Genomic DNA, 70,190 nt, shown 5'->3' with positions numbered 1-70,190 from the left:
ATTCCTTTTATATCCGCGGGAGCTCGCGGCGCGTGTGGAGCTGATAGCTGTCTCTTAGCAATCCCGAACTGCTTCATATCAGTCATGATAAAAACATCGATGTATTCAGTCATCCATAAACATTATTAGATCGGCCGGCTTGACGTTGACGACAACATCCATAATTCTTAGCATGTGTTGCGTCATCAAACTACGCCTTTGTTATTGTAAAGAGGTTAGCGACCCCTAGCGGAGAAAAAATCCCATACTGTACGTTTAATGCTTTTGATGATAATTTTGGAATGTTTTATTAAATAAGTAAAAGCTGACCTGTGGTGTGCTTTTTTAGGTGAACTTAAGTACCACTTCTGGTGGAGGGACCATGTCAAACCCCCGTCCGATTGGACCTGCCACCTTGGCAACATCAACAGCCCTTAGCCAGTCAGTTTTGTTAGGTGGAAACTCTGGTGGACAGGGTCAGATGTACCTGAGAGTAAGTGCCTTGTCATAGTACTTAAATCCAGACATAAACCTAACATATGTTTTTACAACTTGTCATAACAACAGTATGAAACACTTCACCCGGTGAATGTTAATATAATATTTATCCAAGCTCGCTCTTTTCATAAGGGTGTGATTTAACTGGTCTTTCCACCATACAGGTAAACCGCTCTCTCAAGACACCTCTCACTCCTCAGCTCATTTTCATGCCTGGTGGTACAGCGACAGCTGCTGTGGCAACGGTTGCCCAACAACAAACCCAGCAGCAGCAGCAACAGGAAACGACTCCTACATCCTCAAGTAACCAGTCAGACAATGATCAGGTGTGACATTTGGCCTTCTGAGTGATTTTTGTCTAAGACATTCAAGACATTCTTTAGGTTGCTTTGTTTTTGTGTCTTTCTTTTTCAACAGAGAAATCTCATTCCACATCACAAATCTAGTGGTTTTTCATATTTTCATTTGTAATCAATTTATAACGCTATACTTTGTGTTATATTACCTTGGCATTAAATGACAAAAAAATGAGAGGGTGTTTCTAATACAGCGACTGAGGGTTATGGCAAATTTGACATCTTTCTCTCTTCTCACTGCTGTAATCAATCTCTATATATTTTTTCCCTCTTTGGAAATCACAGATTCTTTCTTTTTCTACTGGAGCAAATAGAAATACAAAAATGGTATTTGCTCCCGTTTACCGCTATAGAAGTTTACCCAACTATGGTGACATTCGCTTCTCAGAACCCCGGAAATGTGAAAAGCGTCTGTTAAACATCAAAGATATCTTACTGCCTGTAATTCTGTTTTACAGAATTTCACTGTCAGCTTTTAAAAAGACAAATTATGAAAAACCTGTCATATCATGCCCATTTAGACCGTTCACACTTTTCATTTGTTTTGCCTCTTGCATTATTTCTTTTGTCTCTCCAATTTTTAGGTACAGAACTTGGCAATGCGTTGCGTGTCCACTCCAAGAGTGGCTACTGTGAAGACCGAGTTTGCAGACAGGAAAGAGACGAGTGGTGAGGAATATAATTAAGATGATATAGGCCTCAACAGGTTATTTCTGCTTGCCCAGTTGAGCCAGTAGTTCAGATTTCCGGTTGCCCTGCCCCAACACAAAAAAATATAAATGTATTCTAATTTCAAATGTTTAATCTTAACATGTATTATTTATTATTCACATATATCTATCCATGACATTTGAACATTTATTTATTTATTTATTCCATGACTGAAAAAAAAAAGACATTTATAAAAATATTCAAATAGCAAAGTTATTTAAAATTGGCATAATACTTCACTGTTTTTACTGTAATTTTGATTACATAAAGTCAGTCTTGGTGAGCAAAACATTTCAGATTGGCTTGTAATTTTCAACCTATTCTTAATGATACTACCAAGGCTATTACAATACTTGACAATTATTGACTATTCATTTTCAAATGTTTTTCTTATTGTTATACATTTCCTTTCAAATTCCTAGATGTATGCGTCTGCTGCAGTCATTTCCAAATGCACTAGCTATGAAATGAACTGTGGTTTCTCTATCTTTCTATGACTTTAAGGTTCATACCCACTTAACCAGCAGCCTCAGACTCAGCAGCAGTTTGGTCAGTCAGCTCAGCAGATCCAAGCGCAGACTCAACCGCTCGCCAACACCAAACTGCAAAACTACTCCAACACCACCAATCCCAATATGTCTGGCCTCACTGTGAAGGGCTCCAACCAATCCGCTGTCACCCCACAGCAAGCAGGAGGTTCCTCCAACCCTCCGTCCTCCTCGCCTTCCCCCTCGCTCCCTCTCTCCCAGCTCCTCCTTTCTCAATCTGGCTTGTGCCAAGCTCGAGGAGTACCAGCTGCTGCGGCCACCGTAACCCACATCCTGGTGCCCACATCCAATGTTCCCACATCTTCTCAAGGCTATCCGATGGGCACGGTGGCAACCAAATCCAACATGACTGCCCAGACGTTAGTGGTGCAGCCACTCCAGCAGACGGGGGTGAATCTGAGCTCGGAAAAACTGGGTCATGGAACAGGGCATGTGCCCATTCAACCCAAAACGGCTCAGGGGCATCGGCTGCCAGTGCAGATGCCCCCTCGTCACCCACCGCCCATTCTCCCAGCACCACCCAACAATGGCCAGGCCACGGGGGGCCATCACCCTCCCCACGTCCCAGTTCAGCTGGTTGGCGCAAGGCAGAGCACGCTAGGAAACTCCCAGGCATTAGCAGTGCCCCAGGCTCGGACCTGTTGCGCCCAGCAGGACGCCACAGGTGTCGTGCCCGTCAATAACTCCGGTAGCAATGTTGTTACTATGATGACTCCCGTGGAAACAGGCGGAGCCGGAGTGTGCCTTAAAACAGCCCAAAGTGCCCTCCCACTGTCTCAGATGCAGACCAATCAGTGCGCAGCGTTGAGTCATGGCAATTCTGCATCTGTCACACACTCGATGGATGGACAGAGTAACTCTGGAGACTCTGTGTTCGTTCAGTCTGGACCAGTTCAGGTTAGTAGATAATAGGTGAACTGTATTTCCTCATGGTGTGTTTATGCTGTGACACTTGTGTAATCGTCCTTCTCTCATAGACAAAGCCTGTGATTGGTCCATTAAAAAGGAAATCAGAATCTGATTTACCCAATGAGATGTCAACCGAGACCATCAATGCAAGTCTGTTAATGCAAGACTCCGCCCCTCCTCTTTCACCAGCTCCTTCACTAGATACAGGTGAGCCATAGGCAAGGGATGGTATGCCTGAGACGCAGTGTTTTGTACAAAATGCTGTTTTTGTAGTGCCCAAAAAATGCCCAGAATTATACACTACCATTGGAAAAAGTTTGAGTTTAAAGAATACTTTTATTCAGAATTTTTTTTTTTAATTGATCATATTAAAGTAAAAGTAAAGGCTTTTTTTTTCTGTTACAAAATAATTTATTCTTCAAATAAATACTGTTCTTTTGAACTTTCTATTCATCAACAAATTCTGAAAAAATTTTATCACGTTTTCTACAAAAATATTAAGCAGTTTAATTTAAATGGCTTAAGGGTTAATTCATACTTTTATAAAATGTATTTTTAAATACCATAAAATAATTGGGAAAAAAAAAAAAAAAAAACGCAAATTTGCACCTACATGTTATCAAATGTACAACCAGTCTGTCATGATTACAGATAATATCAGTTCCAAATTGGTTATAATCCATTTTTTTTGTCATCTTAATGGTAGATACTGGATATTTAATTTCTCATAATCAATTCCCCCCTATTTTTACCTTTGCCATCATTTAACAACACTCACTTAAAGTTAATCTTTAAAAATACTAATATATATATATATATATATATATATATATATATATATATATATATATATATATATATATATATATATATATATATATATATATATATATATATATATATGTGTGTGTGTCAATTTATTATCTGTATGAATAGCAGTATTTATTCTTCCCTTCTGTCTTTTTATTAACATTTTTGCTTTTCTGAACAATTTGTTTCTCCCTGTCTATTTTCTGATTTAGCCCCAGAGATGGCATTCTCTTCTCCTCCTACTCTCTCTCTTTCTCTCCCTCTTCCTCGTGTTGGAGGACAGGGCGATCGAGCACCTGTCCCACAGGCTGTGGTCAAACCTCAGGTTCTCACTCACCTCATTGAGGGCTTTGTTATCCAGGAGGGAGCCGAACCTTTCCCTGTGAGTCTTTCTACTTAATACGAATCTAGTGTTTCATGGTAAGGCAAAATGTGTTTTCAGACCACTGTAGAAAGATAATAAAGCGTTAAAACATTCATTAATTAATGGACCAATGGTCTGAGAGGTATAGGACACACATGACGTTTTTCTGCTGATTGACAGGTGACTGGGCCAGTGAAAGAACTTCCTGTGGCTGTTCCACCCATCCTACACCGAGAGAACATCCGTGATAGTGAGTGGTCGTGTGTTTCAAACAAAGCTTTGTGGAAAAACTGTTTAAGTATTATTTTTATTCTCTCTCTCTCTCTCTCTCTCTCTCTCTCTCTCTAACACATTGTGTCTATATATTGTTTAAAGAGTTAAAGTGTGAATACTGTCAAAGGTTTGCACCAGCCAACCAGTTCAGGCGATCCAAGCGCTTCTGTTCTAAAACCTGTGCGAAGAGGTAAGACCAAAATCATCCCATATCATTGATAGATTCTTAAAAAGATTTTTAATTAAAAAAAATTATATAGAAAAAATGTAACTAACTATGAATAAACCTGATTGAGTGTGTATTGTTTTATCGCTGACTTCTGAACCTTTTGATTCAGGTACAATGTCAGCTGCAGCAACCACTACCGTGTTAGTAGGGGTCTTGAGGGTGCTGAACGGCCACCAGGGAGCCCTGTGGTGCAGGATGTTATTGCTAGGCGCAGGGGTCCTCGCAGGAGCAGCTCTGAGATTGCCTGTGCTAAAATATCAGGCAGGCATCTTCCAGTAAAGGTGAGATGATGGACATTGCCGTTTCGGGTCTGTACAATGGTTTTTTTTTTAAGAATTTAATACTTTTATTCAGCAAGGATACACTGAATTGACCAATAGTTACAGTAAAGACATTTAAAAGTTTCAAAAAATAATATTTCAAATAATTGCTGTTCCTTTGAACTTTCTGTTCTTTAAAGAGTCCCACAAAAATATTAAGCAGCACAACTGTTTTCAACAATGGTAAGAACACTAAATTAGCATATTTGAAGGATTTCTGAAAGATCATGATGCTGAAAATTCAGTTTTGCCATCATGGGAATAAACTTTTCCATTTTAAATGTAATATATTAAAATAGAATATTTCAAAATATTATTGTTTTTACTGCATTTAAATGCATAAGAATTGAGCATAAGAGACTTGTTTCAAAGATTCTACCGATCCCAAAGTTAACCTAAAGGGAACTGAAATTAAACATGTATGGTTTTACAGCTTCTAGGTTTTAAATAATTAAGTTTCTTTTTTTGTAATTTCAAAACAAAGTAAATAAATATGGCTTTTTCTATTTCGCAGTGTCGTTCAGAATCTAGTCGTTCTGAGGACATCTCCAGCTGTGAGGAAGAAGAAGACTTCTTCTCACTCTCTCCCAGCTCGTCCTTCTCGTGCCCGAGACCAATCCACTGTGGCCCTCAGTTGGATGACACGGCACCAAGTGGCCTCCCAGTGGACGAGAACCACTTCTTATCTGGCAACCCTGCTCGCTGGAGTGTGGAGGAAGTGTGTCAGTTCATTTCTTCTCTTCAAGGTCAGTATGCTGATGCCAAACGTGAGGTGTGCTTTGTGCTCTCCTGTATATTTACGATATTATTGAATGTACTCCTCCATTGTGACATCTCTTGTCAGGTTGTGAGGACTTGGCATCCCAGTTCCTGTCACAGGAGATTGATGGGCAGGCACTGTTGCTTCTCAAAGAAGAGCATCTCATGTCCACTATGAACATCAAACTCGGTCCTGCTCTCAAGATCTGCGCGTCTATCAACAGCCTGAGGGATTGAGCGAGGGTTGGAGAGAGAGATGAGTTGCAGGATTAAAGCTTTATACTTCCGTCACCAGCTTGAGAAACTGAAACTGATGGGGATGAAAAGACTTTAGATTTGACCTAAAGTTTAATCAAAACAACAGGGAAGAATGGGAGAGAATGTCATCTGAAGGGTAAAATAATAAGTGATGCCTTATTAAAGGGATCATTCACCCAAAAATGAAAATGTTGTTATCATATACTCACCCTAATGTTGTTCCAAACCTTTTTTTTGTCTTCTTTTAAACACAAAGAAAGATATTTCAAAGAATAGTTACCAGGTAGCTATTGACTTCCATAGTATTCTTTTCCTACTATGGAAGTCAATGGCTACCATCAACTCCTGAATACCAAAATTCTTTAAAATATTTTGTGTTTAACAGAAAATAGAAACTCGACAAAAGAAACAAATTGAGGGTGAGTAATTGATAACAGAATTTTCCTTTTGGGGTGAACTATCCCTTTAAAAGCAAACAATTTACCTTAGTATTTTTGTTTAGATGTGAAAGCCTGCGTTATTAATATTGTTTTCAACGATGGCTAGATTGTACCTGACTAATTCTCACTTTAATTTGTCCTGTTTTCAAACACTTCGAGAAAGAATATTGGAAATTATCCTAAAGGAAAAATAGCACAAATATGATCATGTATAATCTTTAAATGACTAGATCGATTTGTTTGGAGATGTTAAACAAAATACATTTCAGTCCTGTATTTTGAATGTGCTACATGTATAATATTAGGGGCTTGTTTGAATGGGCATGCGAGTCTTGCGTCTGTTTATTTTTTTGCTGTCACTGTAAATGTGTTGTCTTAAAGTCAGTATGTTTGTGTTCTTTTGTGATTGTTAGTTATTTTATACATTTGTAATCAAAGTATGACTGATGATGACATTAGAGACAGTAATCAATGTTATTCCTGTAGTGTTTTTGACTATCAGAGTCAAAGACGTGAATAAGTTGCCTTTCTAAAAATAACAGTATGTTGCCTCTGACAGCTGCATCTTTTTCTGGGCCCCCCCACACAAACACACAAATAGTCACCTGAGCATCATTTCACTACTTTTTTGGGGGGAAAATCTGTTATTTTAGGTTGATCAGCACTTGACTAAGAGGACTGTCGGTTGTCTTTGTGTGCTATTTTGGAAGTTATTACAATTAGATTCCCCTACACTAAATAACTTGTCTGTCAATATGTGGCTCCTGCAGTCACTATGGCAACATAAATAGTCATTTCAGCCATTAGTGATCTCATACTGCAGCTTTCTGTCCATTCCTGTATCACTGCTATTAATGGGTCAGAGACAGAGATGGAAAATCTGGAGCTATGTTCTTACTACACAGTATTACTGAATGGAAGTAGGTTTTTGTTTCTTTTTTAAATAACAGACTGAAGGAGTGTTTGGATAACATCCTAGAACCACAATTTTTTTTTTTTCTACAGTAGATGATTGTAGGGCATTTTTCATAAAAAAAAATAGCATCATTATTTTTGGGTACAGTTTACCAGCTTCATAGACGAGTATTAGTAGCTTTACCTGAGAGCCTTGCAGCACATGAGAGCAAGTGTGAGTGTGTATAAGAGAGAGAGAGAGAGAGAGAGAGAGTGCCTGAGAAAGCTGTGTACTGGTTCTCTTAACATGGCTGAGTTTCTTTGTATGCATAAATATGAATAAAGAAGATGCTGTGACATTCACATCTCAAGTCTTTATTTCCTGTTTGGCTATGTTTCCCCTGTCTGTTCCAAATGTATTGACAGCTTTGTTCATGTATAATACACATTTTCTGTTTTGTTTTTTAAGTATTTTTTGTGAATTTTTAATCAATATTGTGTAAAAACGATACTTTGTTTCAATTTCTGAATTTCCTATAATTAAAGAAATATCTTTAAATGGATGTATAATGTCAGTTTGTGTATATTATAGTGATTTCAATTACTTATTTCTGCAGATTACATCGTTATGCCAGTAGGTGGAAACGACTGACCAGAAGTGAGTCAAATTGACAATTTCACTCAACGATTCGTTCAAATAACGGATTTATTCAATTTAGCAAGAACCGCCATGCGCGTTGATTCCGGCTTGGCTTTGTTTGGAAGTATTTTCGTTGGCACTTGCAGTATTATATCTAAAAAGTAAGTAACTCAATATTTAACTTTTATTTATTAAACTCTTCTATTATAGCAATATCACACTCCCAATGTTGGTTTGAATAAGCATGACTGTTATTCGGAAAAATCTTGCTCGTGTGATAGTGCTTTAAAAAATATAGTCACATTGTAATTTTCCAGTGACTTCCAGAACTTCTTATTTATTATGATACAGTAAATATGCAAATGGACCTGCCACGTGTCTATAAAGTGGTGGTATAATGCCCTTTTCACAAGATGTAAAATATATCTATGATGTCCTCAGAATGTGTGAAGTTTTAGCGCAAAATACCCCACAGATATTTTTTATATAGCAAGTTAAAGTTGTCACTTTTTGAGGGTTTGCACCGTTTTGTGCCTGGCCCTTTAAATGCAAATGAGCTGCTGCAGAGAGCGGTGTTTCAAGAGCTCGTGTCTAGCAGCTGCTGTTACCTCACGCAGACACACTAAAATGACAGAAACTGTTCTGCCTTTAAAGTCCCCGTGAACCGGAAGTTGCAAACGACTTTTCTCCAGTGTTATGACGTATTTCCCAGTGAAACGGAATATTGAACAGAGGTCAGGGTTTTACTCTAGCGCTCCTCCTCTCCATCTCTGCTCATAGCAGACTAACGGTTTGAGGGGAGTGGTTAAGCGTTGCCCAAACCAATTCCTCAAACCTACGTCATCAGAGAAGGTCCTCCAATGCAGAGGGGAGGGGCATTTTCAGATTTTGATTAAAGATTACTACGGAAGCCCTAAGAGGCCATGGATTGTTATTTTTTTCTATCTTGTTTTCTCGTGATCACGACTTAATTTTCTCGTGATCTCGAGATAACAAAAGTTGTTTTCTCATGATCACGACTTAATTTCTAATATATGATCTCGACATAAAACCGTTTTCTCACGCCGGCATGTGTATGTATCGCGATTCGCGAGAAAATCTAGCTCCTTCTGAATGTTGTGTATATCATGATGTAGCCTACGTGCGAGCTGGCTTCTTTGATTTTGAAATCTACTTCATAAAAAGCCCGCAGAAGAGATGGATTTTATAATTGCTTTGAGAGAGAGAGAGGTGTCCCAGAGGAGAACCTGGCCAGACTTAACTGATCTCTGACCATTTCTCGGGTCAGCCGCAAAAAAACATTAATCTGCATCTTTCAAACATAATTCTGGTAGACATGCAGATGTCAGGACCTGAAGTTGGCTGGCAATGAAACTGACTACACGTTCAGGGTAGCTATATTGTCTTCTACGATAAAGTTGCAGACCTGACAGCCTCCTCCTTCTAAGTGTCGGACCCTAATGTGGAAGTCGCCAATCACTGACAGACATAGAACTATATTTTGAGTGATCCCGTTATCAAAGTAAAAGCGAATGCGATCATCCATGATATGCTGCTTTATTCTGCGTTTGGTGCTTATACTGTTCTTGCCGACTACGCAGAAAAAAACAAGTCGTGATCACGAGAAAACAACTTTTGTTATCTCGAGATAACGAGAAAATTAAGTCGTGATCACGAGAAAACAACTTTTGTTATCTCGAGATCACGAGAAAATTAAGTCGTGATCACGAGAAAACAACTTTTGTTATCTCGAGATCACGAGAAAATTAAGTCATTATCACGAGAAAACAACAGAGAAAAAAAATATTATCCATGGCCTCTTAGGCCTTCCGTAGATTACTATGGTAAAAAAAATTTTTTTTAAATATTTTCTTGCACGGATTAATTGTTCACCACAAGACTAGTAATATGCTCTAACAAAGTAAATAGGGTCAATTTTGATTTCATGGGGACTTTAATGTTAAACGGAGTCAGATAAGGATGGAGAGACTCAAGAAGAAGTGACAACATGTAGAATGCAACAGGACGTCTCTGAATGGTTAGTTGATGAATTTATGTTGCTGATGTGGAGTTAACTATCTTCAATTAGGATATTCTGTCATGATAAATCTATAAATTGCTCATATATGAACTGTTGTGAGATGCACACAGAGTGACTTTCTATTGCATGTGAAAAGATGGATGCTAAAGTTTGAGCTTACTCACAAATGTACACTTATACAACAACTTTTCCTCTTCTCAACATGGACTGCGTTCCCGGGGGCGGGGTTTATGTAAATTCTAGGGTTAGTGATGTCACTAACCCGAGAGGAATGTCGTGTAGTCCCAACAAGCCAATTGTTGTAGTCCTTTTCTTTAAAAGCTAATATCTTCCTTTGCTTTGAACTTTGAGCGTTGTAACTTTTCAGATGTTGTTTATGCTCAAACAGCAACATCACACACTAACTAAAGTTAGAAAAGTGAAATCACACTCAGCCACCCCTTTAAAGGGTAACTAAACCTTTTAAATAATACTAAACTTATTAGTGCTGTTCATTGATTTTGACATGGTGTAAAAACGCCTGAGTGCTGCCCTCTTCGTGTCTACTTTTTTATGCGTCCACTTAAAGTCGAAAAAAACATTGTGCTTTTGTAAAAAATAAAATAAAATAAAAAGAGTGCTTTCTGCCTCTCCATCTCCTTGAACTTTTTTTCTGGAGCACGTCTCTAAACTTAAACAAAACTCAGTGAATACTAGTCACACGGGCATAAGCAATATATTTTTTATAAACATTTAAGTCTCTACTATTAAATTATCTAATTCAAAACGAAAACAAATATTCTCTGTTTATGTAATCTGTATGAAAAGATTGAGATGTCAGTCGTTCTCATGGCTACTCATTATAAACATGCCTAGGCTCTGGCCACTTTTCTAGCATTTTTCAAATATTGCCAGTGAGTGGAGTCAGGCTCTGACCAGGGGTTGAGTTACCCTTTAAACAAGGCTGCATCATTAAGCTCTGGACTGTCTTGGATCTCAATTTTGCTTGATCAGACCAGTCCAATAAGGTTGAAGCTTCTCGGTTCATTACTTTAAATTCTAGCTTTCCACAGCATCAGCAGGATCAAATATCTTGCTGTACAATAGAATAGTAATTTGATAACAAATAAAATCATAAAATTTGGCAACATTAAAGAAAGTACGATTATATTTGAAAGCATTCGTTAAAATTAACATTTCATACTTTACTTTTTTAAAGTCAGTATGGCTGGTCGACAGTCAATTCACTCTTTATGAATTGCTGGAGATGCATAGTGTTAGTGTACACCACAAACAAAATAGAGTTTTCATATAGATATGATGTATTTGTATGTGGAGCCATCTGGAGTTCAGAAAACTGTGTAGTTGTTGGATTCTCCATATCCCGCCTCTTTCAGATACTGTTCAAGATTGATTGGCTCAGGCACACGGAGAACACTGCTGTCATTGGCACTCTTCTCTCCAGATTGGAGTTTATGCCTGATCTCAGCCAATGAGGGGCGGTCGTGCTCCTTCCACTGACAGCAGGCTTTGATAATTGAGTAACTGGAGAAAAACAGTAGCAAATTGATATTTTGAATGTACAAAACAAGCACTGTATGAACAGTAAATTAGAACACAAAAGCAATAAATAAAAAATACAATAAGTTTATAAAACAAATGTTTCTAAAGTTGCATTTACAGTGAGTTGGAGCAGTTGTTTGGTTTCTTCAGTGTTTTGGCTCTCTGATGATACTGTAGAAGTTCCTTTGCAGGGATTTCAGCAAAAGGCACCTCACCTGAAAGTATGGAAAGAGTGTAAAAATAGGATAAACAAAAATGTGAGAAAGAACTTAAAGGGAGATTTGTTAATCATTCTATCAGTATACAGTTGACTTACAGGGATAGTTCACCCAAAATTATACTTCTGGCATTAATTACTTACCCTCGTGTCGTTCCAAATCCATAAGACTTTCGTTCATCTTCAGAACACAAATGAAGAGGGACTTTCTGTCCCTCCATTGACAGCTATGCAACTACCACTTTGACGCTTCGAAAAGTTCATAAAGAGATCGTAAAACTCATTTTAAAACAGGTTCGGTTGTTTAGCTTCTGTTTATATTCACTGATTGCTTTATGAACTTATTAAAGCTTCAAAGTCGTAGTTGCGTAGCTGCCAATGGAGGTACAGAGAGCTCTCAGATTTAATTAAAATATCTTCATTTGTGTTCAGAAGATGAACGAAAATCTTACAGGTTTGAAACGACATGAGGGTGAGTAAATAATGAAAGAATAAACATTGTGGGGGGAACTAACCCTTTAAATCATCTAAAAAATAACAGACCATAGACTCACCAAGAGTCACCATTTCATACAGCAGCAGCCCAAATGACCAACTGTGAAATAGAAAAGAAATAAGAAATACAGATATTTTAGTTGAAAACTTGAAAGTTGCTTTTCCTCATGACAGGTATTAAGCTTTTTACTTACACATCACTTTTTGGAGTGGCAGGTCTCTTGGCCAATAGCTCAGGAGCCTGCCACTTTTTTCTTCCAGGATCTTCACTGTGATTAGCATTTTCTAATGTCCTTGCATATAAATCATCCAAACCCCAGAGTTTTGCGGTACAAATCCTGCTGACCAGTACGCTATGAGCCTTTATGTTGCAGTGGAGAAGATCTTTGCCATGGAGAAAGTCCTACAGAGAAAGAAGAAAAAAAGAGAAGGTGTACTGTGTAGCCATGATGTCCAACCTTGAAACTGAGCAAAAATATCAAATGACACCATGATTGGCCAAGATTTTTTAATTTGCTAGGGATTATATTGTTAATTAAAATGCCAAAATGCTTGAATCTTTCCCTGAGATAGTGGTGATAACAACTTTGTACTCACCAGTGCAGAGGACACATGTGAGGCCATGGTGAAGATCTTTCTCTCTGTCATCTGATGCATGCCGTCTGGTCCAACATTATCCTATTCGAGACAGTGTTATTATCATTAACTAAAACTAAAACCATAATTACTGAAAATAAAATTAGTAGTATAAAATAATATTGATATAACCATGGTTTGAGAAAATTACTCCCTTTTTTTAATTAATTTTTTTACAATTATTTGTAATCAATTGAGTAGTCACTGGTTAATGTACCAGCAGACCTGTTGAACACTATAAACAGTGGTTCTCAACTTGTTTTGCTTCAAATACCCATATTTTATATTGCCATCAAGCATAAACAACAGCCCGTACAAGAAGTAAACAAGGTACCAAACACTCAGAAAAAAAGGTACAAAAGCTGTCACTGTGGCGGTACCTTTGTACCTAAAGAGTGCATATAAGTCCCTCAAAGGTACATATTGGTACCAAACGTGTACAGTACCTAAAAGGGGACTGTCCCAGTGACAGCTTTTGTACCTTTTTTTCTGAGAGTGAATGAATTTGCACCAAAAAACCATTAGGTTTATTTAGATGCACAATATTTGAGGTCAACAACAGCATTTTAAAATGTAAAAATATATTTTAAAAGCATTTTAAAACAAAAGTCAATGAGCCATTTTATGGCACGCCACACATGACATGCAAAAAAAAAAGAAAGATATTGTGGCCATAATTGTTCCCATGACTTATCAATTTGTTCCCAAAATGTATTAATTCGGTTTAGCTAAAACAAGGGAACAAGTTATTTTTACGTGTTCATAATAACTTGTTTTCCCCCCACATGTCATGTGCAGGGCTCCATACCAATATATTTTATATTATTCGATTTTTTTTATTTATTGCTATTTTGCATTTTTTATTCGGATTTACCTTTTTTTTCTTTTGTGTCATCTGCGGGGTTCCATATCAATTTACTTGATATTTTTTTATGTTCTATATTATTTTTTGCTAATCTGCATTTCCTGAATCCTGAATCGTTGTCAGTGACCTACCAGACCTGTCGCCTAAAGCTGTTACACACCAGTTGAGAACCACTGCTATAAAACATCCTGGTCCAACCTCTCACCTGTCTACACCTCCACAGGAATCCGAGCAGATCTCTGTTCTCCATCTCTTCAATAACAGTAATGAGAGGAGCCCGTAGGGATATTACTCCCAGAAGCTCCGGTAAGAAGGGATGAGGCCCTAACTTGGAAAGGAAGGCCGCAAAGCCCAAGAATGACTGACTTTCCTGGTTATTGGCTGAATCTGAATAGGAGAACGAAAAAAAAAAGAGAGAGTGAAACTGGAATTCAAGATCTCAGTCCGACTTTATGATCATGTCATAATAAACCCCTCGGGCACCTTTAAGTACGCGCAGCACCACATTTCTGTTTTCCATACGAGCTCTATAGAGTGAGACGGAGCTGTCTGACTTCAGAGAGTATGATGCTGGGAGAGGAGACACCCCTTTGAAGTTCTCTGGCAGTCGCTGACGTGGAAGTTCCCTGGGCTTTGAGAAGGCTGAAGCTGCGGCCCCAAAAGAGCCTCCACCATCGATAAAGTCCACGTGTGCATTTAAGGAGGCAGGGTCATGCCTATAGGAGTCTCGAACTTGTGATGCAGGGTTGAACGTCATGTAAGATGTAGTGTCCTGTGCTATTGGCTCACCTTCCAGAACATTCAGACCAATAGGAGCTACGCAAAAGGAGATAGAAAGAGATAAACAGTGCTTTACATAGCCTCAAATTCACCCATTCACACACCAACAGCAGTGTCAGCCATGCAAGGCGCCAACCAGCTTGTCAGGAGCAGCTGGGGTTACGCGTCTTGCTCATGGAAAACCTCGACACTTGGTCAAGTGGAATCGGGGATTGAACCACTAACCTTTCGGTTTGTAGACAACCTACATGAACCACTGAGCCACTGCCGCCCCGCATATTATAATGCAATCATATTTCATTGTTAAACACTTCACTTTAAATATGTATATGAATTTCTTTGAATTTGTATTGAATTGCAATTCTGCTTCCTTTAATTCAAATTCGAATTGTAATTCTAGATCCTGTTTTTGACATCAATTCAAATTCAATTCAAATTCAAGAATTTAATTGGAATTAAGGAGTCATTCTCAATTTAATTCTGAATTGTGCACAAGCCTGATATATATACAATAAACTTGGCACGTTGCTGCTTATATAGTAGCAGACACTCACCATCAATGCCTTGCAAATTTCTCCTAGTCCTGGTTGCTCGACTTGAGCGGGTTTGCAGGCGATCCACCTTCTCAGGACAGAACCTCAGCAGTAGCAGAAACACCAGCGTGACCAAGAAAGCCATCAAAAACAGCACCGGTACAATGATCACTTCCTGTTCATACACCCGTATCTCTGAGGGAGCAGATCACACGTTCACAAGGAATATAAGTGAGACGTTTGAAATTTCCGCTTACAACTTTTGTTACACAGCTGTCTAATGATGATGATGCCTGTGTTTTATTTGGCAGACATGATCTACTCACCACAAAATCTATCTCCAGATGGACATTCCGAATGTGCAGAACTAGAAGTCGTTGCCATCCTGTGCAGAGACAGAATATGTAAAAGGTATGAGAGTTTCTAAAAGGTTGGAGAGTTTTTTTTTTTAAATTAGCTACCCTCTTGTTCACCATTTCCAAATGCAGAGAACATTGAAACAATATGCTGTGGGTTTTACAATTAAAAAAAATGAAAGCCTCCTTAGGACCTCTTATAATGGCAGTATGAAACATTATGTTGAGCTCTGGGTCAGTGTAACATGATCAGTCTTTTTTATCATAAAAAGGCTTTGGGCAGTTGAGACGCATCTTTTCTCATCATCAGTGCTTAGAGAAGGGTTTTTCTAGGATAACCACAGAGAGAATGAGGAAAGAATAATAGAAAATACACTTCACATGTAAATATTTACTATATACACAAGTGAAATCTGTGTACATAATGATGATATCTTTTTAGTATATTCTCAAACAGGTTACACTACACACCTGAGTTTTAAGTGCAATATGAGATGACCTCATTTGTGAACAAACAGTGAACACACCCAATGCATTTTTTTTTTATGAAGTCATTACAACAGTACATTTGCCATAGTTTGTATGTGCTCATAGCTGTAATTGTCATCTTTGATGTGCTAAAAGCTGAATGTGTTCTTTCTAGGCCCATAAGTGTGACTAATTGTGTTTTCGGACTGTGAAGTAAAAGACGGCTGTTTTAGCTCCGTCTCTGACACATACACGGAACAGCCTTTTTATTTGGATTATGATGCTCAACCTGTTTGTCTGCATTTTTCATTCTCGAAGACTACACAACGACACGTCATATACAACTCACAAAAGCAAATGAGATATATTGTGCATTAATATATTTACTGAGTAAGTGTATTTAAAAAGTGTATTTTAAATAGTGTATTTAAAAATTATCCAATACTTTTATGCAGCAAGGATGCATTAAATTGATCTAAAATGACAATTAAGATTAAAAATGTTGGTTTATTACAAATAAATCCTATTCTTTCGAACCTTATATATTCATCAAAGAATCCTGAAAAATGTATCACAGTTACCACAAAAATATTAAGCAGCACGATGATAATAAGAAATGTTCCTTGAGTACCAGCATATTAAAATTTTTTCTGAAGGATCATGTGACAGTGAAGACTGGAGAAATGATGCTGAAAATTCAGCTGTGCCATCACATGAATAAATTACATGACACAATATAAATGTAAACATAAGTTATTTTAAATTGCAATATTCCACAATATTACTGTATTTTTTATTTTAAAAAATGCAGCCTTGTTGAGACTTTTCAAAAACAGTTAAAAATTTGTTCCGATCCCAAACTTTTAAATGGCAATGTAATACTCTCTATAGTGTCATTCTTTTACATAAATGAGATGTGTTTTGAATTCATTTGACAATAAATACATTATCAAATCATCTGACTGCTAATTCAACACATAGCCTAGACCCGCCTTGTAAACACAAGTACCAAGTCACATCTTGCCTACCCATATGCACCGTGGTCATTTTGTCTTCAGGTCTCCACTGCCCTACCTGCTGGTCACTGTGGTTGTAGGTGATCTTACTCCGTGATGTTCAGTTTCAGATTCTCTCTATTCAGATATTTATCCATGATGAAAATAACATCCCATTGTTGAATACATCACCGCTGTATTCCCAATGTTATGAAGTGTCATCTTTGTCCCCTTCCTCGTTTCTAGAGAATTTCCTTATGGTGTACTGTAGTACTAAGTCTGCTTGTGTTTGTCTATGTCACACCTTTGTTGGTTACTTAGCTCCACCCTCCTCACCTGTGCTACTTGCTGTTGTTGTTAACACCCTCCTTTACTGTGTAGGGTTACCCATAACATTATTTACCCATCAAAGGGTAAATGCCAAGCCCTTTTTACATTTTACAGTGTATCATTTTCAGCCGTCAAACCCTGTGAATGATGAAATGCTCAGACCCCGTCTCTACTTTTTTTGTATTAACCTAATCATCTATCAAGTTAAGCATATGTGGCAGTTTCTTTTTCCTGCATTAAACCAAACTGAAACCTGATTATCCAGCTCTTCGAGTTTCTCTAGGAGGGTCAGACATCCAGACACAACTTCTGAGTTAAAGAGGATATACAGGTTTACCTTTCACTCAGTGTTTGTAATTCGGAACAAAAAAGGTTTGTTCAACCATTGCATTCCAAAAACAATGTGAATTTGCACCAATTTTATTCAGAAGTTGTTGAAATATACAGAGTATGGAGGAGTAGTGATCACATTGTGGTTGTGGGCTTGGTGGGTTGAGGCCCCATCCACTTCTTCCCTGGAAGACAAAAAAAAGAATGATTGGACAATGAACAGTCTGTAATTTCAATATCCAACTTAGGAATTCTTGTTTAAAAACATGTCACAGCTCAATAAATCATACAAAATCATCTATGATATAACTGTCCTTAGTAGGAAAATAAAATTCGGTTCCATCATTAACCTGTTAAAATCGGCTGATTGACAAGCCATAAATAACCGTGTGATCAAACAGACATGACAAAGGCCAATTTTTTTCAACTTTACTGACGGATAATTCTAAATGCTTTCCATCATTTTGACAGAAAAAAGCATTCTACTTTCCATAAAAGTAAATATGTAGCATAATCGATTAGTTTAGGTGTCTGTGACGCAATAATGTAATATGCTCAGGGTTTCCCCCACATTCCAAACACATGCAGGACAGCTGAAATGAAGATACAAAATTTCCGTAGGTGTCAGTTTGTTTGTGAATGTGACCTCTGTGGTTTTATTGTGTGTCTGGCTAGGACACGCTGTTCTCGTGATGGACTGGCCACCTGTCCATGGTGTGGTTTTCGTGCCTTCAGAAAGAGACCCAACATACGACAAGCAGTGAGGAGAATGGATGGATGGAAGGACGACATGTTCCTCAACACTAAGTATTAATAAACACAACACCTGTTTCTCCGAACTTGTGCTTGTCAGTCATCCACAAATTAATCCATTTCCAGGTTATTAGCACTAAACATAGACTATGACTGGAAAGTATAGGCCTAGATTATTGCCAACTAACAAATAACTTAAGCATAACATTCAGCACTTTACTCGTCTTGAGAGGACATTTTATACCCGTGCAGCGAGTGAAAGCGAGAAGACCTGGGGGGTATTCCAGAAAGCAGGTTATGTGACATACCCGGGTAAGTTTAAGGGTAAGTTAGTGGATAATCTCAACTTTCGGTTCCAAAAACGGGGGTAACTTTCTGGGTATGTATGTAACCATAGGAACTTACTCTCTGAAGATAACCTGCTCGGTAGCAGGTTATGTTCCAGGGTTAGTTTGTTTCAGAAGGTTACTGAGCATGGCGTGCCGTTTTAAAGACGATCCAGTGGATGTGGAAGCACAGATAATACGAATTCTTTTCCGCCGTGAGAGGGTGATACGACCACTTATCAATGTGTTTTCGTATCCAAATGAATATTTGCGGGAGCGTTGCCGTTCTTCAAAAGAATCGTTAATTTATTAAACGAAGATAATGGAGTTAAATATTTAACTACATTTATTTAACTTTTTTTGCGACGGTGAGTTTTTTGTATACAATAGGCGATGCAGAGCATGTGGGAAAGGCAACTGTGTGTAGGGCTGTTCGTACAGTATGCATTGCACTCAAACGGTTCCTACACACTTTTGTGCAGTTCCCTGGCCATAAACCACTGAGGGTCATTAAAGAGGAATTCCACCGAGTGGCGGGTTTGTCCGATGATATTCTATGAAAGACAATTTTAGTTACATAGCACTATACTTAATCTATTCGTATACAGTGACAGTCACACTAATTTTAAAAGTTTCTAATTATATAACTTTCAATTTCAGGGTTCCCAAATGTGATTGGGTGCATTGATGGAACCCACATTCCCATTAAAGCTCCTTCAGTCAATGAAGGAGACTATGTTAATAGGAAGTCAATCCATAGCATCAATGTGCAGGTGACAATAGATTTTTTGGGTGCTAAATGTTTGGGTGTTTAAACCATTAAATCACCCTCATTACTGGTCCCCACTAACTAGGTAATATGTGATGCAACCCACCTCATCACTAATGTTGAAGCCAAATGGCCAGGGTCTGTACATGATGCCAGAATGTTTAGGGAGTCATCATTGTGCCGCAAATTTCAACAGGGTATGTTTTGCCTTACACAATGTTTTTTTTTTATGTTTTTTTATGTTTTTTTATTTTTTATGCAATTATATACTTTAACTACCTTATATGACACTTCAATGGTTACTTGCTCGGGGACAGAGGGTACCCGTCTGCCCTATATGATGACACCCTACCCTGAACCTGAGCCTGGACCACAGGCACAATTCAACCTGGCCCACAGCAGAACATGGACCATAGGCATCCTGAAGCAAGGTTTCAGTGCCTGTGTGGGCTCCGGGTCAACCCAGAAAGGTCATGTGACATCACAGCTGCTTGTGTTGTTCTTCACAACATTGCCACACTGAGAGGTGAGAGGGCCCCCCCTTCTCTTGAAGATGGCCAAGAGAAACCCCCAGTTAACCCAGTAGACCAAAGAGATGGCAGGGTGGTACGAGACATGATTTGCCAAAATCATTTTAATTAAAACCAGTTAACAGTCAAGTGTTGTTCATTGTTTCTTTATTTCCTGTAACAAAAGACATTTGTATTTATTGCTTTAGATTTCATTCATCAACCAATGACAGATTACTGTTCACATACTGTACTTTTTCCCACCTTGAGGCTGGTGCTCCAGCAATTCAATTCTGGCCTTTTTTTAGGTTAAGCCTTTTCTCCTCCATTTGAAGCTATATAAGGTCCATCTCCATGTCACTTTTTCTGATTTTTCTGACCTTATACAACTCTTTGGCAGGCAACTAGAAAGACAGAATAATTAAACATGACTGATAAAGTCTGTAATACAAACACAGACCAAATATTTAAATGAGGAAGGAGAACTGCAGAACATTTCTTACACTGCTAAGATTCTGTGTGGAGGTAGATGGACCCTCATCTGTATTAAAATCTCCTGCCATATTCTGTAAAATGACAATGACAATTTATTTATTCTCTTATGCAAAAAAGGGGGAATTCATTCTATGCATCATACCTCTATGGGCCTCCCCACATTTTCTGTTTCTGTCACAGCAGAAGTGGTCTCTTCATCTTCAGCCTACAGTGAAAATAAGGAAGGATGCTTGGTCTAGCAAACAGAAACCTAAAGACAATAATCACTTACAACTGTGACAGAGTGTGGTGTTGCAGGAGGATCCAATAATACAATGTGGCCATCAGCAACTGCAAGATAATTAAACCAATAAGATAATCATGCATATTCAATACTCAATGTATATTCTTAAACAAATACAACTAATAAAGAAGGACATTAGGAACATCTAAGAGTACTAGTAATAAGATTACAGTACACAGCATATGCAGTCAAAGCAGCATGCATACTGCGCAAGTGAATCAATGACTGTAAAATGCATTCAAAATGCCTATTTAAAATGGTGACAATGTTGATGATTTTCTTTATTAAAACACTGACAAAAACAGTGAAAACATCAATAAATCATAAGTATTAATATGGTACACCTACATTTTACTAAGCCACTTGTCTTGGTAGCTGAGTCCGATGAACTGCCCCTGGAATCCCATCGACCACAGGTCGTCCTTTATTAAGGGACAGTGCCAGCTCCTCAGCTGGGGTGAGGGAAGGTGGAGGTGGACCCCCACCTGTTTTACGGGCCTCAGCCTTCTTTCTATTGGCTACATAGAAAACTAAATTACATGGCGTCAAGTTTAGAAAATATTACCTTGCTGGAGAATGTTTTTGTGTTTCATTTTGACTTGGCTCACACTCCTTCTGGCTCCAGAAGGATTACACCTGATAAAACAAGAAGCCAACATATTACTAGCCAATTATGTGCATTACTACTGTAATATTAAGAAATGTATGGAGGCCAACAAGTAAATACTTGTCTATTTTTACTACATGCCCCAAGTAATTTTTGCGTCACAATGAAAGGGGAAAATAGCCCATTTTTTTAATTTTATAAACTCATGCATTAACTCTGTCCGTTTTTTTGCCAAGCCAACTCTCTTTCTTTTGCTGATGCAGCAGTATTGTTTTTTTCTTTTGTTTTTTGATATAATGGGCTTATAGTCTTCATAAGCAAGCATTAAAACCTCCAACTCAGTTTCACCCAAGTATGTAGCTCGCTTTTTTTTTCTCCCTGGGTTTCCATGGTGAAATTTCCTCCTGAAATCGGCGATCCATTGAAAATGTCTTTATGTACTCACCGTGCGCGCGCATTAACTCTGGGTAACCAGTAGGAGGTTGATTAAACTAACTCTTCTCATGTGTTTTGGAACCGACATACTCATGGTATGCGGGTTTGGGGTAAATCAACCCAGAGGTTATGATTTACCAAATGGTAAGTTAACCAAGCTTTCTGGAATACCCCCCTGATGTGACACTTCATCTAGGCGATCAAAATTCACTCATCCATAAATAGGCCTACATGACACACTTGTGCAGCTTATGTGTGTGTATTACTGGGGGGTAAAACACATATAGAATGCTTACTGAAACCAATGTGAAATGCGAAATGAGACCCTGCTTCTAAAGTTACTCATGCAGAACAATAGGCCCTACATCTATTATGTTACTCCAGAGTCCAGACGCTCATGTCACTGTTGTGTTCTGTTTAGTTTGTTTTTTCATCGGACTTGTCTTCTCTTTTATCATTAGTTCATCTTCATCACCTGTGTCTTGTCAATCACCTTCATCACCTGTGTTCTGTTAATTAGTGTTCATCTGTGTCACCTGGTTTATGTTCATCAGTGTCTGTATTTAGTTCCCTCTGTTCAGTCAGTCTTTGTCTGTTCTAATGTCTGGTAACGTCTAGGTAATGTTGTGTTTGACTGTTTGCCTGTATATGCCTATCTGAGTATTAGTAAAATTTATGTATTGTAGCCATTGGCCTCTTCGTCTTCTTCATCCCGCACCACACCGTGACAGCTCACATACATACAAACTCTTCTCATACGTAAGGTAGAACGGGGCTAAAGGTGCACCGTGGTTAAAGGTGCATTTGACTTAATTCTTTTTTTAAACCATTAGATGGCACACAAATTCTTCTCAGCACTTTTCTTAACAACTGCTTTTGTTGATGCATGTAGAAATTTGGCTTATCCCTTAAGCGATCACGGACAGCAACGCAAAGTTGATTCTGCAAATTTAAAAAGTCAATATTTATTTTTTATAAACTATAAAAATGTATATTTTTGACCACAAATGCTCCCTCGTATTTTAAGGGCTCTGTCCTTCGGAGTGAGTAGGCATAGCTATAATAACTTCCGAATGGCCTACACTTTGAACAAAACGAAAGAAAGGGTGTTGCACATATGCAGCCACGACAAAATGAATGAATCACTCACTATTTCCTGAGTCCATAAGTATTATTCCTATAAGTTAAAAATGAAAGAATCGTTCATTAGTGACCCATCACTAGATCACATACGTTAGGCAAATGTTCTACATTGTCCGCCCGCGAACACTGTAGCTTTTTCGTGTGGTTTACATCATGTCGAGAAGACGCTGTGACCTACGCTGTGAAAGTAAATTAGTTTTATTTTCACTTCACATAATGTACCTCAAACTGAGTAGCGTATCACTGAGAAACATCCTGCTCGAGTCGTCCTTGCGATGGAGGTACGGGTTGAATAAATAGTTCTTCCAATGTTTCATCATCGGACTCGCGCTCGGATTGATATGGTAAAATCGACGCCATCGTTACTGTACACTGTGTACAATCACTGGAGCTTTAGGAATAGGAAGCCTCTGGAGCTGAAATTCAGTTATGGTAATAGGCATTTCGTTATTGACACACGCTGTAAGAGGTAGACCAATTGTAACAGACTGGGCCATCTGGCCAATCAGAGTAGAGTAGGGTCGCAGAAAGGAGGGATTTAGAGAGACTGAATCATCAGACGAGTCGTTTGAGAATCAATGAAAAATGTTGTGATGTGCAATGTATTTTGAAATGTTTTTTTGACCTTTGATACAAGTAAACCTGTTGTAGGAGTTCTCCAAAACAAAATTAGGAACCTTTAAAATAGCATAATAGGGGCTCTTTAATGCTGTGGGGCTTATTTTGTTCCAAAGACCCTGAACAATTTGTTAGGATTCACGGTATCATAAACTCCATCAAGTACCAGCAGGTTTTAAATCAACACCTGGCTGACCCTGTCAGAAAACATAAACTGTGCTATGGTTGGATCTTCCAGCATGACAATGATCCAAAGCATATCTCAAAATAAACAACAGAATAGTTTACTGACCACAGAATGAAGGTTTTGCCATGGACATAGCAGCCGACTGTATGTACATTATCCCTTACTTAATACAACCCCAAATCAAGAAAAGTTGAGACATTTTGTAAAATGCAATAAAATCAAGAATCTGTGATTTGTTAATAATAACTTTATTTAACTGAAAAGTTAACAAAGAAAAGTTTTCTAATGTTTTCCAATGTTTTTACTTAACTTAATTGTATTTTATAAATATAAAAAAAATTTGATGGCTGCAACACACTTCAAAAAAGTTGGGACAGAGGCTAAATAAACTTGAAAATCTTATAGAATATCCAAGCTAAACTCTTTTGAAACAGTCCACAAAAAGTAGGTGAATTGGTAATAGGTGAGTGTATCGTGAATGATTGAGTGTAAAAGGAGCATCTCAGTCTTTGCCAGCAAAGATGGGTCATGGCTCATCACCAGAGGTGGAAAGAGTACTGAAAATTTGTACTCAAGTACAAGTACCGTTACATTGCTGAAATAATACTCAATTACAAGTAAAAGTACTGGTGTCAAAAAAGTACTTAAGTAAAAGTACAAATTACTCTTCTCAAAAACTACTCAGAGTACTAGTTACTTTTTAGCCGGCGATAGTTATTACCAATTAATATTCAACCAAATCATAGATTTATGTAGAAAATAGCTACTTTTAACATGTTTTTACCTTATTGTCGAAGGACATTAATTAGTGGTCATGATACTGGAATTTCTAACTTCAATATGACACCTTGATGTGTCAATATTCAGTAGGCCAAGCCTATACTTTTTAATAGTGTAATGATTATGATTCGATGGATGGTGCGTGACGTCATTGTTACGGACAAACACGGAAGGATTTATGGTTTCTGGAACACCTGTGGACGATGAACGATAATTGGGGACTTTTAAAATGGGGGTTGTCGGACACTGAAGGGGGAAAGAGACTGATAAACTGTGTTTTTAACCTGCTGGGTTCACAAAGGGGATCTGTGGCGTTCGTGGTTGGCTAGCACCACCGGCGTGAAGAAAACCGGGGTCCCACTTATTGGCCTGGAGGTAGACAGTTGGGGGGAAAAAGAGAAAGATAGGGAAGTAAGTGTAGGTGGACCTGGCTGGTTTGAAGAGACCTTCCTACCATTAATGTGGCGAGGAAGGTTGAGTCCTCTCAGTGACGGCAGGGTGTCGTCGGACGTGGACAGGGAAGTCCGAAATTATTTTAATCATTCTATATGATCTATTATGTGTGTTGTGTTTAGCCCTTGGTGATTATTGCCTTCATGAACTGTATGTTGATTGCCTGTGCTGGTTATTCTATCTAGGCATGTGATTGGAGTTTCTAATTAAGTGTGCTTTGTCTGAGATATCACTATAGTTTGCTGTGAATTTGGAATGAGTACTTGGTTCCCTAACAAAATGTGTGTTCACGGTTTAATGAAATGAGATGACCAGTATATGTAATCAGGATATTTGAGTGAGCGAATGCCATACGGCTGCTATTGTTACTAATAAAAAGTGTATTCCTTTTGTAATCCCTGTTTTGGAGTGTGTTTGGTGTGCTCCCCCCGGACCAGACCGGGTTAGAAATTAAAGGTGGTGGCAGTATAGGTCTCAAGCCGCAAGAAGGCTTGCCAGTGGCCCCTAGTGGTGGCCAAAAATCATTACACTGGTAGCAGCGGTGGGATAGAATTGTAAAATACCCATAATTTTTTTTTTTTTTTTTTGGGGTGTTGTTAAATTATTAAAATGGAGCACACTGAAAATGCACATTCTAATCCAAGGGAATCCAAATCTCAGTACATTTAGGGAAAGGCAGGAAACCTGTTGAATGTGCATGGCCTTTGAGCCCTCAGACAGCATTGCATTAGAAACGGTCATGCTACTCTATTAAATATAGCCACATGGGCTTGGGAGTACTTTAGAAAACTGATGTCACTTAACACTGTCTGGTGCTGCATCAAGGAATGCCACTTGAATCTCTTTTACGGCCTGAGGTCGAAGAGTGGTTTCTCAGACATTCTACACCATGGGTGTGCTTGACTGCTTGGCTGTAGTCCAGATCTCTCTCTTATTGAAAATGTATGGCCCATCATGAAAAGGAGAATCAGACAATGACGACCATGGACTACTGTCTTGTATAAGGCGAGACTGGGCAAAAAATCCACTTGCAAAACTGCAACAATTAGTATCCTCACTTCCCAAAAGATAAACAATTCTAATTAAAAGGAAAGGTGATGTGACAGTGACTCTGCAACTTTTTTGGAGTGTGTTGCAGCCATCAAAATCGAAATTTGTCTATATTTACAAAATACAATTTAACGAGTTTGTTTGCCCATAAAATCTTTAAGATATTAGGTTAAACTTATTTGGCTTGCTGTCCACTGAAGAGGGGCTCGATGAAGCAGCTTCAACTCGAGCTCTGATATACCCCCCCCCCCCCCAGTGGCAAAATGTAGGATATAATAATTGAAGGGCAAGGAACCTGAGATAAAGGTGGAGTTTGGGGAGGTGGAGGGATACTGGAACAGCTGATGCTAGAGAGAGGTAAGCGGCTGCTTATATACTCAGGCTGTTGATTGAAAGATTAGATGGGCTCACTCCTCCCTAACTTACGTTTAGGAACTTCATTAAGTTGTTCATTGAAAACATTGAAAATCTTTTCTTTGTACTGTTGTCAGTTAAATAAAGTTGAAAGAGACAAATCACAGATTCTTGATTTTGCATTTTACAAAATTTTCAAAACTTTTCTTGATTTGGGGTTGTAACTTACTTAACTATTTCTGTTTCTCTAGCTTATTTTTGTTCTCTTTTCTCCTTCTCTCTGTGTGTGTGTGTGCTGTTGAAATAAAAACAATGTGAATTTACATTGGTTTTTTAAACTAGTTTTATTTAGAAGTTTTTTAAATATTTAAGAGTATGGAGTAGTGATCACATTGCGGCTGTGATATTGGTAGGCTGAGGCCCCATCCACTTCTCCCCTGGAACACAAAAAAAAGAGAAAGAAATTGGACAATGAACGTATATCACATAAGATTTGAATATCCAAAGGTAAGTTAGGAATTTATGGTTTAAACCATGACACAGCACAATAAACATCGAGAAAATTGCATGGTAAATATAAAAATATAATAAAATAAATATAATATAATATATTTTTTCTATGAATGCACATTTTGGCAAATTCTTTGATTATCATTAATAGCATTAGCAACCGATAGCATATTTAACTGGTTAAAATCCGTTAACCTGCAAGACATAAACACATGATAAAACGTGTGTGATCAAACAAACATGACAAAGGTCAATTTTTTGTCAACAAATCTGTACTCTGTGAATTTCAAAAACACAGATGGATAATTCAAAATGCTGTTCATCATTTGAATAACAAAGCATGAATAACATACCATACTTTGCTCATCTTGCAAAAGATAACAGCTTTTTACATAATTGTATTGTTTATTATTTTTATCATGACAGTAGTTGGAGTAGCCTTTCTAAAAATAAAAATAAAAAGGAAAACATATTTTTTTAAAAAGGCAGTAGTCAGACAAGTTGTTGGTTAATGGGTTAATCAGTTAACCGTCTAGATTCCTTATAGTTACCGATGAAATAAGCCATGAGCTCAAATCTGTCAGAACCAAAGAAGACCTCAGCCTTCCCATTCACATGACACACAATGAATGGAAGACCAAAGCACTGCAAAAATGGGGGGAAACTGTGTAAGGATGTTTTATCATATTTTTACCACAAAAACATTTCGGTGTGAAAGACAAAGGGTGCAGAGATGCAAGTAAAAGCACTGACCTTAAACTCCAGTGCTTCCTTTGTGACACTCTTCAGCTTGTCTTTGATTGGCTGAGATTTGGCGAGGGTCAGAATTTCCTCCACCTCATTGGTTGAGAGACCTGCCTTTAATCCCACCTGTGCAAAACAGAAAGACATTGGAGAACACTATAAATGACCAGACAGTAATTTGTTTTATTGTCTTCACGAGATAGAAATTACGTCTCCATCGTAGTGCTAACATATAGCGTGAAATTTCCTCACATGTATAATTGTATAGAGCAGTGGTTCTCAAACCTTTCCTGGAGTACCACTAGCCCTGCACATTTTGTATGTCTCCCTCATCTATCACACTTGATTTAACTCAGTAGAGACTGCATGACCTGAAATGGGTGTGTCAGATATAGGGAGACATACAAAATGTGCAGGGCTCTTGGTACTCCAGGACAGGTTTGACAACCACTGGTATAGAGTAATAATTTAAATCACTGTACCAGTGATTTTTTTTTTTATTATTAATTTGATTTCATTTCTTAATCTTGGGTAGGCTATTTGATACCTCAATGAATGAGGCAGGCTGGGTAATGTCCTGATGAGTGCGCCACATTCTTTTCCACAGCTCTCTAGACACCCTCTCCAACAGCACATCTCCCTTTTTGTACTGCTCTGCTACAGCTGTCACAAAACGCATCGGAAACAAAGAGTCTAAAATGTCAAGAGAAAAAAGGACAAAAAAGAGATGTGATTCACAAGCACAAGAATATCCTGTTTTAGAGTGTGAAAACATTCTAATTGGACAAGTTTAGTGCCAAAATTTAGCACTTAAAGGGTTAGTTCACCCAAAAATGAAAATTACCCCATGATTTACTCACCCTCAAGCCATCCTAGGTGTATATGACATTCTTCTTTCAGACAAATACAATCGGAGTTAAATTAAAAAATGTCCTGGCTCTTCCAAGCTTTATAATGGCAGTGAATGGGGTCTGCCGGAAGCTAGTTATTTTAGTCGATAAAGTTTTAAATACGGATATTTTTCTTAAACAAACGCATCGCTTCGCTTCAGAAGGCCTTTTTTTAACCCCCGGAGCCGTGTGGAGAACGTTTATGATGGATGGATGGATGCACTTTTTGGGATTCAAAATTTGTCCTCCATTCACTGCCATTATAAAGCTTGGAAGAGACATTTTTTAATATATCTCCGATTGTTTTCGTCTGAAAGAAGAAAGTCATATATACCTAGGATAGTTTGGGGGGTGTCTAAATCATGGACTAATTTTAATTTTGGAGGGAATGTTCCCTTTAAGTTTAAATTTGCACAAAATATAGCATTGGCTATTCCAGTAAAACAAAATTCCAGTAAAACAATAAAAAATTCCCTGGAAACAGTACAAAATTATTTTGTTTATGAGATAAAGAAAACAAGTATGGCTTGCATGGCACATTATAAATCTGGTCATGAGTGCCATCGTAGAGAAGCAGTGGCTTGAATACCTGTCCCATACATGTTTGAAGGTTTAAACATAGGGACCCCAAAGTACTCAGACAGCAGCTTCAGATCTGAGGCCATGTACTGAATCTTATTAGGGATACATCCAGGGGGCTGGTTACCTAGAAAAAAGAACAAACTTGAAATCTGTAAAAAAAAAGATTTGTTACAAGTTCTTCTTAAGCGGTTAGATTATTGCTCCCAGTAGATTCACATTTATTATTATTATTATTATTTTTAATAAAGTGATTAATTATAAAAGAGATACATTTGCAGTCTGGAATATCTATTATGTAATTTCCCCATTACCTGAGCCGTGTATGACTCCTCCTAAATATGCTGGTTTCAATTTGAGGTCGATGTTCCAAACATTTCTATAGCGACACAGCACCTTAACACACACAATCAACAAATACATTAAAACATCTTGAGCATATTAGATTTCAATTAACCATGTTAATAAACGCATAATAAAAACATTACGCACCTCAAATGCCAGCCAGGAGTAAGGAGAGGCAACATCATAGTATAGCTTGACCACTTTTCCGGAACTGAACATCTGTAATAAATAAGCACATTATAACAATCACAAACATTAATAGGTTAGCATGTGGACAATTTAATTTTCCCTGCAATGTAGGGATGCTTCCGATTCTATAGAGCATTTGGACATGATGAGAAGCTGAAGTGCAGAATGATGCCATCAAAATTGTTGAAGGGAAGTAACAAATCACAGATTATTGATTTTGACATATCTGACATATTTTAAGATATGTCTTTGGTGTGCAAATTGCTTTCGGTTAAAGGGTTAGTTCAACCAAAAATGAAAATTAGCCCATAATTTACTCAAACTCAAGCCACCCTAGGTGTATATGACTTTCTTCTTTCAGACAAAAACAATCAGATTTATATAAAAAAATATATCCTGGCTCTTCCAAGTTTTATAATGGGAGTTATAGAGCCTAAAGATATCCATATTTACAACTTTATAACTATAATCACTGGTATTCCGGTGTCAGAGGTCACTCTTCCACCGGTACTCGACTTGTGTTCGGCAGTTACTGAAGCCAGTGATTATAGTTTATAAAGTTATAAATATGGATATTTTTCCTAAAAAAATGCATCTCTTTGCTTCTAGGCCTTTATTAACCCCCTAGAGCTGTATGGATTACTTTTTTATGGATTGATGCGCTTTTTTCGAGCTTCAAAAACTCAGACTATATTCACTCCCATTATAAAGCTTGGAGGAGCCAGGATATATTTTTTATATAACTCTGATTGTTTTTGGTTGAAAGAAGAAAGGCATACACTCCTAGGATGGCTTGAGGGCGAGTAAATCATGGGATCATTTTTATTTTTGGGTGAACTAACCCTTTAAAACAGTTCAAACATACATTTTAGCCTGCGACTCGTTTGTGAAACCGGGGGTAGGACTTGGTGACTTTGCAATGGAATTGCACTAAATTGCAATGGAGTCATTTGCACCGTAAGGTAGGCTATCTGTACTTCTACTCAAGTATGGTTTTCAGGTATTTTACATCTCTGCACAACACCACACAGCTCTTGCTCCCGGGTTCAATAGTATCCAAAGCTGTAATATGTAAATCCATTATTACACTGAGGGTAATGATTGAAAAGTTCTTTGACCAATAGCGTCCAGGCATTGTACGCTATCGACCAATTGTGTCGTGCGAGAAGGCGGGATTCTACAGAGAACGGTCTACGCATTGAAAATACCATTAGACAAATCCCATTAGACAGATAGTGTCGAAGAGAGCACGTCAATAGGAAAATAAATCTTGGACATTTTAGGCTATATGAAACACTTTTTTAAGGTTCAAAAAAGAAGACAGATGATCACCTATTATCTATGGACTATGGTAAGAGTTATTTTCTGTGTTCTGCTTCTCCTGATTATTCCTTTTCCGCTGTAATAATATGAAAGACAACAGGCACTGCGCACTGTGGTACGCTCTTCAGTTTATGTTCAGTACGCTCTTCGTTTATGTCGCAATATTCTCCTCCTTTTCACTTCTAATCTATATTGCCATCGTTAACGGGAAGGTTTCAAATGGGAAAATCGTTATTTGTTATGTCAAAATGACGGAAAGCATTTTGAAATATCGCGCAAAGTTAAAATATCGCGCTAAAGTTCTTTGGGGAACCAAAAATTATTCTACGCATCACAGAAAATTCTTTTGGCACCTTTATTTTTATAAGCGTATCACTGCGGTTATTTACCACGCCCGTAAAATTGCTGCTGAAAGATTCATCAGAGCTTTTTGGGGTTATTCATGTGCTATCAAAGTAACTTGTTAAAAAAGTTTACATGAAGACTTGGGTGTTCATGAATAACATAAAGAGGACTGAGTGTGTGGGATGGGATGGGATGGGAAGGGAGGGGACCATTGGTCCAAATTTGGTCAAGAGGTAAATAAGCAGCTACAGAAAATATTTGGTGGAGGCATTGCTACAAAACCCAGATCTACGCTTTACTAAATTAATGGGTTCACTTATAGTACTCAATAAAAATGTGAAAAGTGCAACTGTTTGTGTTTACCAAATTGTGAGTTAAATTAAGACCAGACTATATTTTATTAGTTAGTGCAGAAATATAGATATTTTGAAGTGCACATATTATGCTTTTTTTTTTATATTACCTTTCATGTATAATAGCTGTTTGTGAATGTAAAAGGTCTGCAAAGATTTTCAAGATCAAAGTGTATGGCAAATAAAGTTATTGTCTCCTAAAAAAAAGAATAGATTCTACACTGCTGAAACGAGTCATCAGCAATAGAGTGGTGCAGGGATGACGTATTTTTGTAGGCCAATCTGGAAGTTAGCATCAGTGTCACAAACTGCTTTGAGACACGAAGGTTGAGGATCCAAATGCAGTATTTATTGAACAGGGTAATGCAAAGACGTAATCCAGATAACAGGCAAGGGTCATACACAAACAATCCAAACAATAACAGATCAGGGCTGAGGCAAAGAGAGAAATCCAAGGGAACAGGCAGAGAATCAAGAGAGCCAGGACATGGGAGAAACAGGATTTAGAATTTTGAAGAGTAAATACAATCGGCAGTAGTCAAAAGCTAAACGTAGGCTATAAAAAAAATACACCACTGCCACATAACTTCAATGTCACCATCACTTTGTTTAAAAACATTTTCCCTGAGAGTTCGAGTTATAAGTTTGCAAGAGCACAATTATGAACACACCGATGATATGAAAGCAGACTGGTGAGTAGATGATATTATGTGTTCAGCTTGAGGACGTTTAATGTCCCCGACAACCTCTATAGTCCCATTTAGCCAACGCTTTAGCAAACGCCTTTTACAAATCAAGTAAAAGCTTTTAAGAATTACAAGAGGGTATTACTGGTGTATTTTATATTGTAGAATACATTGTGAAAATACCTTAAGCTTGTGTTCACCACAAACATTATTTCAAGCATTTAACCAAAAACCCATTCAAAAAATCTATTGACTCCAGGACAATGGAACGGAACTGCTAAAATGCTAACTCGTTTCTGGGTTTTGGCCTACAAAAATACGTCATTCCTGCAGAACTTGTAGAACTCGTAATTACAACATTTTCTGGATCACATGACCGCTACAGGATCATATTGGTGTCAAGTCAAGTCAAGTCAACTTTATTTATGTAGCGCTTTTCACAATACAGATTGTATCAAAGCAGCTTCACAGTATTAAATAAAATAGTACATCAGTGTTTGTTTCTGGTGTAAAACATCCACGTTTGGTAATGCAGATAATGCAGATCAATAGCACTGTTGAATCGATTAATCAAATTACAGTTTTTCTCGATTGCTTAAACACATTTCTTGAAACTATGCCTCGTATTCTCAAAACTATAAACACAAATCCATAACGTCTTACCCATTTCCCCAAACATCCTATTTTCAGGTCAAAATGAAGCTCTACACTCAAAACCATTCACTCTTGCTGAAAAACCAAACTTTGCCCTCAAACAGGACACACAAGCCCTCAAAATCACACACACTACAACATAGTCTAAGACACCAGTGCAATAAATTCAAAACAACATTTCCAAAACTGGTAAGTTATGTTGCTTGTGGTTCCCCCCATCACAAACCTTTTCACATGATGAACACAAAAGACACAACCAATGGATACATTGGCACATTTTTATTCATACACAGAAAACACACACACACAAAAATATATATTTTTTCCTGTTTTACTGTTTTTTTTACTCTTTTTTTTTTAACTCTCTCCTCTAATTTTTTATATATTTTTTTATATTTACTTACAGTAAGATGTGTGTGACCAACATATGACAGTAAAAGAGCACACACAAACCATATTCTAATATGGAATTCGAATTGTATTGGAATGGTAAAGAGTGTTGGGACGTAACAGGAGGGCCTCCACTCAAGGATACAATATGATGGACACACACGTCTAAGAATGTTCCACATATGGTTGAAATACCATCATTTGCCTAGAAAGATAACATTCTGGGAGTCAAGACTATAAAGGAGAAAGGATGCCCTCCCTTCACTGTCACACTCTGCAGACACACTGTGTGACTGTATGACTGCTGGCCTTTTCTTGCAAGAAAATAAATCTCATCAAAGACTATTGGAAATGTTTGTCTCTTATTCAGTGATAGAATTTTGTTTGCCACCACACCTCCCTGAAGGTTCTCGAGGCGACGGTAAAGCGACTCAAATTTGGCCTTACTCGTAGCCGAGCCTCCCTCATAGTCATACCATTGATAAAGACATGGGCAACTAGAGTGGCTTGAATTTCATCTGAGACTGCTTGTCTTCTTGTCCTTGCCCTTCCTCCTCCTCATTCTTATCCCTCTTCCTTCATGTCTTTCTGGATCCATTGTTCCAAAACGCAATAAACTGATTTGGGCCCTTTTATCTATCTATTGAAGGTTCTGATTGATGTGTGTTAAATTTTGACTCTTAGGTGGAAACCTGGGTAATTGTGTGCTAACTGAGCTGAAGCTGTGCTGACTTGAGTGAACAATATTGAATGCTAGTGCTTTCTAAATGACAACATGGTCTAAGCAATGAGAAATGAAGGGATTTGTGTGTAGAGTTTTGCAGTGACAGTTCAACACATCTGACTCATGTGTCAAAACAGGGAATAGTGTTTATAGTTTAGGGAAATGGGTGTGCCTTTTGATAAATGGCGTTATGGTTTTGAAAATTTAGTTCAAAAGCGTGGTTATAGTGTTTAAGCAATCGAGAAAAACTGTAAGTATCCCCAACTGAGCAAGCCAAAGGCAACAGTGGCAAGGAACCGAAAAACTCCATCAGGTGACCTAATGGAGAAAAAAAAAAAAAACCTTGGGAGAACCCAGGCTCAGTCGGGGGCCAGTTCTCCTCTGGCGTTTATGAAGTAGAGACCGGATTTAACTGTAAGATTAAAATATTATATGAATGCCTGGCTGAAGAGATGCGTCTTTAATCTAGTTTTAAACTGGGAGAGCGAGTCTGAGCAACGAACAGTATCAGGAAGGCTATTCCTGATACCTATTCCTATTCCTATTCCTGGTGTGTTAGTATAGATAGTATTGCCATAGAAATGTGAACTAGTTAATGACGAGGCTCTTGTCTTTTGTTTGTATATTTTTTTATATGATGTGTACATTTGAGTATAAACTTATATATATATCCTGGACACACTCTCTCTCTCTCTTTCTCTCTATATTTTAACACACACACACACACACACACACACACACACACACACACACACACACACACACACACACACACACACACACACACACTGTAAAAAATTTGCTGTAGTTTTGCAGCTGTTTGCCAATAACTTACTGTAGATTTAAATGTATGTTATTACTGGCAACAGTTTGTTCAAAGTTAAATGAACATTAAACATTAACAAGTCTTTGTCTTTAAAGAATAAAATTATAAAATAACAATCTAATGCAAAGCATTCTGGGAACCAGAAATCTTCATCAACCTTTTTCTGTTTATTTCCTTCAGATTTTGGTACCCAGATTGCTTTGCATGAGGATGTTATTTTAGTTTTATTCTGTAAAAATAAAGACTTGTAAATGTTTAATGTTCATTTAATTTTGAACAAATTGTTGCCAGTAAATAACATCAATTTAAATCTACAGTAAGTTACTGGCAAGTAGCTGCCAGTAATACTGTAATTTCTACAGATTTTTCTAACAGTGCACACACACACACACACACAAATATATACAGTCGTGCTCAGAATTAATCATACCCCTGGTAAATATGACCAAAAATGGCTGTAAAAAATAAATCTGCATCGTTTATCCTTTTGATCTTTCATTTAAAAAATTGGCAAAAATCTAACCTTTCATTGAAAAAAAATCAAACAACCCCTACGTCCCCACATGTTGTTTGGGAGGTTTTCAAGAAAAATGCTCCTCGCTCATCCAAAAACAAACTCCAGCATATTCAGTTGTCAGACACGACTGGAACTTCAAACGACACAGGGTTCTGTGGTCAGATTAAACTAAAAAAAAGCTTTTTGGCAGCAAAAATGCTAGATGGGTTTGGTGCACACAAGGATAAAAAGTACCCCATGTGTACAATTTAATATACCGTTGGATCTTTAATGTTGTGGGCTTATTTTTCTGCTGGAGGTCCTGGACTTCTTATTCAGATACATGGCATCGTGGATTCTATCAAATATCAACAGATAAAAAATCAAAACCTGACGCCTTCTGCTAAATCTTATAATGGGCCGTGGTTGGATCTTCCATCAGGACAACGATCCAAAACAAACATCAAAATCAACACAAAATGTGTTAGGGAGCACAAAATGAAGCTTCTGCCATGACCGTCCCAGTCCCCTGACCTGAAGAGTGGAGTGCACTGAAGAGAAGAAGAACCAACATGGATCTGGGAATCTGAAGGATCTGGAGAGATTCTGTATGGAGGAATGGTCTCTGATCTCTTGTCAGTTGTTCCCCAAACTCATCAGGCATTATAGAAGACTCAGAGCAGTTATCTTGGCAAAAGGAGATTGCAAAAAGTTATTTAATAAAAAGGTATGAATAATTGTGGCCAACGTGTTTTGGAGAAAAACATTTATTTTATAATGTGATTTCCCCCCCACTTTCAATTCTTTTACTTAAATGAAAGTTTAGGATTTTGCGAATTTTTTGAATGAAAGATCAAAAGGATAAACGATGCAGATTTATTTTTTACAGCCATTTTTGATCATATTTACCAGGGGTATGATTAATTCTGAGCACGACTGTATATAAAACATTATGTATGTATGTATGTATGTATGTATGTATGTATGTATGTGTGTGTGTACTGCAATTTTTTATTTTAATAGGAAAGAGCATTGTAAAAGTGTTAGCTATAGACTAACACTATCAACAGCTATTGATATTCGAAATAGTAAACAAAAAAGTAAGTTCGATCAGCCCAGACAGACGCAGGAGACAAAGCAATGTTAAAAATGCGATGCCAAAGTAATTTTTGTTCAAATCTGTTAATAATCTCTAAATGTTAAAAATTGTGTTCACATGAAAAGTTCTAGAATCATGTTTATAAATATGCTACCTTTTTGCAATTATCTGCTTTATTGAAAAAAGAAAAGAAAAAAAGTTCAGGCCCTTTAGTTCTTGATTCTTTTACTCTTAGGACATTGACTTCTCTGCAGGCCGTTTAAATTAAAAAAAAAAAAAATTCAATTGCTAAAAAGCACCAGTCAATACTGATGTCTTACAGGTATATAATACATCATAATAAATATAACATTATGCAATCTTGCAGGACAAGTATGTGGATCAACCTACAGAATTCCATCAGGAATCCATCAGGAAAACTACAATCCTTCAAGATCCTGCAAGACTTTTAAGAGAAGTATGGTCTTTGTGGGAATAACTGATGTAGAGAAAAAGTGTGAAACTGTTAAATATGTATATGTGGATTTATCTGCTTTGTGAGTCTGTATCCCCGTTGAAAAAACAACAACCTGTATCTCCACTCAGCCATGATTTTTATGTTTTTTTATTGACAATTAAATTATAATCAATTAACACAATTAACATCACTTACATATCAAAATTCAGCTGAACAGAAATAAGAAAAATGCATCTTCTTCAGAAAGATGAACTTTAAAACATTCCAAGATAAAAAATAATAGAGTGAACAACATTCTCTTTCTTTAACCCACAGAAATAACATATCAGTAAAAAATCTTGGGGAAAGTGCTTTTACAAGGTACACCAGATGAAGCATTTCTCTGAAATGTATTTCTTACTTTCTTAAGTGCAATCGAAACCTGATTGCCATGATTTACTGTACTGGGTCGGTATGCGTCCAAAACTGATGCAAATTCCAGGTTGGTACGTTTCGACCCGTTCCCTTGGCTAAAATCCAAATCACATGCTAGCATGCGGCTTGTACTATTTCTGTCATGTATTTATATGGAAGAAATAGAGTACTATGCTAGTGTGCAGTTTTGAATTCAGTAAAACCGTGAACCGCAATGAAGTTAAGATACTTTTATTTTATTGATTTATTTTTGAAAATATATCTGGCATGATTTTGTCTCTACAGTTGACCTGAAAACATTGACCAATTGTAAGCATTAAGAATAAGATACTAAGCTTTAAAAAAGTTGTTCACATATTAAATATTTTGCTGTGATTTCGATAGTTGCTTGATATGAAATTTGAAGGTGTCCTTGAATATGTCCTTGAATCCGATGTTTGTAAGAGTTGAGAACCATGGCTGATGTGCTGAGATTTTTTACCAGCTGCATTTGGTTACGGTGTTCACACTTGAAAACTGGAAAATAGTATTTAAATGCATGTCCTCAACTTACCCTTAGCTAGTGTTAGTAACCCTTCGCCTTCTTATTCGGTTTCTTCTTCTGATTCTGTTCAATAGCGGTTGTCAGACAAGTTTATAGTGCTTTTCTGCCACCTACTAGACTGGAGTAAGGATCGACAATGTTGGATAGTATATTACCCATATTAACTGAAATACAGCTTTGCCATCACATATAAATTACATTTTAAAATATATTAAAATAGAAAACATTTATTTTAAATTGTAAGAACATTTCACATTATTACTGTTTTTACTGTATTTTTGATCAAATAAATGCAGCCATGATAAGCATATAGACATAAATCTTATTTCTGTCTCAATGGCTTTCCTTTATTATTTTGTGTTTATGTTTGCTGTAAAAAAAAGTGAATTTACATCATATTAAAATTTTATTTAGAAGTTGTTGAAATATGGAGTATGGAGGAGTAGTGATCACATTTTGGCTGTGGTTTTGAGAGGCTGAGGCCCCATCCACTTCTCCCCTGGAACACAAAAAGAAAGAAAGTGATTGGACAATGAACAGAATATAACCTAAGATTTTAATATCCCAAGATTACTAAAGAATTTTTGGTTTAAAACATGATAAAGTACAATAAACCATTAAGTAAACTGGGTATGATAAATATAACCATTATCCTATCTAATAAAAGAAGTAGAAATCCAAAGTTACCGATGCAATGAGCCATGAGCTCAAATCTGTCAGAGCCAAAGAAGACCTCAGCCTTTCCATTCACATGACACACAATAAATGGAAAACCAAAGCACTGCAAAAACGGAAGGGAAAATCACTGTAAGAAACATTTTAGTTAGAAAGACAAAGGGTGCAAAGACGCAAGTAAAAGGCACTGACTCTATATTTCAGTACTTCCTGTGTGGCACTCTTCAGCTTGTCTTTGATTGGCTGAGATTTGGCGAGGGTCAGAATTTCCTTCACCTCATTGGCTGAGAGACCTGCCTTTAATCCCGCCTGTTCAAAACAGAAAGGCATAACAATAGTGAACACACTGAAGTCAAGTCAGTGGTGAAGTACAATGGATGATATCAAGAAATTTTTTCATGTATATAGTTTTATGAAGTATTAGAAGATTAACATGTCAATTTACTGACTGAAAACTGGCACTATTTAGTTAACAACGCCCAACTTCCTAAAATCCAATCAATTCCCAAAAGACAAAATCAAGTCCCGGCCTACATTCTGATATATGTAACAATTGGGAAGAAAAGTCTATCGCAACTTCCATTTCATGCTGACTTTAAAGAGCGCTAATCTAGGGTATTTGATACCTCAATTAATGAGGCAGGCTGGGTAATGTCCTGATCAGTGCTCCAGATTCTTTTCCACAGCTCTCTAGACACCCTCTCCACCACCACGTGCCCCTCTTTGTCCTTTTCTGCAACAGCTGTCACAAAACGCATCGCATTCAAAGTGCCTACATGGAAAGATGGAGGACAAGAGAAAATAAAAAGAGTAAAAGTGATTTTACCTACAAACACAACTCCTTGTTTTAGAACACAAGTATGGCTTGCATTGTGCATGTGATCATCAGTGTCATCGTAAAGAAACAGCAGTTTGAATACCTTTCTCAAACATCGCCTCAAAAGGATTTGAAGGTGGATTCAAAGGGACCACAAAGTACTCAGACAGACGTTTCAGATCGGTGTTCATGTAATAAAACTTATTAGGGACCATTCCAGGGGGGCGGTTATCTAGAAATAGAAGAAACTTGATAATGTATTATCTTGTCATCTATTAAAGCACAATGTCACATACATACATCAACATTAATTTAGAATAATATATATAATAATACGGTTTAAAGGGGACATATCATGAGAATCTGACTTTTTCCATGTTTAAAGGGTTAGTTCACCCAAAAATGAAAATTATGTCATTAATGACTCACCCTCATGTCGTTCCAAGCCCGTAAGACCTCCGTTCATCTTCGGAACACAGTTTAAGATATTTTAGATTTAGTGAGAGCTTTCTAGAGAGCTTTCTGTTCCTCCATTGAAAGTCAATGGACGGCATACTGTCCATGTCCAGAAAGGCAATACAGACATCATCAAAGTAGTCCATGTGACATCAGTGGCTCAATCTTAAGTTTATCAAGCGTCGAAAATACTTTTTGTGCGCAAAAACAAACAAAAATAACGACTCTATTCCACTATTCATTTCCTTCTCTCTGGGCCTCGTAGTGTTTTTGCGCAGCGTGTCTGTGTTGCACGTCACCACGTAGGCTCACTATTGGCCGACGCTGGTCATGTGTGATGCATGATGACGTGCAACACTGCGCAAAAACACTACGAGGCCCAGAGAGAAGGAAATGAATAGTGGAATAAAGTCGTTATTTTTGTTTGTTTTTGCGCACAAAAAGTATTCTCGACGCTTGATAAACTTAAGATTGAGCCACTGATGTCACATGGACTACTTTGATGATGTCTGTATTGCCTTTCTGGATGGGAACAGTGACACGTCCATTGACTTTAATAGAGGAACAGAAAGCTCTCGGACTAAATCTAAAATATCTTAAACTGTGTTCCGAAGATGAACGGAGGTCTTACGGGCTTGGAACGACATGAGGGTGAGTCATTAATGACATAATTTTCATTTTTGGGTGAACTAACCCTTTAAGTGTTATAATCGGGTCCCCAGTGCATCTACCAACCCAGAAAATGTGAAAAGTGACAACACAGTAACTTTGTTTTGGTAAGCCTTTCTCATCAAGCATGTCAAAAAATAACCGGATCAGATTTCACTCCCCTTCTGACGTAGGAAGGGGATCTTATTATAATATTACCGCCCTTTAATCTGCATGTTTCCACCCACAGCGCCGCCATTTGGGTGTTGCAAGCGACAACAGTGTAACCAGTTCTACTGCAATGGCAAAAGTTCAAGCAAAGGATCTCTCTCGACTCTCAGGCTTCATCCTTGTGGTATTTTTACCAAAAAATGTCTTATAAAGATCTCAGGGGACTGTGTCAACTTGTGTAAAAGTTAAACATGAATGTCTGCAAGTCGATGAGATGAATCAATGTAACTCCACAACAACTACATTAACGTATCCACTAACCATTGAGAAACGTCCAGGTGCAGTCTAAAAGTTGCAACCTCTTCCTGAGTCTCTCCACAAGGCTGCACTCTGGTACTGGTTATTTCTGTGATTTTGGATGAGATTTGCGTGTTTTGTTAAGGGAGGTCGGGAGCAGCACCTCATTTGCTTTTAAAGGGACACACACAGAAACGGCGCTTTTTTATTCACAACCAAAAAGGGGCAAATTTGACAAGCTATAATAAATGATATGGGGGCACCATAGATTTATATTACATCTTGTGAAAAGGGACATAATATGTCACCTTTAAAACTATATAAAACTTTAACTGAATCTAGTTGTTTGTAATGGTTTTCAGGTTGCGACAAATTTGCCCATATGATCACAGGTAGGTGACGTAACGTTCTCATGACAGTATGAAGGTTAATGTGACGTGTTATGGAAAAAGTCTTCTTCTCTTTGCAAAAGGTACCCAAGTCACGGAGGTCCAGATGGCAAAACTTTATTGGTTGAGACAACAAAGCTGAGATGCCTGCAGAACATCTGACAATCTCACTCGTAGCCCATCTTCCTTCGCCTGCCCCAATTAATTTCCTATCATTCTGGCTTCTTTTTAATAGTGGCGTGCCGCCAGCTGGTCTGTTTTTAAAAAGAAACATTAAACAAGAGAACACTGAAGGCCATGCAAATCAAAAGAGCAGTTTTTAATCATTGTCCAGGTGCAAGTTTGTACTTTGTCCCACAGTTGTGGGTCATAGTGACTGAGGCCAAAAGCCTCCTGGTTTTATTCACATAGTACCCAGACTTTTCTACAAACATATCTTAATGTTTAATAAAATTACACTATACATGTTTTATACTTTTTTATATTTGTTATTTTTAAATGCTATTATGTGTCTTGTTATATTTATATGTGTGTACTGAATGCTTCAATGCCAAGGTAAATTCCTTGTATGTGCAAGCGCACTTGGCAATAAAGCTCTTTCTGATTATGATTTTTGTATATTTTGTGATTGTGGACATGTTATTTCTTTATTACCTGCGCCTTGCATGACTCCCCCTAAAAATGCTGGTTTAAATTTGAGGTCGATGTTCCAAACATTTCTATAGCGACACAGCACCTTAAAACACACAATCAATACAAATATGAAAACATTAAGCAGCATGGATTTCAATGAACTATACCAAGGGGCGAAAACATAATGTACCTCAAATGCCAGCCAGGAATACGGAGAAACGACATCATAAAACAATTCGACCACTTTTCTGGGACTGGACATCTGTAACGAATAAGTATATTCGCATCTCCCAACATACACTAAAAAGTATTCAAACAATGTCATTTACATGCATGCGCAGTGCACATTACCCTTGGCGTCAGTCAGTCTCACTGCTGTACTTGAAAAGAAACTGTAAAAGTTCAACACAATTAGATCGAGAAACAAATAGACCCAATGTTTATGGCAGAATATCGCTCATTTGCTACGACAGTCTAGCAAAGATTGGTTAAATTATATTAACTACAATAAATTGTATTTGCATAAATTGCGAACGACCTTCAACAAGTAGTGTTGGGCGATTTCGCATTTGACACTGCAGTGCTTCATGAAGCTTTTTGAATCTTTTATTTCGAATCAGTGGTTCGGAGCGTGTATCAAACAAAGTCACGTGATTTGGGGGACTCTATAAACATATAAACTCATGAAAAATGCGGATTAACTTAGATCGCCCTCAAGTGTCTATGGGTTTTACCCATTTTACCTGATCTCTGATCAGATGTATACATTTGTTCACGTTAAACATTAGTATAATTAAAAAATGTACTGGTTAGTAGTCTCTTATTGGCCTGTGATTAGATGAGCAATCCATGATGCAACAAACAAAACACGCCATGAAAATTGATAAAAGAGCACATATTACATAGACACTTGATATTTAATCTTATTAGATGATTAGTTAATTGCATTTGATAGATTTTACTTTCAATAAAACATTTGCAATGTGTTTGTAAAAGGTGTTTTATGCATGTTTGGCCTTGCTAGTTTTTGTTACATTTCCACTGTTCTGACCAGCAGGGTTCACTAGCTTCGAACGCTTCGAAACAGTGAATCATTTTGCAAAGCAATTGGTTCACTTGATTCGAAGCTTTAAAAAGATTCGTTTCTCCCATAACATCTTCCGAGATAGGCGTGAGCAGCACGTAAAGTTCAGAATTTATAGAAACGATTTTTAGATCTGCTGAAGTAAACAGTAAATGCAATAAAAATAACTGGCTTCTGATTAAAAACTAACCGTCAGCCATTTTTTTTTGCACGATAAACCTTCGATTTAAAACAATCTTTTTTTTTTAAATAATTTTTTTAATACATTTTTTATTATAATAACATGACAGTGCTGCGATTGAACGAATGCAGTTACAATTTAAGTAAATGGAATTAGTTTATTACCAACGAATTCCAAATGTTTCCGTAGTGCTTGAACTCCTTCACCGATGCTCGCTCCACCCCCAAGCAGTCAAAGTGAGGGTTCCCGTCTGTTAAAGCGGTCGCCAGATTTTTTTCAGTTAGTGCGTTTTGTTATGTTGGACATATGGAAAAATAAATTACGTTTATATTGTAAACATCATAAATACCTAAGCACAAATGTACTGCAAATTGTGAACCTGCAGTTTTTCTAATATTCTAATATTTTAAGTCTCTTTTACAGGCAGAAAATGTAAAAGAAATGCAAACTACCACAATACACAAGGACTTGGATCAATGAAAACATTTATTACAAAACATTTTATAAAAATATTTTTATAAGACCATGAAGGTTCTTTTCGTATTTTTTTTTTTTTTTTTTTTTTTTTTTTAATATGTATTAATTGACCCTTTTCACATTTCCGGGGTTCTCAGAAGCGGAATAGTTGTGTTGTTGAAATGTTACCAGCACTTTCTTTAAAGCATAAAAAACAGATTTAAAAAACAGTATAAAAAATCAATGTGATTCGTTAATCAGCTGCTGTGATGTTTTACGGTTTCTTAGACAGTAAATTTGCTGTTGCAGTTTTTGTGAATATCTGGCAACTCAAATGCGATGCTTGCAGTGCACATATGCGGTAGTAGGAAGTGGTGAATGAGGAGAGAACAGGCTAGTGCTCGGGCGGTTAAAGGGGACTTTGAAAAATACAATATCCGTCAGAATAACTAGTCTTTGACAGCACACCTCCATACCTCACTGCTGTAAGTATTGCTGTGGTCATTTAAGAATTATAGGTGGTATATGTATTATCCAGTCTCACTGTGCCTAAGGCTATCTGCTTCTGTGAGGCCAGTCTATTAGATACATCCCATATGATTCAAATCACTTTTCAAATGTCAGTTTTCTAAAAACTATGTTGATGTTGTTAAGAAGTGTTGGATGACTATAGTGTCAGGAAGTGACTGTATGATTTACAAACCTTCCTGCTCCTGCCATGACAAGTTGGAAATGTTTGGTTCAGTAAAATCATTGATTGAATCTAAGAAAAGATTAAATATGCTCAGGGATGGGATAGTCAAAGATGGGATAGCTGGCTAAATGTTGGGAGTTTTATAAACTGATTAACCCAAGCACTATTTTAATGTTGGATGGATAAGCTTGAATATGAATATAACATAATAAACAGTGAGATAATTGTTATGCTTGTTATTGGTGTTAACAGAAAGATGTCACCAGATGAATTAGTCTACCTAGGAATCCTTGGTGCATCAATACCTGTAGGATTCCTCTTCCGTTACCTAAGTAAGTCTGACTGTGTCTTTCTTTACGTTAGAGCCCACATATTAAAATGTGTTGATAATAGGGTAATAATAGGGTAATAATTCACTACATCTGTTTCATCATGATTTTAACAACTCTTGATCACTTTTGTGTGCATTATTTACCAGGTCCTCCGGTCAAGCAGGGGGCGGCATTGCTCTTGGGTTTGATCATCTCCATTGCTACCTGTGGGATCCACACTCTACACTCTTTCTTTACAGTGTTAGGAACATGGCTGATTATAAAGATCAATTGGAGGTTAGTGTGATATGTAGCTGTCTGGAATGTTACTTTAGATTCGGAGCTATTTCCCTGTGCTCTGTTTTATTTTTTTATTTAGAAGTGCCCCGGCTCTGTCTTTGGGCTGGACGTTTCTGTACCTCCTCTTTTTCCGTCTGGTCACCTGGTTTGGCCTCCCTCAGCCAACACCTTTTGCCAATGCCATTCAGCTTCTTTTAACACTGAAGGTAAAACGCAATAAAATTAGACACATTTTCCATGTTTTAATCTTTTGATATAATTATTGAATGAGTTTTGTTTTGAATACACAGATGGTCAGTTTAGCTAATGAGGTTCAAAGTTATTACTTGGAGAAGAAAAAGGAAGTGAGCGCCTTCACGAAGTCCCCAGTTGTGGGAGGACTTTCCCATGAGCCTTCACTCTATGACATTATATCATATAGCTACTGCTATGTGGGCATAATGACAGGTATTTTTTGCATATTGATTTTAATATCCTGGAATGCTTTTGAGTCTGTTCAAACGTTCTGTGCTGTATGTTTTGCATGTATGCTAACTTGTCTTTCTCTGTTTCTCTCTGCTACTAGTTCAGTAATGTGTGAGTCCAATTTCTTTTTATAACTGATTGTGTTATTATTGCTCCTCTTTTACCATGATTTGTCCTCCCAAACCATACATCCATATGCTTCATGTTGTCATCCCCTGTGGCACATTGAAATGGCTCATTATTGCATTCGATTCCATACCTATACTCCATTCTATCCCAATATCATGTGTCATCTTTGCCCATCCACGCCATGTCTTCATTGATAACTCTTACCATGCTCTCCTCACATTCCTTCATTTTCCATTCTTTGTCCCACCCACTCTTGCCGGTGTCCCCCAGGTCCCTTCTTCCGCTATCAGACGTATGCAGACTGGTTGCAGCAGTCCAGTCCCCTGTCGCTGCCGGGTAAAGAGCCCTGCCTGCAGAGGCTGAAGATGGTGCCCGTTTACGGAGTTCTCTTTATTGCTGTCAACTTTGTCTTTCCCTTGTCCTATGTCCGTACTGAAGAATTCCTGGAGCACAACTATTTTTACAGGTTCGTTTTACTGGATTAAAGGACCAATCCAGACTGAGTCTAAAAGTAAAGTCCAAAGGACATAATTATATTTAAATCACACTTTATCTCAATTTTTTTTTTTTTGACCATACTGAAAATCATAGTGGTTATGTTTCAGATTTTTCTACATGGTGGCAATATTCTTTGTATTCCGGATGCGTTTCTACTCTGCATGGTGTGGGGCAGAGGCAGGTTGCATCAGCGCAGGTCTAGGCTGTTACCCCCAGGGGGCGCTGTCCAAACCTGGGGGAGGACCAACGGTGAAATATAGGTAGGGTGATTCACTTTATTACCTGATAGCTTTTTAATGTGCTTTTACAGTTTGACTGTAACTTGTAAATATGATGACTTGAACTTTGAGGATTTTATCTAATCAGGAGGTACGTCAGGGAAAACATGGCATGTTCTATAAAAGGAAATGATAGAACTTTAATTATCCAAGAATAGAAATGTACATGTTACAGTAATAGATTTGAAGCAGGATCCAGTAAAGCACAGCATCAGAGGTCAGCAGGGTTGCAGTTAGGCAATATTAAACTGTACATGTCAAGACAAACACGATACATTAGAATAGAAGAATTTTCAGAAGAAAAGCAATTTTTAATCCATTACAAAAGCTTCAAATTGATCTCAAATACATTACAGACATAATGTTGTAAATAATAATTTCGGCTGGAAACAGCTGATTTTTAAAGAAAGATCTACAGTTGCTCAAATGCCTATTATCAGCAACCATCAGTCCTTTTTTAATCTCATGTTATGTTTGCTAATCCAAGTTAATCATTTTAAAAGGCTAATTGATCAGTAGAAATCCCTTTTGCACAGCTGAAAACTGTTGCACTGATTAAGGAAGCAATAAAAGTGGCCTTCTTTAGATTAGTTGAGTGTCTGGTGAATCATGAGTTATGGGTTTGATTACAGGCTCAAAATGACCAGAAACAAAGAACGTTCTTTGGAAACACGTCAGTCTATTGTTGTGCTGAGAAATGAAGGCTATTTCATGCGAGAAATTTAACTACTTCCTTCATAGAACAGCACAGACTGCTTCTAACCAGAATAGAAAGTGGAGTGGTAGGCCCTGGTGCCCAAATGCACAAGAGGACAAATACCTTAAAGTGTTGTTTAAAAACAAGACTGTTTCTAGTTTAGAAACAGACTCCTCACAGGTCCTCAAGTGACAGCTTCGCTAAATAGTACCTTCTAAACACCAGTGTCATCAACAGTGAAGAGGCAACTCTGGGATTCTGGGCTTCTAGGCAGAGTAGCAAACAAAAACCCATATCTCAGGCTGGCAAATTAAAAGAAAAGATTAAGATGGGCAAAAGAGCACAGACACTGGACAGAGGAAAACTGGAGAAATATGTTGTGGACCGATGAGTCCAAGTTTAAGGTTTTCGGGCCAAACAGAAGAACATTTGTGAGATGCAGAACAAAGGAAAAGATGCAAGAGGATCTGTCAAGCATGGTGGAGGCAGTGTGATGGTCTGAGGGTGCTTTGGTGGTGGTACAATGGGACATTTGTACAGGGTAAAACGGACCTTGAAGAAGGAAGGCTATCATTTTGCAACGTCATGCATGCCATACCCTGTGGACAACACTTGATTGGGGCCAATTACATTATCCAAAACAGGATAATGACTCAAAACACACCTCCAAACTATGCCAGAATTATTTAGGGAAGAAGCAGTCAGCAGGAATTCTGTCTGTAATGGAGTGGGCAGCACAGTCTCCGGATCTGAACCCTATTGAGTTGTTGTAGGAACAGCTTGATCGTATGGTACGGAGGAAGTGTCCATCAAGCCAATCCATCTTGTGGGAGATGCTTCTGGAAGCATGGGGGTTAATCTGGTCAGATTACCTTCAAAAATTTACAGCTAGAATTCCAAAGATCTGTAAGGCTGTAAATGCTGCAAAAGGTGGCTTTTTTGATGAAAGCAAAAGTTGTAGAATACAATCATTATTTCAGTTAAAAATCTGTAAATGACTACATTTCCTATTCATTTGCTATTTGTCCTCTTCAGACTAATTTCATGTGTGTTTTCATGGAAAACAAGGACATTTCTAAGTGATCTCAATTTTTTTTGTTTTCAACTGTGAAAATATAGAAAAAATATGAAAATATTTATTTACTTATTAAGTTAAATATATTTAAAATTGATATTACAAATTGTATAGTCATTTTCAGAATTGCTAAAGATTATATTTAACAGTGTTAATAAATGAATTGCGTTTTTAAAGATTAGCTTGAAAATGTAATAAAGTAAATTAAAAAATCTGTTAATATCAGACAGTCACTGGTAACGATATATTGTGAATCACTAGTGTAAACAGTACTCGCAATAAAAAAACGTCCATGTTTCTTCAGCCTGTGCCTATAAGATTATCTACAGGAAATTACAAGCTCATTTGAGGTTTGATCATGTGGTTGATAATGTTGTATGTTTCAGTCCTGATCCAGACACAGCTGTGGAGTATGACTTCAAAACTATCCAGAACATTGACTGTTATAATACAGATTTCTGCGTCAAGGTTCGGCATGGCATGCGCTACTGGAACATGACTGTGCAGTGGTGGCTTCACCACTATATCTACCCCAATGCCCCTTTCAGAGCGTACGCTCTCAGGTACGAGCATGTACATTAGACCTTTCAACTGCATTGTGGTTAAAATGCTCTTTTATTGACCATCATAATCTTCAACTTTGTTTTGTCTCTTTTCTCACATTATGGCAGGGCTGGATGGACAATGTTAATCAGCGCTTACTGGCATGGCCTCCATGCTGGTTACTACCTCTCTTTTCTCACCATCCCACTGTGTATCGCAGCGGAATCGGCCATGGAGGCTTCCGTCAGAGCCCGTCTGGGGCCGAAGGGCCAGAACATCTTCGACTGGATCCACTGGTTCCTCAAGATGAGGGCTTACGACTGCATGTGCATGGGATTTGTTCTCCTGAAGGCCAGCGACACCATCAACTACTGGAGCTCCATATACTTCATAATTCATATCATCGCCATTGTTTGTATAGGAGTAGGACAAATCATGAAAGGAGGGAAAAAGAGAGAGAGGAGGGAAGGAGCTGAAGGAGAGAAACAGGATGTGGTAAGAGAGAAGGCTGAGTGAAACAAATGTGTGATGTGATGATTGTGATGATAACTGGAGAGTTTGTACGTTTACACACCTACACACACAAAAAAAAACATTTCCCAACATGCACTGTAATAGCCATCAACTGCCATTTAACGGATTTTGTTTTTTAAAAAGGAACACAGAGAGAAATATGTAATATGTGATGAACCCAAGGATATCAATCTTTATTTTATTAGCAGTGAAAATAGCTTTCAATTAATTTCCATACTTTTAATGTTATCTTTTGTTCTTTTATTATTACATATATTAGAAAATGCTTATTTTTGTTGTCCGGTGAAAAGCAGTGCAACCTTATAGATTCATCCTGACCAGGTCAGTATTGTATTTATATTAATAGAGATTTTCTGCTAATCAGTGGCCATGGAACTCGAATTCAGCTCCCACACAGAGGACTTGAACTGAATCCATCCGTACACACACACACACACACACACACACACACACACACACATACACAAAACTGATGAATGTTAGACCCCGGCCCTATCACTACATTGAGTGAAAATTTGTAGAGATTTACTCTTTCTGTAATGGTGTCAATGAGGTCACACAACCTTTGTGATAACAAAGTTGTATAAATGGGATATTAAAAGTTGGTCTGCCTTGTTTTTCATCCGTTCTGAGTATACATTGATTGTTATGTATCATTATTATTTTTATTATTCTACAAAGAATGTGAAAGTATTTGGAAACTTTCTTTTTCTCACATTTTCAGAAAGTAGGAGTGAATGTTTTTGCTATTTTGTTCATTTGCTCTGTAGTTTGATGCCATATGATGTAAAGTGCAACCTAATGTTAAGTGTTGCTAAACTTGAATCAACAAAGTAATATGTTATTACTAAGAGCAATTAAAGTCTGGTTGAGTCTGAATAAGTATGAAAGATCTTCTCAAAAGATCAGATGTAAAATCTTTCCTGCAAAATTAATTGATTTTTTTTTGTACACTGGAGGATAGTGCTGGTGTTTAGTTTATTGATCGTTTCAGATTGTATGCTGGTTCCTGTAATGTCTACCTGCTATATTTTATCTCTAATGTTTACCTTCTGGACTATATTTAACACAGGATGTACCACTCATATACCTTCCAGGTTTTGTTTGAAAAATCTGTGTTTTCAATAAAATAAGTGATTTTTATCCCAAAAAATGTGGGTTTGATTTATTTATTTTTATTTTTATTTATTTATTTTTCTGCCAAACTTCCTTCTCCTTATGTCATTTCTGTGTTTGGATACAAAGTATATTAAAAATTATCACCTGATTTTTCATTATTGTCTCAAACATTTTATTCCTATTTTTCTTTTGCTGTAATTGCTCACATTCTGCCTTGACTTGCACTACTTTTCAAAGGTGGGCATGAATTTGATTAAATTTCTTCCAAAGCATTTGATAAAAAACTGTAATATTTAACTATTTAAAACTATTTTATAATATAATATATTTTACAATGTGATTTATTCCTGTGATGCAAAGCTGAATTTTACTCCAGTCTTCAGTGTCACGTGATCCTGATATATATTTTAGTGGAAACCGTGAAGTATTTTTTAGGATTATTTGATGAAAATTCAAAAGAACAGGATTTATTTAAATTAGAAATGTTTTATAGCACTATGTCTATAATGTATCTTTTGACCAATTTAATGTGGCCTTTCTAGATAATAGTATTAATTTCTATGTATAGTATACCAATTGTCGGAATTCTTTTGACCATTTTACTGAATGTTTCATAAATAAATTGCATTGAAATTTTTTATTATTCTCGTGTTTAGTAATGGTGTGTAAATTTAGTTATAAGATTGGATCTGTTAATCCGACAAAAAAGGTTATGCCCTTCGTCTCCATGACAACATTATTAAACAGGCAATAAACCCCACAGGAATATGCTTACCAAGGCTCATAACAAGCAAGTCTTATTTTTCAACAGATTTAAAACTTTATTATTCAATTATAACTCATTGTTCAAAAAATCAGCAAATTTAGTAAATCTGCTATCAGTCCACATAGAAAGGAAATTTTCCGATTGAAGACTGAGTTGTCTTTACTCATGGAAACGGGATCTCATCTGTCAAGGTTACCTTTGTCTCTTTGTCACAGTTCGTCGTATTATAGCGTGTGAAGCTGGTGTTCAGCTGGCAAAAAGTACAAGGAAGTGTTTCCAAAGTTTATTTTCATGAGATACAAAGTCCAGACACACCTGTGTTCTTCTCCGTCAGTGGGAATTTGCGAAAATATGCACATCTGACTAAGCTACTGCCTTTTTTTGGATTGTATTGGTTGTTTTCGAGTTTGTTTTATGTGGAATCTATGTTCATAGTACCTGATTTCTGATGGAGCTGAGAGAATTCAACAATCAAGTCCATCCAACTCCAGGTAAGAGAGTATGTCTAACGTTAACTGAGAGCTATAACGTTAATGTGATATGTGCTTAAGGGGTGGATAGAGTTTATTTACGGTTATCTAGCAATTAGTCCCCCGAGGACAAGAAAGAACCGTGTAAAAATAGTAGCCTATACTATACTAGCCTGTACAATTTATTCGTATGTAGTCTACTTTATAATAACTAAATGTATTAGTGGTAGCCTACATTATAAATTGGTATAGGCTACTTGAAGTCAGTAAATTGGAACAATTAATTGCGAACTAAATGCCTTTTAGTCCAAAAGCAGTGGAAATGTTCCAAGTATACTTGAGTACACTTTAAATATACTCTTGAGTCTTGCATTTAAGCTTTCAAATGCAGAATTCACTAAGCATAAACTTAAAATATATTTAGGTACAATTGCAATTCAATTAGCCTACACTGTAAGAGTGTTAAACATACATACGCAATCTTTATAAATAATGGCACAGTTTAAGAATTTGCCTTTTACTGGCACCCCCCAGTTTACCAGTAACTCACAAATCCGGAGAACATCAGTGAGACAATGGGAATATATTATTGTATGTAGGAAACACTACAGACTGGATTTGAACCTGGGTCGCTGCCACACAAGCGCACTTGGTTTACCAGTTGAGCCACCATAATATTAATAATTTGATTAATAATTCATAAAATTTTTACAGTCCAAAGGGCTTCAGTCCATATTTCAAAGTGCAACAGTCCATTAATGGGAAAAGTGTAGGCCTATTACAGTAGGTGCATTGAGTGTATTAAGAATACACTAGAGTAGCCTTAGCCTAATAAAAATTCTGATCAGGTATGTGAATTTCTTTCACCATTTCAAACTGACTATATGTTGTTTTCTTTACTTATTTGTCATAATTACTTATATTTACTTTTGCAACTACTTTCTGTACAGTATGTAAAGCTGCTTTGCAACCATGCAAAATTGTGAAAAGTGCTATAGATATAAATGTGAATTGTATTAAGCAATAGCCTACCTGATATTCAAAGTTTAGGCAAATTATTGAAAAGGTCAAGGTTATAATTATAAAACTTAGGCTACTTCCTGATTTTCTTACTTCCTGAACAACTAGTAGCCTAATTATGAGTTTTGGTAACTTTGGAGTTTCTGAGTTAGGTGTGTGATGGTGAGAAAACATGTCAGAGGCAATAGATGCAAAGTCTGCCCTAGTGAAAAAAAAAACCTATGCCAAAATGTATTTAAAATAAGCCTATACATTTATTTCATACTAACTATACTACAAACCCATTCATATATTTACTGACATATTGCTTGATACTTACTGATATAAATATTATAATTAAACTTTATTTGGAGTTTTTCTTTATTGCACAATGCATATTTTTTTATATTAAGCCATGTGTTTAATATCACTATAAGTAAGTTAGTATGATCACTGTATAATTTAAATGCAAGATATTTAAAGTGTAACTAATGTATACTTTCAAAACTTTCACTTTAGCACAATCAAATATAATTAATGTAGGCTATCTTTAGTTGGACCTCAGCAATATTTCCAGATAACTAAAGTGCATTTAGCACAAAATTACTTGTTCTAATTTAGCAGACTTTAAGTATAGCAATTTAGTATACCAAAAGTACAATCATAGGGTATTTGTTGCCTTTGGCTTGCTCGGTTGGGGACATTTTGGGGATATTTAATTTTATTTTATCAATCAATAAATTCCACTAGAAACAAACCTTGTTGTATTATTTTAATTTAATACTGTGAAGCTGCTTTGATACAATCTGTATTGTGAAAAGCGCTATACAAATATACTTGACTTGACTTGACTTATTTAAGTACATAAATATGTAAATGTATTGGTAGTATACTTAGCATTCAAATACATATTTATTTTTCACTTGGAGAGCTATACATGTTTTCCTTTACAGCTGAATAACTGCAAAATCTTAAGCTATTATAAGGCATAATTTTGGATACTATATTTGACAGTTCCTTAACTGTATGTAATTAAACTATGTAATTTCTTTAACAACTTGTATGAGGTATTAAAACATGTTTCTTACTGTAAAATGCACTGATAATAATAACACTACAATGTACATAAAAATAACCAAACATTTTGAGCAAAATCTAAACAAATGTAATTTGGAGAATTCCGAGAATGCCATTTCCAAATATTATATGTGTGTGTGTGTGTGTGTGTGTGTGTGTGTGTGTGTGTGTGTGTGTGTGTGTGTGTGTGTGTGTGTGTGTGTGTGTGTGTGTGTGTGTGTGTGTGTGTGTGTAAATAATCATACTATTTACTAACTACTTTTTTTTCAATTACTGTATTTGGTGAGTTATCTAATCAGTTAATTAGCTTTTTACTGTTGTTTTTTTATGTTCTTTATTTATTACAATGACTAATGATGTATGTCCTGTTCAGTGTGAAGTCTATGATGTAAAGTCTGTTATTTTACAAGTGATAAGGAGAACTGGCAGGGATATATGGGTCATGGCTATGTATAGAAATGTGGTGCATAGAATATTTTCAGAGCTGATGGGAAAATGCTGCTCTAGTTTTTTCTCAGTCCTATTTTTTAACACAACCATTGCTGTACCTTATACTGTAACGTCTCACAGTACAGTTAAACGTCAGTATTATAGTTTCCTTGCCATATATAATTTTAATATACCAACTTTTGTAATTGTTATTGCACTGAAATACATCTGTTTTCTCTGAACACCAACAGACTACCCTAGACCTAATGGTTCCCAGCATTCATTGAGGTTACGGACAGTTCCAGCCCAAGAGACCAGTGCGGCTCAGTTTGATTGGGCCTCCCCCCCTGAAGATGCTGAAGACTCTAATGAGCCTCGAAATCTCCGCGAGCTGCCGCTGCACATGGGCCTGAAGAGAGCAGTATGGTATAAATACATTATCTCATTACATAAATGTACCACTGTCAACTTTTACATGTTTACATTACCAAAATTCAGCTGTACTCTTAACACTAGCTCCCAATAGTTTCAGACAGAATTATCCATTGAAACTTTTAGTTTCAGAAAGTTGAATCGTAATAGGGCTTGTTTCTCTCTCACTTTATTCCAGGCAGGTGCAACAGATGAGAATTCCAGTTGTTTCTAGCTCTTGGAATATCAAACAGTCACAGACATTTCGCCGTTTCTGTGAGGTTGCCAAATATGTTCTCAGCTATTTTGTTCTGTGGAAAAGGGGAATCCAAGTGATAGGAGGTGAAAAAAACCCGAAAAAAAAAAAAACATACGAATATAAAATAGACATTCTGCTCTCATCAGCACATGTTTTTGTAAATCAACTGGTCATCTAAGAAAATATGCCAAGAACAAGATAATATAAAAGCCTAGTGGAGATGAAAGAAACGTATTCAAAAATAAAAAATAAATCTTCTCCTTTCCTTTCCTTTATCCACTTGTTTTCTTGTAGGTCACTTTGGTGGAGGAGTCCAATCCTACTTCCTGTTCCTGAGATTTCTTGTGATTCTCAACTTCCTGTCCTCCTTGTTAATTGCAGCATTTGTCCTCATTCCCAGCATTGTGTTTCGCTCTATGAACTTCAACTCCACCATCCCTACAGTCAATCTAACCGGTAGGAACACTGTCTCTCTATTATAAGAAACAAATTTCCATGCTTCAGAATGAGAACATTCTAGCTGGTTACTGGATAACACAGTCCTCTTTCTCTGGACTGAGACTCTTTATAAAATCTGGTAAAGCTTCAAGACCCTGACAACATGTTTAGCATTAGTACCTTCACAGTCTAACTAAGAAACGAACAGTCATATTAAATAAAAATAAATAAAACAGCGCTGATGTCATGTTCATAAGCAGAGGTCTTCAACCCTGCTCCTGGAGATCCACTGTTCTTCAAAGTTTATTTTCTTTCTTTTTTTGTAAAAGAAATACAGAAAGCAGGCCTTCAATAATTTCCTAAAACAAAGACACTTGTAAGTTTATGCAATTACATATATACCAAAACAGTATTAATAATAATAATTAAAAAAATATATGTAAATAATATAAAAAATAAATATAAAAACAACCGTTATCAATACAGAGTGTATTCTCTCAGGCCTGGAAACAAATTTCACAAGTGTTACCAATGCTTTGTTTCCTCCTCTTAACAGTAACTATATACAACAGAACATGGGGAGCTATTACTTACAGCAAATTCCAAAAGTTGCCATATTCCAAAAGTAAAAAAGAAAAGAAAAGAAAAATAACCTTTCAAAAGAGGTCTGGGCATACTGGTTTAATGTAATCAATCCATTTACTCCATATTTGGAGGAAGTCTTCCCTTAATGCTCTTAAGGAGAAAGATAATTTTTCCATCACATATATTATGTATTATATCAATCCACTCCTTCACCGTGGGTGACTGGTTTTAACCATTTTCTGGTAATTCCTTTTTACTAGCTGCTAGGAGAATTAACAATAACTTCTTATCCTTTCTGGTCCACCTCTCTGAGGGGATATTACCCAAGTATAAAAATTCACAGGTAAAGTCAATCTCTACCCCAAAGAAAGCCTTCAGAGCTCCTTTAATCTCTTGCCAGTACTGATTCAATTTCTGACACCCCCAAAAAATGTGATAATGGTTCGCTTCCATTTCCCCACATGATCTCCAGCAGCTAGTACCCTTTCTTTGATGTTTTTTTGATGGTGTAGTAAAAAACCTAATAACGTTTTTCCAACAAAATTCTCTCCATGTGGCTGAACTTGTGGATTGCCACTGTGCTCTACAAATTCTCCCCCAGTCTTCATTTGAAATATTTAAGTCTCCTTCCCTTATCCACTTGTCCCTTATATACAGAGTATTTTCGGGTAGATTTTGGAAAAAACCCTTATACAACTTTGAAATGATCTTATTACATGGCTGAGCCTTGGATACTGCTAGGAAAACCTTTATTATTCCTGACTCAGCCCTTGCCAGTACTCCTGGTTTAATTTCTATATAATCCCTAACTTGAAGATATCTATAAAAGTCACTTTGGTTAAGCGCAAATTTCTCCTTTAGTGAATCAAAGCTTTGGATTTTACCCTTGTCGAAAAGAGTGTAATAACTTGATATTCCTAATTTAGCCCAAATACGAAATCGATTGTCTATTCTGTTTGGGATGAAATCAGTATCAAAGGCACACCATCTTAATATTCTCGATGCGTCATTCAAACCCCCTATTTTCATTGTCCGATGTCAAATTTTAAATGATACATTGATCAGTGGGTTTGTTTCCTTATTCATTCTAGTTCTTAGCTTGATGTCTGCGACGAGGGCAGATAACGGGGACTCTTCCATCATCCCTCGCTGTATTTCAATCCATTTTGCTAAATATACTGAACTACTCCAACAGATTATGGTCTTAATTGGGCCGCATAATAATAGTATTGTAGGCATGGAAGATTTAACCCACCGTTTTCTTTGCTTAACTGTAGCATTTTAAAACTTATTCTGGGTTTTGTACCCTGCCATAAAAACCTAGATATAAATTTATTCCATTCAAGAAATTGTTGAATTTCCACCGGAAGTGACTGATAGAGATACAATAATTTTGGTAGAATAATCATTCGCACTGAGTCAACTCTAGAACTTAGGCTGAATATGGGGATAAGGTTCCAACCTATAGGTCAGATTTTATTTTCTTAATCAAAGGGCCATAGTTTAAATCAAATAAATCTGAATAGTCTCCCGATATGTTTACTCCTAAGTAATCCCATTTTAAATTATATTTCACTTCAATTTGTCTAGGTGGATTATAATTTAGTGTTAGTACCTGGGTTTTGGAAACATTGAGTTTATAACCCGATATAGCCTCATACCCCTCAAGAAAGTTAAATAGTGTAGGGAGGGACTTTGTGGGTTGGCTCATATATAACAATATATCGTCCACGAAGAGAGCTAATTTATGCTCTCCCGACTCAATTTCTACCCCTTTAATTGAATGGTTCTGCCTAATCCATTGGCTCAGTGGCTCAAATAGGGCAAATAGAAGTGGAGAGATGGGGCATCCCTGTCTTGTGCCTCGCTCTAATTGAAATGGATCTGATAAATCCCCATTCATTTTAATCCTTGCACAAGGTTTATCATACAGTGTCTTAATTATTTCAGTAAAGTTCTTGTGAAATCTAAATTTTGTTAATACTTTATATAAAAAGTTCCATCTTAATGAGTCAAAGGCTTTCTCCGCATCTAAACTCATTAGAGCAGCTTCCACTTTGTGATTTGAAACGTGGCTAAGAACATGCAGGGTCCTTCTAATGTTATCAGATGCTTGCCTTTGACAGATGAAACCTGTTTGATCCAGATTAATGAGATCCGGGAGAATATTTTCTAGTCTTCGTGCTAAAATAGAGGTAAATAGTTTATAATCAACATTTAGCACACTAATAGGCCGATAATTTCCACACTCCGATTTATCTTTTCCCTCTTTAGAAATGACAAAAATGATTGCTTCTCTCCATGGGGGTAAGATTTCCCTTTTTTGTACTACCCAATTGAATGCCTTTAGTAGAGACGGGGCCAGTTGATCAAACATGGTTTTGTACCATTCAGCAGTATAGCCATCCGCCCCTGGGGATTTGCCTGTCTTTAGTCTAGTCACGGCTACTTTTAGCTCTTCCATAGTCATTTCTGCTAACAAAAATCTATTTTGCTCTTCTGACACTTTAGGCAAATCTATTGAGGCTAAAAATGCATCTATCTGCAAATCATTATTAATTTTAGGCTGCGAGTAGAGAGCTTTATAAAAAATGTCAAAACTCTGCTGTATTTGCTCCTATTTACAATATATTTCCCCTGTTTGAGTATTCTTTATTTTGTTGATTGTTCTGTCTGCTTGTTGCTTTCTTAGTCTGTAAGATAACTATTTTAATGACTTCCCCCCATTTCATAGTATCTTTGTTTTAAGAATATACGTTTATTCTGTAATTCTTTAGAATATATACCATCTATTTCTTTAACTATTTTCTTAATATCTTGCTTCACCTTATGATTTTCATTGTAGCTCTATGTTCAATCTGCAATCTTTTCAATTTAATTTCTCAAAGTTTATTTTCAACCTGCTTCAGCACACCTGCCTGTGATTTTCAGGAGATCCTGAAGAGCTTGATAAGCTGGTTCGTCTGTGTTTAATTATAGGGCTTGAGCTAAACTTTGCAGGACAGTGGGTCCCCAGGCGCTGTTCAAATGCATTTGTTGATTTGGTTAATAATTCATTGTAATAACTAATCCTTTAAAAGAAAACCTTAGATCACTTTAGAAACAGTTTAACTATCTTTATGGGAAAAGTTGTTTTTTTTGTAGTTATTAATAGTTTGCTGTCATTTCACTAACCCGCTACTCCTAATATGACTGGATTCAGGGTACACAACACTATGAGGAAATAACCCTCTTTGTTGAAATATTGTTCACATTAAATACAATGAACTGGTTTTAATTCAGTTCACTTAAAAAAAAAAATTCTGCAGTCAAATTTTCATATTATTTTGTTTGAAACAGGTGTGGAAATATGCTTGCAGTATGATCCAAAACCTGATACCCTGATGGTGTTCATCACATACTTTCTGGACCTGATCTCAGGAACGGTATGGACACACTTAATGAATACATTTCTAAATACATTTACCCCCGGTTTCACAGACAAAGCTTAAAGGAGTGGTTTATTATGATTTCACTTTTCTAACTTTAGTTAGTGTGTAATGTTGCCGTAACAACATCTGCAAAGTTACGACGGTCAAATTTCAAAGCAAAGGGAGATATTTTCTTTTAAAGAAATCGCTTTTTAAGGACTACAGCAAACGGCTGGTAGGGACTACACGACATTCCTCCCGTGTTAGTGACATCACAAACCCTAAAATTTACATAAACCCCGCCCTCTGAACAGGATTTATAGATTATCAAGACAGAATATGCTAATCAATGACTTGAAGATAGCTACACATAAGCTTCATAAATTGACAAACTAATCATTCAGAAATGTTGTCTACATGTTGTCACTTCTTCTTGAGTCTCTCCATCTTTGTCTGACTCCGGTTTGAACATAAAAGTCTAAACGTTTTTGAAAATTTTGCCCCAAAAGTTTGTTTTTGAGCCTTTTCTTAAATAATGGGAAACTTACTTAGAAGCCACTCTGAATAGAAAACAAATAGAAAATAATCCCTGTTTATTAGTCTGCCACATCTTATTTTTTTTATTGTGAATATCTTCTAAATGATCTTCACTCATCACAGTCATGTCTTCCTTCAGGGATTTATGGAGTATTCATACCTGTTTTATGGATACTATAACTATTCAATGGTTGAGAGTGATGGCTTCTCTTACAACATCCCTCTGGCGTATCTGTTGACGGCAGCCTTCTACTTCCTCTTCTGCTTTATTTGTATGATTATTAGGTGAGTCTTGTCAGCTTTCTCAGAATTTTCTACCAGCATATTATAAGAACATTGCTGAAGTATTAAGCCGACATCCCTGATTGACCAACAGAATGGGCGGCACGGCACGTGTTGCCGTTGTGACGGGTGGAGGAGCAACAGGGGGTTACAGTGCACTGGTGTTTACAGGATGGGATCACGGTCTCCAAGGAGACCGTACAACAAATCTTAAACAAAGCAATTTTCGCAACCGGTTAAAGGTCTGTTTGGAAAACAAGTTTTAAATGAAATACCTTCAGGTATTGTGTAGGAGCAGGTTCCTTTTGGAAAATAAATCATTAAAAGGAAACTGCTAGTGCAGAATTATGTTTATCATTATCTTGACAACATATTTTTTATATGTATCTTTCTATACCGTGTCTGATATATATCTTTCTCACCGTGTCTCTTTCCCTCAGGTGGATCTAGAAGAGGAAAGACTAAAAAAAAAGGCTGCCTCCCTGACTTTGGGCCAAACAGTCTCTCTCTACGCGCTCCGTGTTTTCCTCAACATAGTTGTCTTATTTCTCATCGGTGCAACTTTCTATGGCATTGCTCAGGCAACACAGTTCAGCCAGGTTAGATGAAGTTAAAAAAGACCAAAAACAGTAACTAAAACTAAACAGTCACATTAAACTTATGTAGAGATGATTTTGTCTAGCGCTGCGTCTGAAATCAAATACTTCCCTACTGTAGAACATGCAAAAAAAACGTATGCCAACAGACATAGTATGTCTGAATAAATAGTACTTGAATGGATGACCTACTACTTTGATGGACACTTTACTGTCCCATGAGCCCATAGGAGAGGAGTAAAGGCGGTAAAGTCACATGCATTGCTGGGTAGTAACTGATTATATATAATCCTGGATTACGTAATCAGATTCTTAAAATAAAATACTTGTAGTTGGATTATATTACATTTTAAAAAAATACTCGTAATCAGACTACTGTACTTATTTATTGATTACATGATTACTCAACATTCACAAATTGGCAGTAAATTATTAATAATTCAGTGATTCTCCCTAATTCTCCTTATTTTATCTTTTAAATTTTCCTTTCTAAAAGAGCCTTTCTCTTATTTATATGTTCGGAAAGTCTTCCAGTTTTGTGGAATTGCTCACACAAGAATGGCCGCTAGTTAGGCAGCTATAATTACATGGAAAATTGAGTGGCCACACAGCATAAACAAGAAAAATATTTTTATGTCAATTTACCATTTTTTAGATCAAATTAATTATTAGCTTTTCATCAGTTTCCGAACCCCCTGCAATTCCTACACAAACGGCCTGACATATGTTTAATGCACTTCACGCTGGTGATAAAGAGTGGAATACCTATTCTTTTTCTTTGCTTTTTTAAATCAATATGCTACTAGATGATTCTATTCGAATTGACAAATGAGTTAGGTCAAAATGAATCAAAAAGTTATCTGATTATATAAATAAAGTGTGAAATGTACAGTAATAGATTTAATTACTAAATACAAAGTTGTCATCATGTAATTTGTATTCAGTAATGGATTACAGTTTGTAAGTAATCTATCCAGCACTGATCACATGACAGTGACAACATGGCGGATGTAGTACGTCCGAATTTCCTACTATACAGCATATGATTTCGGACGCAGCATAGGTCTGTTTTTTTCCTTAGAGGATGTTTTAAGGTGATTTACAAGTAAGATTATAAAAATCAATGTCAATGTGTTTATTTATTTGGTTGAGGTTCTGATTACCTTTTTGGGCTTTAGGTTTTTGACAATGAATTGATTAAATTTCTCTTTCTTTCAGCTTAAACAAAAAGAAACAACAGGCTTTGTGGCGCTGCTGTTGCAATACTTACCCTCCATGGTCATAACAGGAAGCAATTTTGTGGTGCCTTTACTGTGTGACAAGATTGCATTACTGGAAAAGTATTCTCCCAGTACCACGGTCATCCTGGCCTTGCTGCGGTTAGATCAATTCTCGCACCCACACCAAATAAAGACATGAAAGAGAACAAAGAGCAAAAAGATGAAGAGCAGTACTTGTTAGCCTTGGTTAAAACCTCATTGATAGCTATTAGCCTGCAGTTTCTTTTGTTCATTTAATAGCTTTCAAAATGAATCATTTCAAATGAAGCACCATCATTTTCACTAAATACTCACACATTGTTTGTTCATCCACTGCTCTCTTTGATTTGATCTCTGTCATTGTTCTTTTAGAAACTTATTCTGCGTGCTCAATTTTACTCATTCTCTCCATTTGTCATTGTAGGGCAGTCTTCCTGCGTTTGGTGAGTTTGGGTGTTTTGCTGTACACTCTGTGGGAACAGATTACCTGTGAGGGAGATATCAGCAAAGGAAACTGTATACCCTGCAATTATTATTACGACGAATATAAGGTAAACAACTTGAGATATGCACTCATTCATAATTTGTCAGATACACTAACATTCAAAAATTTGGGGTCGGTAAGATTTTTAAATGTAATTTATTCCTGTGATGACAAAACTGAATTTTCAGCATCAGTCTTCAGTGTCATTTGATCATTAAAATGTTGTGCTCAAGAAACATTTCTTATTATTATCAATGTTAAAAACAGTTGTGCTGCTAAGTATTTTTGTGTAAACTGTGATGTATCTTTCTTCAGGATTTTTGATGAATAGAAAGTTCAAAAGAACAGCATTTATTTGAAATAGAAATATATTGTAAAAATGTAAGTCTTAAATTTCTATATAAAATTAAGTGTTTAAAAATCTTACTGAGACCAAACTTTTGAACAGAATAGTATAAGTTATAATTAATGACTGTTTAATGCTCAAAGAATATAAATGCTGCTTATTTCCTATTCTTTTTTTACTTCAAATCCCTCTTTCACATCCACATAGTGCTGGGAGACACGAGTTGGACAGGAAATGTATAAACTGGCTCTTTTTGACTTCCTTATTACCACTGCTACACTGATCCTGGTAGAATTCCCACGCAGGTCTGTTTGTGTGTTTGTGTGTGTTAGGTCATATATATACTATATTAAAAATGTATGTCTTTAACTTATTTTTGGCATGTTCAGGATTGTGGTGGATCATTGCTCATGTAAACTAACTCAGTGGGTGGGACGGCAAGAGTTTCTGGTTGCCCCAAATGTTCTTGCTCTAGTTTACAGTCAAACAGTGGTTTGGACTGGAGCTTTTTTCTGTCCATTGCTGCCATTCATCAACACCATCAAATTCATCCTCTTTTATTACTGCAAAAAGGTACCATGGCATGAGAACGACCTTCTCAGACACGTACAATTGATTGAAATTGCTAATTTTGTCCATGTTTGCTTGTATCAGATAACTCTCTTCCAGAACTGTCAACCAGCAACAAGAAACTTCCGGTCCACCACCTCCAACTTCTTCTTCCTGTTGGTTCTGCTCTTTGGATGGATGTTGGCCACCATGGTTCTCCTTTACAGCGTGACTAAGTGAGTGAGGCCTGCCACTCTCCATGTATTGTTTTTAATGACAGAGAGAGAATATTCAAGTATAATCTTTTTTTTTTTTTTTGGTAGGATCCATCCATCTTATGGCTGTGGGCCTTTCCGCTTTTACCCAACAATGTGGGAGGTTGTACCACAAGCTACCGAAATGCTAAACAGCACCAGTGCAGAATTCCTGTTTTATGTCGGCTCCCAGAAATTCTCTATCCCACTCTTCATCTTCTCCTGGTCAGTATAAACAGCCATGGGTCAATTCAGAATTTCTTATGGTTTAATGTAAAACTTTACTCAACATACATTTTATCAGTTTACTAAATCACTGATTTAGATTGATAAATAATGCTATAAAGATAGGACTGCTTATGATATAATTGTTGATGAAAATGTGATAAAAATGCACATTAATGCATTATATGTATTTGATATTTAATACACAGTGTGCTCCTGTGCTATGTAAGCGCTTTAACATCTGTCCATGGGAAAAGCGTAGCACTCCTGAAATCTCAGTGTAAGCTGGTAAGTGCTTGGTCATTAATCCAAATCCGCAGACTAGAATGGTTATGCATATTTAAATTGTGTCATTTGTGTAACTGTATTATACAATAATATTTATTTAAAAATATATATTATCACTGAAAGCCACGATAAAATAATATAACATTTAATATAAGTGGTGTGATTACCTACCTAAACTAAGACTTTCTTCTTTCCAGTTTAACCTCTGACTGGAACCATTATTAATCCCTCCTTTAATCTGTATTTATCTGGGTGTAACAGGAACAGCGTGACAAGCAATTCCTGGTCCGACAAATTGAAGAGCTGAATGCCACAGTGCAGAAGGAACAACGTGAACCACAGCAGCCCCAGAGAGGGACTGACACAGCAACACGGTGGAATCAACATGACAATTATGCATTTGCCCGCGATGAAGATCCAAGGCCATATTAAGACTTAGTTGATAAAGTGCAGCAGTGTATGCTGGAATTCTGAAAATCGTGCACTCCATTATTTTACACAAATGCATCCAATGATACTACCGTTAAAAAGTTTGGGGTCAGTAAGATATTTTGAAAAGAAATTAATACTTTTATTCAGCAAGAGGATGCATAAAATTGGATAAAAGTGACAGACATTAATAATGTCACAAAAGATTTCTGTTCTAAGTAAATGCTGTTTTTTTTTTTTTCAACTTTCTATTCATCAAAGAATCCTAAAAAAAAGTATCATGCTTGCTATAAAAATATTAAAAAGCACAACCGTTTTCAATAATAATAAGAAATGATTCTTAAGCACCAAATCAGCATATTGGAATGATTTCTGAAGGATCATGTGACACTGAAGACTGGAGTAATGATGCTGAAAATTCAGCTTTGTCATCACAGGAATAAATGACATTTTAAAATATGGTAGAACAGAGCTATATTTTAGCTTTAACTGTAAAACAAAAACAGTGTTTTTTTGATGAGTAATATTTCACAATATTACTGTTTTACTATGATCAAATGAATGCAGTCTTGGTGAACAAAAGAGACTTCTTTCAAAAACATTTTATAATATTAACAACCCCATACCTTTGAACAGTAGTGTATAAATGTTTATGAGGCAGTGTACACATTTCCTACTTTGTGTGAAATGCCTTGAGTGTTTTGCCACTCAAAACTTTTATGATGGATAACAGAGAATGTGGCATAGGCTTTGTTATGCTGTACCTCTTTAAGAATAAAATCCTAATTATTTTTTTACTCAAGTCTTTGTTCATTTGGATGAGTATTCCATTATTTTTTAAACCATGAAAACATCACACAAAAAACTGAGTACCTCTACACAAACTGCTTCTATTTGGAAAACATTTTCATAAAATGTAAATACACGATCAGTACAGAATGGTGAACGTTACGATGACTACAAAGATATTCCTCACATGAGAAAGTATTTCATGGATTGAGCGAAGAGAAGTGCATCTCTGGTAAACAAAAGGCTTTCTTTGAGGGTTTTTTAGGTGCGCCCTCGTGTGGAACTCTACACGCTCTACACTGCGTCATAAATATTTGACGTGTGACGTAGTTCACACTACGACAACTTCCGGTGTTTACAAAGCTCTTTCCATACCAATTCAGTAGGTGTATTTTTCGACAGCTGTTTAAATGTGTTTTGTTGTGAACAGGGAGTATGAAAGAAACGAATCTGACATTTACCGACGAGATACACAGACGAGTTTAAATTTCGTTGCGTCGTTAGTCGACGAGGCTGTTTATTTCGAGCCATAAACTGAGCTGTTTCCGCAATTGTTGGATCTTGTATGTGGCCTGACACACTTGCTACGAACCCGCAATTATATTTATTCGTTTGACTGTTCTCTTAAGAATTTCACAATGAACATTTTGCCTAAAAAGAGCTGGCATGTGCGCAATAAGGACAACATTGCGCGCGTGCGCCGCGACGAGGCTCATGCAGCAGAGGAAGAACGCGAGATTCAAAGGCGAGTGGAACGCGCAGAGCAAGAGGTAACCATAGCAACCCAGCATCCTTCCACTGTTTCTAGGTTAATTTACTACATTCTCAAAAAAAATAAATAAATAATATGTTTAAAATAAAACGTGCATTTTGTCAGTCTTTGTTGGTTTTGCATGTATCAGAATTATAATGCATGCTTAAAAATCTTCCATCTACGTTGCTATCTATATTTTATGGCTTGCATTTTGAGCTGAATGTCTGTCCCATAATCCCTCAGGCCCGAACCGAGTATTTGAGAAAGAAAGCTCAAGCAGGCCTGCAGCAGACAGGGGAATGGACAGAGGACGGAGAGGCGGCAGAGACAAGCCGGGGAGCCAGAGAGATAGAACACCTAAATCTTTTTCCTCTAGAGGACTCGTCTGAAAAGAAAGGAAATGCAGAATACCTCAAAGAGAAGAAGGAAGAGAAGGTGTGACTAAAATATTAAAAACATTCTTTCTACAGTTTTAATGTTTTTTTTTTTTTTGACAATTCTTAATTTGTTTATGGAATATTTCTGTATTTGTTATAAATGATTTATCTGGGCATATCATATTTTTAAAATTCAAATGCCCTTGTAATCTTGCATCAAAATGACTTCCCCTCCCCCTTGCAACGACATCTTTTCTCTGATGACATGTTAACTGGCGTGAGGGCGGGATGACCTGTCACTCACATGAGATCACAGCAATCTGTGTCATGCTGACTTTAAGATTTAGCTATATACTTTCCATACTGCCATTGTGACATAGTCTACTTAAAATAGTCATTTTAAAGCTGTTTTTGTTATATTTTATTCTAGGAGAAGCAGGAACGTGCTATTGGTATTTTAGTGTCTCTAGGTCCCGCTCCTGGAACAGAAGCCACTCCCTGGTACCTGAAAGACGGAAAAGACAAAGAGGAAGAGAGAGACAAAAAAGAAAAAGGCAAAAACAAGCAAAGAAGCATGACTGAAGAGGAAAGAGAAAAGAAAGACAGGAAGCTGAAAGACAGTTTGGATCCTCTTAAAGAAATGAAAAAGGCACTGGCAGTGAAAGACAGAAAGCTGAAAAAGTATAAGAAGAAGGAGAAGAAAGACAGAGGAGAGAAGAGGAGTGGAGAGAGGTGTGAAATCATTTTTCTATTTCTGTCAACACCAGTAAAGCATCTTGCCTGACTACACCACAATTTAGTCATACTTCACGAGTCATAATGATTACTGAGCCATTTCTTGAAAGTGAAAATGCGACCATGATTATTTGCAACCTGCATGAATTTGATATAATTGTTAATATTTTTGCAAGAAGTCTCTTATGCTCATCATAGCTGCATTTAGTTGATCAAAAATACAGTAAAAAGTAATGTTGTTAAATATTATTACAATATAAAAGACCTTTATAATGTATTTTAAAATGTAATTAGTTGCTTTAATGGCAAAGCTGAATTGTTAGTAGCCATTAATGCAATATTCAGTGTCACATGATCCTTCAGAAATCATTCTAAAATGCTGATATTACAATATTGCTGCTCAAGAAACATTTCTTATGATTATCAATGTTGAAAATCCTTTAATTAATGCATCAAATGAACAGCATTTATTTTAAATAGAAATCTTTCGTAACATTATAAATGTTTTCACTGTTACTTTTGATCAATTTAACATGTCCATGCTGACTAAAAGTATTACTTTTTCCAAAACTTTTGAACGGTAGTGTATATGCATTTATAATATGCTTTCAAATATTTTCCTGATGTCATTTTCCATTCAGTTTAGAATTACTGGATATAGAAAAAGAAATGAGGAAGTATTACATGAGTTACACACAGTAGATGCCCACTGCAGTAGTAACATCTTGTTTTTCATCCTGAAATGATTTCTTTTACTCTCATGACAGTTCAATTGAGAGGTTACGGGCTGAACGACTGCAGAGAGAAGCGGAGGAGAGGAAAAGGACAAAGGCTTTACTGGAACAGAGGAGTGGAGGCGGGAAGGAAAAAGAGCATGAGCGAGTGATGGGCGATAGAGACAGACCATACAACAGTGCCTACTTTCCCGAATTGGCACGGAAGAGGCAAAGGCGAGACAGAGATCAGTTTGGGTTTTATTAGCTAACAAAGGCATTAATTCACTAAGAATATGCAGAACCGTTTTGTGATCGGACAAGAAATTAGCAGGTGCAAAGTGTGAAGACCATTTAAAATGACTGATTGTTACCTAAAAGCCATTGATCTGGCCTCTGCATGACTTTTATTGCATCAGATGACTTGGGAAAAATGGGCGAACAGGAAAACCTCTTGTTTGCCTGTATTTGTGCTGACAGCACAAGAAGCAAATAAGCTGTTGTAAAAATGTCATCTTTTGATTTGTAAGATCTGCATCAGTTGTTTTCCTGTACAAATATGAGACATCAGCATTAAAACATGGACAAGCAATTATTGTGAGACTAAGAACATCTCTTTGCTGCTGATACTGGAGTCCATAAAATATTTTGTTCCTGTCATGTAAATACTTCATTACCCCCTTGTATTGCATAGCTGGACTAAACAGAAAAAGGTCTGGTCCATATTTCCGCTTATTCTGGCAACCTGCTGCCCTCTTGCTGTTTGACCCTGAAGTAAAGCGATTGATTTTTTGTTTTTACGTGACAGATAGTGGCAGGTTTATCTGAGATTGATTAATATAATACACCATAATAACATATTGTTATGAAAAAAATGGTGTAGCAGTCTATGATCAATTGTACATAAAATGCATGTAAATATAGTGGAAAATGTACAGTACAGAAAATAACTATGGATTATTTCACAGACATACCTAAGGAAAAAAAAAAGTTGAATATACAGTTTTGTGCAAAATGCATCAGTCAATCACATAATGTGGGAACGGCATCTGAAGCTGACACTATAGCTATAGAATTACATACCAAAAGAAATACTAAAATTATTTGTTGTTAATGATACCAAGTGCAATTAATTCATATGCTCTGTTTTCACTGAGCAAATTTTTTTTGTGGGACACAAATCATAAAGAATATAAATGCTATAAAGTAAGCTAGGAGGATGCCATTTGCATTCATTGGTGTCTAAAGGCATATTTGTGGTGAAAATATTTGGCCATGTCCAGACACAGACAAAGATTTGCATGTTATTAACTTGAAGGCTATAGGGGATTTCAATGGCTCGCTCTGTGCACCTGTCCTCCCAAACGGATCATGTCACCGCTCCGTGGAGGTGGTCCGATTTTGGGGGATTTTGATGCAATGATACCCAAGGCCACGACACGGGGGCGTTGACGTTCTCTCCAGTCTCATAAACAAACGCTTTTGTTGGCCAGCAGCAGGTACCTGAGTGAAGGGCATCGCGTAATCGCTCTATTGCGAGGCAACGTCTACCTATGAAAATCGCGAGGCGCGCGCAGCTCCACAGAGATTTTAATAGCGCAAACTCGGTTGCGTCTGACGTAGAGGGGCTTCTTGGAGGAAAACATAGCTGGACCACTTACATGATACTGACACACGGTATATAGGATAGGATACAGAACCAATAGAATGACTTCACTGGTATTTTCGACCGTTGGGACGCGATGAGGACGGAATAGTAACAGCGCGCTGCTGAGGATGCGGATCGCGGGATTAGGCTGACACAAAAGAGCGTTCACGCCGTGTTTAATTGCGGATTAAAAGAGAGCATCAGCCTTGCACAACAAGGAGACGTTTCTTTATTAGCGTGGATCCAGACGCGCGGCGGGGAACGTTGACAGTATCGCTCGGATGGTGGTTCCGTGGACCGCGCGACCATGTCACTACAGTGCTGGGTGATTGTTCTGGTCGGGCTGATGTCGTACTTCAACCCGGAGAGAGCACTGGGAGCCCCGCAGAAGGAAGGTGAGCGTGTCGTTTAGATGGCATACGTTATTGATGCGCTCGAGGGGGGAGGAGGCGATGAGACGCTATGAAAATAAGGGGAATTTGTCAGTCTGAGGAGAGTATATTGCATTTCTGGTTGGGGGTGACGCTCATTAAATATTATTTCATAATTCAATCATATCTGTCTCTAAGACATATATGTTACGCACCATATGCGTCTATTTATTGAGCCCAGTCATCATGCACTGGTGATAATAAAGGTGTCTGGCTGTTATTCTGGTACGCATGTATGATTTTTCATTGTGGGCCTGCAAAACCGCTCTTCTCTATTCAATTTTACATAGCGCG

At 37.0% G+C, this 70,190-nt stretch overlaps 7 protein-coding genes across 11 annotated transcripts in view; 4 read left to right on the top strand and 3 right to left on the bottom strand.

Annotated features, from left to right (window-relative positions):
* The window catches only part of phc1 (polyhomeotic homolog 1), an 11,453-nt gene extending 3,543 nt beyond the window's left edge, over positions 1–7,910 (top strand). Inside the window, exons 5-15 of the mRNA XM_081389190.1 lie at positions 329–472; positions 642–803; positions 1,418–1,502; positions 2,049–2,989; positions 3,070–3,208; positions 4,024–4,193; positions 4,356–4,425; positions 4,551–4,638; positions 4,787–4,958; positions 5,512–5,743; positions 5,842–7,910. Coding sequence (XP_081245316.1) covers positions 329–472; positions 642–803; positions 1,418–1,502; positions 2,049–2,989; positions 3,070–3,208; positions 4,024–4,193; positions 4,356–4,425; positions 4,551–4,638; positions 4,787–4,958; positions 5,512–5,743; positions 5,842–5,993 — 2,355 coding nt within the window. The 3' untranslated portion in view covers positions 5,994–7,910. The remainder of the gene's footprint in view (positions 1–328; positions 473–641; positions 804–1,417; positions 1,503–2,048; positions 2,990–3,069; positions 3,209–4,023; positions 4,194–4,355; positions 4,426–4,550; positions 4,639–4,786; positions 4,959–5,511; positions 5,744–5,841) is intronic.
* A 3,322-nt stretch (positions 7,911–11,232) lies between these two features.
* On the bottom strand, positions 11,233–17,120 carry styk1b (serine/threonine/tyrosine kinase 1b). Of its 2 annotated transcripts, none has more exons than XM_081389454.1 (10): positions 16,996–17,120; positions 15,424–15,482; positions 15,119–15,292; positions 14,268–14,600; positions 13,990–14,171; positions 12,881–12,961; positions 12,478–12,686; positions 12,343–12,383; positions 11,690–11,786; positions 11,233–11,553 (listed from the first exon to the last, which is right to left on the bottom strand). In XM_081389454.1, exons 2-10 carry the CDS (start codon positions 15,479–15,481, stop codon positions 11,358–11,360), a joined length of 1,371 nt encoding a protein of 456 aa, XP_081245580.1. In that variant the 5' UTR covers position 15,482; positions 16,996–17,120; the 3' UTR covers positions 11,233–11,357. The 2 variants fall into 2 exon arrangements, with proteins under 2 accessions (XP_081245580.1, XP_081245581.1); XM_081389455.1 differs by having other exon boundaries at positions 16,950–17,058.
* A 9,543-nt stretch (positions 17,121–26,663) lies between these two features.
* Positions 26,664–37,993, bottom strand: LOC308704859 (glutathione S-transferase kappa 1-like). 3 transcript variants are annotated; one of them, XM_081389462.1, is made up of 8 exons: positions 37,916–37,993; positions 29,554–29,625; positions 29,376–29,457; positions 29,072–29,188; positions 28,140–28,285; positions 27,602–27,718; positions 27,400–27,493; positions 26,664–26,775 (listed from the first exon to the last, which is right to left on the bottom strand). In XM_081389462.1, exons 2-8 carry the CDS (start codon positions 29,623–29,625, stop codon positions 26,726–26,728), a joined length of 678 nt encoding a protein of 225 aa, XP_081245588.1. In that variant the 5' UTR covers positions 37,916–37,993; the 3' UTR covers positions 26,664–26,725. The 3 variants fall into 3 exon arrangements, with proteins under 3 accessions (XP_081245588.1, XP_081245589.1, XP_081245590.1); XM_081389463.1 differs by lacking the exon at positions 37,916–37,993 and adding an exon at positions 35,927–36,054; XM_081389464.1 differs by lacking the exon at positions 27,400–27,493.
* Positions 37,101–43,496, bottom strand: LOC308704858 (glutathione S-transferase kappa 1-like). Of its 2 annotated transcripts, none has more exons than XM_081389460.1 (9): positions 43,422–43,496; positions 42,344–42,384; positions 42,183–42,254; positions 42,014–42,095; positions 39,502–39,630; positions 39,208–39,353; positions 38,774–38,890; positions 38,594–38,687; positions 37,101–38,405 (listed from the first exon to the last, which is right to left on the bottom strand). In XM_081389460.1, exons 3-9 carry the CDS (start codon positions 42,252–42,254, stop codon positions 38,356–38,358), a joined length of 690 nt encoding a protein of 229 aa, XP_081245586.1. In that variant the 5' UTR covers positions 42,344–42,384; positions 43,422–43,496; the 3' UTR covers positions 37,101–38,355. The 2 variants fall into 2 exon arrangements, with proteins under 2 accessions (XP_081245586.1, XP_081245587.1); XM_081389461.1 differs by lacking the exon at positions 43,422–43,496 and adding an exon at positions 42,531–42,597.
* A 366-nt stretch (positions 43,497–43,862) lies between these two features.
* mboat7 (membrane bound O-acyltransferase domain containing 7) lies at positions 43,863–50,510 on the top strand. Its single transcript, XM_081389453.1, has 9 exons — positions 43,863–44,198; positions 44,660–44,739; positions 44,886–45,015; positions 45,098–45,224; positions 45,309–45,465; positions 45,883–46,078; positions 46,218–46,370; positions 48,547–48,723; positions 48,832–50,510. The coding sequence occupies exons 2-9, from the start codon at positions 44,664–44,666 to the stop codon at positions 49,217–49,219; spliced, it is 1,404 nt and encodes a 467-aa protein (XP_081245579.1). The 5' UTR covers positions 43,863–44,198; positions 44,660–44,663; the 3' UTR covers positions 49,220–50,510.
* Positions 50,511–51,570: 1,060 nt separating this feature from the next.
* Positions 51,571–64,493, top strand: tmc4 (transmembrane channel-like 4; the record flags this gene model as incomplete). The annotated part of the gene is made up of 16 exons (XM_081389442.1): positions 51,571–51,613; positions 54,349–54,523; positions 54,708–54,850; positions 55,062–55,223; positions 59,130–59,215; positions 59,877–60,022; positions 60,114–60,261; positions 60,460–60,618; positions 61,840–61,994; positions 62,299–62,425; positions 62,912–63,009; positions 63,094–63,277; positions 63,359–63,489; positions 63,577–63,732; positions 63,942–64,020; positions 64,282–64,493. 16 exons carry the CDS (start codon positions 51,571–51,573, stop codon positions 64,450–64,452), a joined length of 2,163 nt encoding a protein of 720 aa, XP_081245568.1. The 3' UTR covers positions 64,453–64,493.
* A 1,012-nt stretch (positions 64,494–65,505) lies between these two features.
* leng1 (leukocyte receptor cluster (LRC) member 1) lies at positions 65,506–68,797 on the top strand. The gene is made up of 4 exons (XM_081389458.1): positions 65,506–66,008; positions 66,236–66,427; positions 66,800–67,101; positions 67,872–68,797. Exons 1-4 carry the CDS (start codon positions 65,877–65,879, stop codon positions 68,083–68,085), a joined length of 840 nt encoding a protein of 279 aa, XP_081245584.1. The 5' UTR covers positions 65,506–65,876; the 3' UTR covers positions 68,086–68,797.
* The last annotated feature ends 1,393 nt before the right edge of the window (positions 68,798–70,190 follow it).

This window comes from Scardinius erythrophthalmus, assembly GCF_964197995.2.
Source record: "Scardinius erythrophthalmus genome assembly, chromosome: 16".
In the NCBI taxonomy this organism is placed as follows: Eukaryota; Metazoa; Chordata; class Actinopteri; order Cypriniformes; family Leuciscidae; genus Scardinius; species Scardinius erythrophthalmus.
This window is presented reverse-complemented; position numbering and strand designations above follow the sequence as displayed.

Coding starts and splice junctions, on each gene's coding strand:
- LOC308704859 (XM_081389462.1), bottom strand. CDS start 29,625: ATGTTCAGTTCCGGAAAAGTGGTCAAGCTATACTATGATGTTGCCTCT. Junction 29,189..29,375: donor AGGAGTCATACACGGCTCAG/GTAATGGGGAAA, acceptor TCTTTTTTCTAG/GTAACCAGCCCCCTGGATGT. Junction 27,719..28,139: donor AGCCTGCCTCATTCATTGAG/GTATCAAATAGC, acceptor TGTTTTGCACAG/GTGGGATTAAAGGCAGGTCT.
- LOC308704858 (XM_081389460.1), bottom strand. CDS start 42,254: ATGTCCAGTCCCAGAAAAGTGGTCGAATTGTTTTATGATGTCGTTTCT. Junction 39,354..39,501: donor TGAGGCGATGTTTGAGAAAG/GTATTCAAACTG, acceptor CTTTCCATGTAG/GCACTTTGAATGCGATGCGT. Junction 38,891..39,207: donor AGCCTGCCTCATTAATTGAG/GTATCAAATACC, acceptor TGTTTTGAACAG/GCGGGATTAAAGGCAGGTCT.
- styk1b (XM_081389454.1), bottom strand. CDS start 15,481: ATGGCAACGACTTCTAGTTCTGCACATTCGGAATGTCCATCTGGAGAT. Junction 15,293..15,423: donor ATCTGGAGATAGATTTTGTG/GTGAGTAGATCA, acceptor CTGCTCCCTCAG/AGATACGGGTGTATGAACAG. Junction 12,384..12,477: donor GCCACTCCAAAAAGTGATGT/GTAAGTAAAAAG, acceptor TCTATTTCACAG/TTGGTCATTTGGGCTGCTGC.
- mboat7 (XM_081389453.1), top strand. CDS start 44,664: ATGTCACCAGATGAATTAGTCTACCTAGGAATCCTTGGTGCATCAATA. Junction 44,740..44,885: donor ATTCCTCTTCCGTTACCTAA/GTAAGTCTGACT, acceptor ATTATTTACCAG/GTCCTCCGGTCAAGCAGGGG. Junction 46,371..48,546: donor GGACCAACGGTGAAATATAG/GTAGGGTGATTC, acceptor TGTATGTTTCAG/TCCTGATCCAGACACAGCTG.
- leng1 (XM_081389458.1), top strand. CDS start 65,877: ATGAACATTTTGCCTAAAAAGAGCTGGCATGTGCGCAATAAGGACAAC. Junction 66,428..66,799: donor AAGAGAAGAAGGAAGAGAAG/GTGTGACTAAAA, acceptor ATTTTATTCTAG/GAGAAGCAGGAACGTGCTAT. Junction 67,102..67,871: donor GAGAAGAGGAGTGGAGAGAG/GTGTGAAATCAT, acceptor CTCTCATGACAG/TTCAATTGAGAGGTTACGGG.